The following is a 69,771-nucleotide window of genomic DNA, read 5'->3' as shown; positions in this document are numbered from 1 at the left end:
TGACATTTTTGGAGCAGTCCTCCAAGCTGGAATCTTTAGGCACATACTCTGCCCTTGCAGCAAACCAACAAGGTGGGTATAATCAGCGTTTCCATTTTATAGATGAGGCCACTGAGGCTCAGAGAAAGTAGCCTTCTCATTCCTACAGGGAGTAGACAGAGGTTGGGTTTGAATCCATGTCCATCTGGGCTCCCTCTACTCCATCATGCATTCTGAGATAAATGCAAGGGTCACATTGGCTACAAGACTTCTAAAATGTATTTCTCACTCTGTTATTTGTCTGGAACCCAGGTGAGCACTGGAATTGGGAACCTAGCCTGGGGTTGGGCTGAGATTTGGGGAAATAGTCCTGCCACTTCCTGGGCTTCTCAGAATCTCAAAATCTGCTCATTCCTCCATGAGAGATGATCAAGGGAATAAGGGATGGGGAAGGGAGTGAAAACTGGGCTGCTGGGGTTGAATCACCTTGCTACCATTTAGCAGCACTGTGATTCCAACTAACTTATTTAATATTTTGTGCCTCAGTTTTCCTCATCTATAGAATGGGAATAATACTAGACCCAACTCCAAAAGGTTGTGAGGATTAAATGAATGTAAAGCTCTTTCAATAGTGCCTGACACACAAGTGTTCAATAAGTATTAGCCTTTGTTATTACTTCTAGGACACTTTAATGTATAAAGCTCTTTCACATCCTTAGTGGTTAAAAGAACTCACTGCCTCTGAAGTCAGACTGGGTTCAGACTCTGTTCTGCCCTTTCTCACCATGTGACTCTAGACTTAACCTCTCGGTGCCTCAGTTTTCTCATCATAAAATCAGGGAAATCATCATGTCTATATCGGAGGATTGTTGTAAGGATTAAATGTGATTTGAGTATTAGTTATGGTAATGTTTGTTGCTGTTAAAAGGAAACCTCCAAATTAAATGTAATAGTCCAATGCATGTGGATGAGTGATTTCTCTCTCTATGATGGATCCTTTCATAATGGAGCTCTGCCATCTCTAAGGAACTAGTCGTCCTCTAAATCCAGGTGGCAGAAAGGGAATAAGAGAGTATGGAGAAGGCACATCCATTTCCAAATGTTTTGGCCTAGGAGCAACACATACTATCATTTTCATTCATATTCTGTTGGCAAAAACAAGGCACATGGCTCCCACCAAGATGCAAGGAGGGCTGGAAAATTAGTCCCTGGCTGGGCAATCACTTCCCAATGACAACTCCACTACAGGAAGTGAGGAGCATGCAGCTTGGGGTGGGGAGGGGGGTTGAGCTAGCTGTGTCTGTCGTTTTGAGAAAAATTTTAGGATATTATTAAATGTGTCATAGAGTGTGAGAAGTGTGTTAAGCGCTATTGCTAATACTATTTTTATTTAATCCACATACTAACCATAGGAAGTAAGCATTACAATTATCCATATTTTAAAGGAGAAAATGAATTCTCTGAGTGGTGGGGCCATATTCCCAAAGTCACACGGCTGGTAACTAGCTGAGATCCTATCATTTTCAATTCAGTACGTTCTCCAGTTACCCTGTAAAGACATGGAGGATGCACGGAGTATAGGAGGCTGGCCCATGTGATGGTTGTGGCCACATAACCAGTCAAGAGGCTGGTTCTTGGTGAAGCTCACCAGGTGGGTGACTGGCTTAGAAAAGTGGATGTAGCCACTCAAGATCCTTCCCAGGACACGTGGAGGGCATCTGATTGGGACTGGAGGGGAAGAGGCAGGTGCTTGCTTTGTTTGGGGTTGTTTTATTTGTTTGTCTAATAATAGAAAACACTGATATGTGTACAAAGGTACTTATATAATCATGTATTCTTTCAACCCTATGAGGTAGGTTCTGTTATTATCATATCCATTTTACGGATGGAGTAATTGAGGCACAAAGAAGTAAGTAAATTGCTCGAGGTCACGCAGCTAGTAAGTAACAGAGCCAGCACTTGAACCTAGGATGTCCAGCCCCAGAGCCCTTGCACTTAACCATCATGCCTTTTGTTTACAAAGAAAGGAAAGGAGGAAATAGCAAAGAAGATCCAGTAGGAGAGAATTCTCAGAAATAGAAAAAGTTACAGTCAATGGGACATTGGGCCACTTGCCTCAAGACCCACCATCCCAGGAAAGAGGAGGGTCAGGGGAAAATCTTGCTGACCAAACTGATGTAGGAATTGCCACCAAAGTCAAGTTGTAGTCAGACCCTCAGCCACACCCTAGCGTACAGTGATCTACTCAAAGGTTGTAGGAGCACAGTTAGGAAAGTGAAGGCTTGCAAAAGACAGTGGGGCAACAGAACAGTCTGATTTTTTTTTTTAAATCAGACAGAGGCACTAACTAACTAAAGACATGCGTAAGACAAGTCATCAATGTGTCCATTATAACCTGTCATTTTCTGCTACGACTAGACAATTAGATGGAGTATGTCTGCGATGGGTAGGCTGCAGGTCACATCCACATGAAGAAGCTTTCCAGGAAGGCCCAGTGAGAGGGGATCTGGTGTGATGGGTGAGGACTTGAGCTCTGGGGTCACAGGCTGAACCGGTCACTTAACTTCTCCAAGCCTCAGTTTCCTCATCTGAAAGTGGAGGTAACCATCCCCACCTGGCAAGGTGTGGCCAAGTCAAAGGAGAGACCACAGGTAAAGCGTTAGCACAGGGCAGAGCCTGGCGCAGAGTCAGGTTCAATGAATGGTAGGGCACATTTTTATTATCAGCAGGTCTACTTGATGTGAATTATAAAAAGAGGTTGAGGAACAAGTTAAGTGCATTTCAAAGACACATTGAAGGGAAAATGAAGGCCGAAAAAGCAGAAGGCTCTGAGAAAAGCACATCACAGTGAGATCTAATGCATTTTGATGTCTGTCTACGGTCACATGGGCTTATGTATGAGAAAATGTTTTGTAAGCCTCGGTGCCCTAGGTGATATCATTTCTCTGTGGCTGTGCAGGTCTAGGGCAGTGTGTGGGCATGGATGTCCTCACACAGCATGCTAGCTGGACTTTTGATTCCATCTGCAAATGACGGCAAGTGGAGCTTGGTCACAAGGAGCACACGTTACTGGAGGACACACAGGTCTGTGTAACCCCGGGAGGGCGGGGGGAGTGATCCTACAAACACAGTGACCAAGGCCACTTGGGACGATGGAGAAACCACTCCGAGCACTGGGAAAAGGCCTGGTGAGGAACCAGAGGCACAGGTCCTAGAACAAGCCCTGAGACTTTGGCCAAGTTTTTTAACATCTTGGGCTTTGGTTTACTCATCCTCCAAGTGGATAAAGCAATCCCTGCCCTATCTTCCTCCGTGACCCTGGAGGGGATCAATAAAACAATGGATGTGAAAGTGTTCTGTAAACTCTGTCGTGCAAGCACGTGGCAAGGGGTAGGGAAGTGAGCCATATTTTCACCAATGACATGAGTGAAGAGATAGAGAAAAGGCTCAGACCTTCAGGGAATGAGAGAGGGGCTGGACACTGGATTGGGAGAGAGAAGCAATGGTGGGATCAATATCTTGGGGAGCCAAGGACCAAGAGGTTAAGGGTCAATGAGGACAGGCCTGGATCACAGGAAGCTGAGTGTGGTAAGAGTGTGGCTTCATCAGGGTTTGGGTGGAGTAGAGTCAACCCAAGACCACAGTGAATGGAATCCCAGAATTATCTGAAGGTTAACTAGCAAGTCAGTTGACAATCTGGGACCAGAACTCGGGTTTTCCAATGCCCAGCTTCCCAAATTGGCTCTTCATGCAGGGAAGAACAGAGGGGCAAGGTGAGCTTTAAGGATGTGATATCACAGGTAAGAAGACCCCCTAATCTAACAAGACCTCCCCCAGCTTCCCAACGATGTCTAAATCCCTCCTTTACCAACTCACTCACTGGACTTCAAGAGTCTCAAGGTTGAAGTCACCTAGTACACCTCCCCTCTCAACCTCCAAGGAAGGGTCTGCTGAACACTCCAGTGACAAAGCACTCCTCATCATGGTCCATAGCAGAAGGTTCTCCATTAGATCAGGCTGACATATATGTCTCACTGTAGTTTTCTACCGTGTGTCCCAGTACACGCATCCAGGTGCTCTGCCACAGGACATCTCTTTGAATAACTGAGGACAGCTCCCATGCCTCTTTCCCCACTATGATTTTCCAGACCACATCTCCCATGGCTGGTTTTCCAGCATCGTTCCTCCTCACTTCCTGGGTCCACTATTCTGTCTGTTTGGTCTCCTCCTGAAAGTGTTATCTAACACTGTGTACAATATGCTGGGGGCACAATCATTATAGCAAGTGGATCATTTCCTGCATCCTAGAGTGCCATAGCTGCATCAATGTGTCCTCAGATCACAATGGTTTTTTCTGCATTTACCATACAGGCTCCCGTGTAACATTGTGTTAACTAAGACACCACTAATTTACACATAGGCTCTACAGAGCACCACCCTTGCATGTCTCACACTCTAGCCTTTAGAGATCTAAGTACAGGACCTCACACTTCTTGCCAGGAAATTTCACCTTTTTACATTCAACCCACAATTCTTAGCAGCCCAGATCTTTCTGGAACCTGGTTCTGTCTCCCCAGTGCATTCTTTCTCCCTCCCAACTTCTGCCCCCTGCAAAGAGGCCCTTTGCCTCTCCCTCTAAGTCCCTGAGGCCCTCACCAGGCTGGATTCCTCCCCTGGCCACCTGCTCCTTGGAATACATGATTCCACACCTTCTTACCCCATGAAGTCTAGAGAGCATAACAACGGCATGGACCATGCTGATACCAGAATGTTAAGGGACTAAAGCAGGGTACCATTCAATTCCAAAGGGCACAGACAAAAAAGGAGATTAAGACAAAGCATTATAAATAGTGGCCTTTGTGTAATGAGACTGTAGGTGACTTTTCCCCATGTTTCGTTACATGCTTAATTCAACTAATATTTCATGGAGCCCTTATTGTGTATTTTCCAAATTTTCTATGCTGAGTGTGTTATTTGGAAAACCAGAAAAAAATAAAGTGAAGATGAAATGAAAAGAAGTAAAGACTCTTTCCCTAGGTGGACCTCGATGATTTCATTCCCTTTAGGAAGGGGCATTCAGACCCTCCCTGCACTTAGTTCTCCTGCCTTCCCCCTGCATTTTCCCTTCCGGCCCATGGGGCACAGGGAAATCTCAACTGCCTTGTGGGAACCCAGGCACTCTCCCACCAACTAGCGAGGAACCTTTGGTCCAGGAAGAGATATGGCTTCTGGGAAAGAAACACTAGGACCATGGAGAAGGGGGAGCAATGAGCTTACCTTGGTGTGCAGCTCAGAGTTCTGGCTATCACTTCAAGTACCTCTCCCGTGTTGTTTCCGCCTAAAGGAACGCGTTCAAGGCAGTTTTCCTGCCAACAGGTTTTGTAAAAGGCACGGAGAAAGCATAAGAGCCGTGGCCCCCGGTGGGCACAGTATTCAAAGGGCCTCAGGTGGTGAGGAAAATGGCCCTGCCAGGAGGATGACCCACTTCCCAGACTTCTCGAGGTCGGACCTGGGGTGCAGGGCTAGGGTTCCCCCTTTTCGCCCTCCTCTCTGAAAGCCAAGTTTGGCCTGAAGTGTCGGGTTCTCAGTTTAGCTGCAAAACCTGGCTCTGGCTTACCCTCCTGAGACCAGCAGAGGGCGCGCGCCGCCCGCGAGAAGGAGGTTGCAGCCGCAAGCCCGGAGGGGAGCGGCAGGCGCAGAAGGGGAGATTCCCTCCTCCTGAAAACCAGGAGGCAGATCCAGAGAAAAGATACTGCTGGAGATAGGGGGACCGGGGAGGGGAGCGTTTGTGAGTGGGAGTGAGAGAGAAAGTCTGAGTGAAGGTAGGATGGGGAGGAGAGGAGAGGTGGGGAAGGGGATGAAATGGAGGGACTGAGGAAAGATTGAGATGGTGTGAAGATGAGACAAGGTGGGGTGGAGGTTGGGAGGAGGTGAGGAACTTGCGTAAGGATGGGTGAGATGGGGGAAGGTGGCATGCCGCTGCGCGTTGGGAGGGAAGTTGGGATGGGGTAGGGGGAAGGGGCAAGTGGAAGGCCGGATGAGGCAGGCTGGGCTCGACTGCCAGGTAGGAGGGGCGCTGCAGCAGGAGCCCATGCATTAGAGGCTCCGCGCTCCCCTCCAGTAGCACCCAAGCCTGCCTGCCCTCATTCTCTCGAGCTTTTCCTTGGCAGGCCTTTCTGCTCAGGCCTGACCTGGGCGTCTCACGACCTTTCCCACAACCACACCCACCCCCAACCCCAGCCAAGGTTTTGGTGCAGCTAAGAACAGAGAGAAGAGGCAGTGGGGAGCTTGGGAGCTTTAATAGGTCTGGAAGGGAATAGAAACACAAGGCAGTCCTGTGGGAAGTTGGGGGCGGGAGGAAGGGGGCCCGGAAGCTACTTAGAAGTGTCAAGGGAGACGCGGCCCTTACCAAGCCCGCTGAGGTGCCAGGGGAGGAGAAGGTGGACTCTGCTGGGCCTCGGCCATACTGGAATCGGGGGAGCTCCGTTGGGGACAAAAAAAAGAGAGAGAGAGAAAATTTGGAATAAGAGAGGGATCATAATGGCGGGGCTTCCAGAAGCCAGAGGGAAGTACAGATGGAGGGGAGGAAAAATCAGGGGAGACCCGAGAACCCCTTTCAGGGATCTGAGGTCTAGAAGAAGGTTAGAGGAAATGCAGGCACAGTCACCCTCCCTCGGGGGTTGCGGGATGAGGCGGGGGGCAAATCCGGTGTTAAAGGAAGATTGAGGCGACTACAGGCCCCTTCCCCCGGGGGGGTGCAGCGGGCGGAGTAAAATCTGAGGTTGAAGGAACGGCGGCGGAGGCGCCGGCCCCTCTCCGGGATGCGGATGGGATTGAGCGAGGCTCTGGGCGTCTGGGAGAGGCCACGGGGCATCCGGCCGCCCCGTCTAGTGGTAATGGCCCCCCAGGTGCGAGGCGGCGGCCACCGCGCCGAAGGGCCCGGACGGGGGCTGCAACCCGGGGCTGGGGTAGAGCGCGGCGGTGGCGGCGGCGGCGGCGGCGGGGCCCGGACCCGGCCAGTAGGAGAAGCCGGCGGGCGCGACGCCGGCCGAGGCGGCCATGAGGTTGAGTTTGGAGAGGCCGGGGAAGGGCAGTGGGGCCAGGCTGGGCTGCAGCTTGTAGAGTGCGCCTTCCTGGGCGGCGGCGGCGGCGGCGGCCGCGGCGGCGGCGGCGGCGTGAGCGTGCGCGGGGGGCGGCTGGCAGGCCTGCGCCAGGCCCTGGAAGTCGAAGCGGTAGGCGTAGCGCTTGCCGTGCACCTTGCTCATGATGTTCTTGTCATAGTAGTAGCGCAGCGCGCGGCTCAGCTTGTCGTAGTTCATGTTGGGCTTGCTCTTGCGCTCGCCCCAGCGCCGCGCCACCTCGTCTGGGTCCGTGAGCTTGAACTCGCCGTGGCCACCCTCCCACGCGATGCAGCCGGCGTTGGCGCGGTCAGCCAGCAGCTCCAGCAGAAACTGCCACAGCTGGATCTGGCCGCTGCCTGTGGGGAAGCGGGGCAGTCAGCCACCGGCGGGATGAGGGAGGCTAGCGGCGGGGGAAGAGGTGAGGTGGGAGACGACCTCCCTCCCCGCCGAGTCGGGGGTGGGGACCGATACCAGGGGGGAAAAGGGCACGTCCAGCTGTGTAACTGGGCACAGCTGGGGCGGCTGGCCAGGGAGGGGCTGATCAGCAAAGCCGTCCCTAGCCAGTACCGCGCTTTTGCACAATGGAAACGAGTCTCCCACTAAGGAGGACGCAACCCCGCGGGCGCACAGCTTTATGAGAACTAGGGTGAGAAAGGGAAGCATCACCTCCTCTGTACAGAGGTAGAGGCGCTCCAAGGCACAGGGCTCTCGGAGGTGAGCAAAGGCGGGATATCAGCCCTTCGGCTTAGTGCTCTTACTCGGTGCAGAGCCTGCACAACCGCACAGGGTAGCCTACATAGGTGGTTAGACTGCCACATCCCAGCCGGACCACGTCCAGAGATCCAGAGGGAAGAAGCAGGCCTGCAGCAGGATCACCCCAGCCACCGGACAAGGCATACAGTTGCACCCCCTGCCCGAGGTGGAGACGAGGTGGTGGCTGGCTTCCTCGAGGTACCACATCAGACAAGAATGGGCACAGTGGCTCCCTAAGCGTGAGAGGAACGGCAGCCTCTGAAGTCTCCCCACCCTTGCCAGCGTCTGGTGCTGGGGCTACTCCGGTTCGGCCTCTTTTTTCGAAACAGGCGGGATTCCCAGGGTACCAAGGTGTCGTAGTTCCCTGGGGGCGTGATGCGCCGCTCTGAGAAGAGGAGAGGAGACCGGGAAGCCTCTCTGCTTGGCTCCCTGCCTCCTCCCATCTTTGGCTAATCTCCAGACTCTTCTGCCCCGTCTGGATTTGGGGGGGTGCTAAAAACGGCCAGGAGGCTTTCCCGGGTAAGTGGGTAGTGAGAGAGAACTCCTGCTTCTCTGTCTTGGAGCCTCAATCAGACAGTTGGAGAAAAATCTTGATAGCATTACCCGCCCTCCCCCACACACACACTCTTTCAGAATAAAGGATTTTCCTCGAAACTGTCTGTTTTAAATTGAGCCTGCTGAAACTCTTCTTTTTTCAACAACTCGCTCAGGACCCAGATGCTGCCCTCCAACATCATTTTGATCCAAGTCCCTCCACACCAGCCCGGTGAGGAGCTGCCTGGCTCCAGGTCAGGACTGTTGAATTTTAGGGTCAGAAGCAAGGGAAGATTTGGGTTAAAATGTGCATCTGGTACTGAGGGGCGTAGAGGCTTGGAAGCTCATTCCTGTTGGGTGTTGTGTTCCCTTTTGGATAAAGCAGTTGCCAACCTTGTTTTTCTGGTTACGGTAACTTGGTGAGACCTAGGGTACCGACTGGGTGGGGACCTGTGGGGAGGCTTGGCCTGGAAGGCCGGCCAGGTTCGGCTGCCAACATGGCAAAACCGAGGATAATTTAGCCACCGGCAGAGACTGGGTGGCCAACCTGGGAATCAACTGCAACGGCCCAGAGGGCTTGGCTCACAGAGCCTGGCATGGGCCAGTGGGGCAGGTGGATGCTAGCCCTGGTGCTAATGGTGAGTCGGCCTGGAGTGGCCAGGGAATAATTCTCCGGGTCACCTTGCTGGGCGGTACCGATGCCTTGGGCTCCCGCTTCCCAGTAGGGAAATGACACCAAGCACCTCAGCCCCAGCCCCACAGCAGGAAAAACATTCCCAGCTGAAAAGGGGGTGGGGGCAGGATCTTCATCTGCCCTGGCCATCGAGTTCAACCCTGGGTCTCAGAAGGTGCAGGAGGCAAAGGCCAAATGAATGTTCCCCCCACCCCGAGCCTCCCCACAATCATGCCCCGACCCTCTGCTTCCCAAAGCCCAGCATCGCGCATCTCTCCCACCCTCTGTTCAGATGGCAGTGGCGCCTGTCCGTATGCGGTGGGTACCCCAGACCCGATCCACTGTCTTCGCCTCCGCCCGTCCACCCCGCTGGCCAGCTCACCTTTTTGTACCGCGGGGCTCAGCGGCCCCCACCCCGGGCTCTTTCCTTCCTTGAAGAGACCGTCTCCGACGGGATCTGTGGCAGCAGGAGAAAACAATCAGGCGGATCGAGGCGGAGGTTGCCGACTTGCCCGAAAGGGCCCCAGGCCAAGGCTCAAGGGGGAACAGGGGGGTGCCTTGGCTCCCCGGCGCGAGGCTGGGGGCCCGATCCGTCCGGCTCCTCCTCCCGGAGCCTGGCCCGGGCGCGCGCCGCGCGGAGCCCCTCCATAACGCCCAAGTCAGGAAACGCGTCCAGGAAAAAGGAAATCCGCTTTCTGAACGGGCCGGCGGGAGCCTTATAAAGCCGAGCGGGGTTTGCGCCGGCGAGCCGGAGCGTGCAGAGCCCACCGGAGAGGAGAGGGCGCCTGGAAAGCTGGGCTGGTGGGAACGCTCGGAGCACGGAGGTGAGGGGCCACGAGGGTGCACAGGAGACTCCCGGCTGACCACAGCCTCCCAACACTGCATGCGCACTGAGTCCCCTGCCACACTGTAGACCTCTGCTCCCCCTGCCAGGCTCTTTCAGCCGCTGAGCTGGCGCTCTTGGCTTCCCAGGCTCCCAGTCGGCTCACTTCAGGTCCTCTAAATCTCACACTAAAACCCCAAAGCGCTCCATCTGCCTTTAAGGTCTCCCAGCGCCCTAGACTGCTCAGTTCTCCCAGAGATCCGATTCTCTGGACCGCGCCCCCTTCCCTTGGACCGCAGTATCCCCTTTCCAAGCCCCAGCCCAGACTTCCCGCCCCGGGTCCTGGTGCCTCCAGCCCCCGGCTGGTCCCTGGTACCTGGCAGGTACATGTTGATCAGCAGGGGCTGGGAGGCGCCGCTCTGTCTCATCGCCGCCAGGGCCTGGGCGGTGGGAGGTGGGGGTGGGGGTGGGAGAGGGGGATCGCGTCAGGCTTTGCGCTCCGGGGCACCGATCCCCGCCCGAGGCGACAGCGGGTGACAGGGAGAAGGCGCTGGGTCCAGCAAGGCCTGGCGGGAGGGGGCTGCCCGGGCGTGGCGGGGGATGGAGGGGTCCTGGAGCGATGCTCCCAGCTACCAGGCTGCTCGGAACCCTCCGGGCCCCCGCGCGGGCAGGGGCCGCAATTTCCGTTTTAATTAAAGAGCTGCAGCCTCGGCCCCCCGGACCCCGCCCCCGCCCCTCTTATCGCCCCATCGCAATAAAGTCTCCGACTTGCCGCGCGGCAGCCAAGCGCACCCGGCAGCCCCCCGCACCTCGCAACCCGGGAGACGCGCGGGGGATGGGCCTGGGCCTCGCGCTCTGGCAGGGGTCAGGAGCCCATTTCTTTTCCGCCTCCCTGACTCTGAGCAAACAGGATTGGGGCGGGGTACCCCAATCCTTGGTACCCCCGGGGCCACAAGGGGGTAGGGGGCTCCCTCCTTCTCACCCATCACCCCCCACCTCACCGCTCCACTCTCCTCCCCTCTCCCCACCCCACCCCCACCCGGGTTCCCGTCTCCAGGCTGCGTTATCTGCATCTTCACTTTTAAATTTCCGCTTCCCTCCCTCTCTCCAGTCGCTGCGCTCCGGGTCGGCAGCCGTTGCTCCCTTTATCTACCCCGCTTCCTCCATCCCCGCTACTCCTCCCTCCTCTCCTCTCCCCCTCTCTGCTCTTCCCTGGTGACCCGATCTCCTTCCCTGTCTCCCTCTTGTTTTCCCCGGTTTCCTGCCTTTCCGGGGCTCCCAGGCCTCTGGGCCAGCGCTGGGGCGTCTCCCGCACAACTTTTAGTGGCTTGTCCTTCCTCCCCCTTTCTAGGTCTCTCCTTCTTCTTCCATGTAGTCCCTCCTCCTCCCATCTCCCTTCTGTCTCCTCTCTACCTCTCCATCCCATCTCTCTCTTTCCCTTCCTTTTCTCATTCGTTTGTTCTCACTAATTTGTAGCAAATGGGTGACTCGTGATCCCCCTTCCATCCCCCGCAACCATTTCTCTTCTATCTTTCCCCATCCCTTGTCATCCCAGCTTACCATCTACCCTCACAACTATTCCCGTCCTGATTATCCCAGAACTAGGCTGCAGTTGGCACCTTGCTCTAGCAGGAGTAGAGGAGTTAAAACAGGTGCACCGTACAAGGTCCCCAACCCAGGGGGAGTGGAAGTAAATACACTCCGAGAAAGGGGCAAAGGGGGGTATTAGCAAAGCTGATGTGGTTCCCAGGTGGCCTGGAGTCTCTGGGTACCTGTGGGGCTTCCTGGCTCTGGAGGGGCACACTAAGGAGGGATGCTGCCTGAAGATGGGTCTCTGAGACAGGAGCCCACCTGCAGCCATGCAGCACCCGGTGACTCCGGTCAGAATCGATAATCTCAAGGCCTTTCTCTCCCACTGCTTGACTTCAGGAGGTGAGGAGGCCTGGGACTTCAGGGCACTTGGATGGAAGTGGGCAGGTTTTCTGCAGGATCCCTGGTCCTGGGTTGCCTGACTGAGGATGGCTGGGAAGTCCAGCTGGGGGAGGGGTTTCTGTGGGGCCTCTTGCATTCTTCACTTGCTGTTAACTCCTGGGGTGTTCCTCCTTGCTGGTGGAGGGTACAAAAATCAGAAGGAACCAAGGAGGAGTGTGGGAGGTGAGTCTAGGGGAAAATGGGGGGGGGGAATCCCAGGACCCTAGAGGATCCTAAAGGGACAGGGGGGGGGACTTCAGGATGTGCAGGGGGAATGGGGGGGGGGGGGGGAAAGATGAGAGGTTGGGATGCTCCCTAGGAACAAAACTCAGGGCTTTGAGGGAGCAGAGGGTCTTGGGGGCCGGCCGAGGTCTCGCTCTCTGTCCTTCATGCTTTCTTGTCACTTCCCCAGATAGAAAATGAGGAACAGGAGGCCAGAGTTGCAAGAATGGGGAGGCAGCAAGTTTCATCCACTAATGCTCGGAGTGGAAGGCAGAGGCAGAAGGGAGAGGCGCTTAGAGAGGGCATCTATCCGGACATCCCAGCTCCGAGCTGATGAAGGATCAACAGCTCAGCCTCCGCCCCCACGCCCACCTCACTGAGGACTCAGGGACTGAGGGGTAGGTGGGCTCTGCGAAGAGTCTGTAAGGGAGTGAGGGGCACCCCTACTGCACCTGGGTCTCGGCTGCACCAATGGAAAGGATATGACCTCCTCCGTCCCCTTTGGCCTTTGGCTGAGCGCAGCCAATGAGCAAATCCAGGCAGCTTCCCTGCCATCATCCTCCCACCTGGCTGGGTGTGAGCCCCACCGTGTTCTGCAGACCATCAGCCTGCCCAGAATAGAGGGACGGTGGGAAGGTGAGAACACTCAGGCCCAGCCTGGCCTCTGCGCACCCCCTCCTTATTTGCTAATGTGGGGAGCAGAGTTGGACCCATGGGTCTAAGAAAACCTAGAAGGTCCATGCTGGCAAAGGCTGCAACAAATATTAGCTCCCCCAACTCCTTCATTGTGCAGGTGGGGACACCTGTAGAGACAGGGCGTACCCTGGCAGGGTGACACTGCCAGTTCCTGAAAGCATCTTGCTGGGTGGTCCTAGTAACCATGGACCTTCTTGGAGGGAAGGCAGCTCAGCTTATGGTAGATACCAGATCTCCCTTTGCCCACTGCCTGCCCCCAATACAGGCAGTGCAGAGATGGGCTGCTGGGCTCTGAGACCAGTTTGTCTGGGTCTGGGCTCAACTCCAGATCCCCCATTTCCTAGTTGCGTGGCTTTTGGGGAAGTTACATAACCTCTGTACCTTAGTCTATTCATCTGTAAAATGGGGATTATAGTACCAACCATACAGAATTATTAGGCTTATATAACACATGCTGAGTGCTCAGGCAAAGCTGCATATATTTAGCTGTTGTTACTATTACCATGCCCACAAGGGGACAGTTAGGAGCCTGTGACCACACGGGAACCCCAGGCTTCTCTGGAGCCCACAAAGGTTTGGGGCTCTGCTGAGGCCTGAGGCTTTTGGCCACAGCTCAGGTCAGCCTCCGGTTAACAGCCTGGATTTGGGGTCTGGAGCCCTGTGTTCAGGTCCTGGCTTTGTCACCAATTAAGTGGATGACCTCATCAAGGCTTCTCCCTCTCAGAGGAGCTGCAGTTTCTTCATTGGTGAAATGGATGAAGAATGGAAGCTATTAGGAGGATCAAATGTGACAGGGGCGATGGACTTCAGAACCCATCTAGGTAGGAAGCAGAATTCATACCCCACCTAGAACTCTGTCCTTGGTCCCCTGACCCAACCCTGAGATCCATGGGGAGAGGCAGGGAAGGGAGGTCCTATGGTAAGTGCCCTAGTTCTTTTCTGAACCACAACCATTTTCAGGCAGTTCTCCTTGAATCCTCACAACAACCCTGTGAGAGAGACAAGGCAGGACTCAATAGCCCCAGTTTATAGGTGAGGGAATTGAGGCTGGGGGATGCTATGTGACTGGGTCCCAGGTGTTCTGACCTCTGGTCCAGGACTCTTCCCAAGGGAGCAGATGCCTGACTGTGCACAGCTGGGCCCCTGGGAAATGCTCAGGTCCAAATCTGACTTTTCTCCAACATCGCTTTGACTCCCTTGGGCTGGGGCAATGATCTGGGCCACCCCTCCCCATGGATTGGTCCACCAGGGGCTTGAAAACTCAAGCATCCCTGAGAGACAGGATGAAGGGCCTCCCAAGGACCTTGAAGGCCCTGCCTATGTGGGTGAGATTATCATAAACTGAGCCAAAGAGGGAGCTGGAAAGAAGCCACATTGGTGCCACGGACTCTGATGGCTGCTGCCACATTCAACCCCACCATGGCTGTGGGCTTCTACCACCTGCCCCAGAACCCAGGCTCGCTGTGGTCAGTGGCTCAGGGGTGGCCTCTGCAGCTCACTAGTCCTCTGAAGAGTGGGGAGGAGGAGGAAGAATGAAGAGGGGGTTTTTGAGACAGCTGAGAGGCAAGGTATGCAAATGCTTTGTACAATAAATGCTGGAGCTCAATACCACAAGGGATCTTTATTCAAAGGGCCTAGGGCTTTATTCAGAGAAAGCACATCTCCTCTAGGAGGCAGTGGGACCTCCCAGCAATTACCCCTCTCACACCCTTGCTCCTCTATAAGGCGGAGATTCTACAAAGCTGGGAAATGGGTGCAAGCTTCCCTTAGGCTGGGTAGGGAGCCAGGGTGAAGATAGAGGCTCAAAAAGGTAGGGGTGGGGGTCAGAGAGGAGCCCAGCAGGGCTGCTGCACAGAGCTAAGGAGGTCCTGCCCCGAATGCTGGAGCCTGGCCCAGGGGGGGTGTGAAGGTTGAAATTCAGCTATGAGCCCTGCCGTGGAGCTATGTGCGCCCAAACCAGAGGATGGCAAAGGAACGATCTGGGCTAGCGGTACACCTGGTCCAAGCTGATAGGCCTTTGCCAAGGAGAGGTGTGGGGCTGGTTGCATTTAACAGGATCCCCAGGATTCTTACCAGCATTTTCATCTCAGACCCATCAGCCACATACATCCTAAGCCAGTGTATGCTCCAGTCAAGGGTCCTGGAGCCAGAGCGGAGGGGAGGGTTGGCAGAGAAGGACCCTCAGAAGGATAAGGAAGGAGATTGCAAAGCAAGACACCAAAAAGGAGGCAAGAGGGGCAGGCAGGTTCAGGAGCCTTTATTGAGGGTCCTCATGGGAGGCGCCGGGGCTGTGGAGCCTAGTGCTGGACTCTCCGAATGGACTGCAGCTGCCCAGTGTGGGCCTGCGTGCCGAATTCACTGTAGTTACGGAACTCCCCGCTGTGGCGGTCCTGCTCCAATACATACTGGTAGCCCCGGTAGCCTGGGTACTGGTAGGCCACCCACCTAGGCCAGTGAAGGCACAGGGGTGGTAAGTAGGCTCTGCTCCCCCCCCATGTCCTCCACGTCTGGTCCTCCTTTCTCAGCTCCGATCCCCAGCTCCAAAACTATGGCTTCTGTTTTCCCTACATGGATCTCTCCCTGCCCTGTCCACTGCTCCAGGTCTTCCTGACACCTTCTTCATCTTGTCTCCTATTCCCACCCTCCATTGCCCCCTCACCCATGTTTTCAATCCCTTCCTCTACCCCACGTTGCCCCCCTGACTCATTCTCCTATTACCTGCCCCATCCCTCCCAGTCTGTCTCCATCATCTCACTTCCCCTTGCCTCTCAGTCTCCCATGACCTCACTGCCCCGTCCCCTAGCCCCCAATGTCTCTCTTTACTGTGTCTCTTAGCACCCCCGTCACTTTTCCCCACCCTCCTTCCTGGTCCCCACCCTCTGCCCTGGTCCCCACCCTCCTCCCTGCTCTTCTTCCCTGTTCCAATCCCAGGACTCACGCTCCAGAGCTGACTTTGAGGGAACCCACATCCTTGCTGGCCCAGCCCATGGAAGGCAGGGATGGGTAGTCATCATTGAGTTCAAACTTGCAGCCCTGGAAGTTTTCCCCCTCAAAAAGTGTCACACGGCTGTCACTGTGGTTCTGAGGCACAAGAAAGTAGGGGTGGACAGGTCAGGCCCTCCAAAGAGGATACATTCTCAGCCTGACTCCCCCAACACTCTGCCCAGCATAAGCTGTAAAGACACAGGGTCCATAAACACACCCAGAGTTCACTCCATCAGCTCCATATCAGTCTGGGAAGCTGGGATGCTCAGAGATCCCCAGCCTGGTCCCTTCTATGGCTTTGGATTGAAGTGGTGAGACTGAGGGGGCTGTTCCCAGAGACACTTCCACATCAGGGGTAGAGAGCATCTTTTGACATGGACATGTTTTGCAGGAGGAAAATCAGAGGTCCTGAGGGAAATCTGGTCCACTAAGCAAGACAGTTTCCCTAAGGAAGCATTGACTATCAATCCCCTGCCCAGCACCCTGGGCATAGCCTCTCATAGGTTAGGACCCAGAGAAGGGTGGAGGGAAAAGTCGGAACGTACAGGCCGGGGCATCAGTGTTTGTTGAGTCTGGGCTCCCATTGTCCCAGGGCCTTCCCCCTGCAGGGCTCCTTGGCCTCCTGGGATGGAGAAACTGGGCTGAGTCAGCACCTGCTTTCTGTCCTCCACCACACAGCCCCAGGCCTCGCCAGTAGGGTAGATAAATCGGCAGGAATGGGAAGTGAGATCCTCCCCTCCAGTGTATTTGATTCATTACCAACCCCTTCCCCCCAAACACACACACAGAGACTAACCCCTTCTCAGCCTTGATCCCTGATTGAGTTCTATTCTCATGTTAACCTTTGTGACCAGGGTCAAATCACGTTGCCCTCTGAGCCCCATTTCCACACCTATGTATGAGGTTAAGAGCAGTCACCCCACCTCACAGTGCTGTGTGACAACAGAAGCGCTCGCTGACATGTGCGGACCTGTGGACGACTGGGTGTGAGGAACGGGGCTCAAGGCTGGCACGGTCTCGGGGCTGTCCGTGGTGCTGATTTCCGATGCTTGGCTTAGGCCCACGTTCCAAAATTTCTGAGACCTCTCTGGTTCTGGGAAGTAATGCCACTCCTACCCATCTAGGAGTTGTGTTTACACCCCCCGTACAGTGAGTGGACAGTCTTTCCAGGTGCTGTGGTGGGGCCAGGGCCTGGAGCTAGGAGCTAGGACGCAGAGGGGGAGGGGGAGGGCTGTGCTCACCGCGCAGAGCACGGGCCGGAAGGACAGCAGCTGGTCGCTGTGGTGGCCGCCACTGCCGCTCCAGGCACTCCAGCGAGGGTAGTCACCTTTCTCCAGAATGAACTGCTGTCCCTGGAAGTCGGGGTACTCGAAGGCCACCCAACTGGGGAAAGATAATGGAAGCTGCGAGGCATCTGCCCCAGCCTCATTCATTCCTCCCCCTCTCCCTTTCTTTTACAGAACCGATCTTTGTCTCCACCCAAGGCCTTTCCCTTAACACACCCATCACAAGGCAAGCCAGCCCCTCTAGAGGCTAAAGACCCTAAGCCGGCTCCTATCTGGGGTTTGAGGGGTCCAGGCTTCCAGCTCAGGGCTCCCAGGCTGGAAGGAATTTTCCAGTCTAGGAAGATCACCCGACCAAGCACTCCTAGCACAAGGATTTTGGCCCCTGCAAAGGTAGGTGTAGGAACCCCCCTAACCTGCAGTAGCAAACTGCAATAGCTCAGGGGCCTCAGCTTTCTTGAGGGCCCCAGTCTCTAGGAGACCGGGGTGGGGCGGGCGGAAGGGATTTGGCTTCTTTTGCTAAACGAAGCTTAGAGCCATCTAACTTTGGAAGGGACAGAATTACACTAGGAATCCCTTCAGGGTTCAGGCTGGCCCCAGGGAGTCCCGCAAAGGGTCGCTTCTAGCCCTTATCCCTTTAGCTCACACGAGGATACAATCTTTCTCATGATTTGTTTTGGGGCAGGTGGGGAGTTTTGAGGAAGCCTAGATATGTTCCACGTGGCTGGGTCTCTCCCAGCCAGGGCTTACATACAGTCTGGGGAATGGAGGACTGGGAACCGAGGACCCCGTCTCGCAGCTTGCGCCAGGGGAGCCTGGCGCCCCCCAACCCAGCCCAACCGCGCCGGGGCATCACTCACGCGCCATTTTCCACCTTGACCGAGCGCACCCGGCGCAGGCCTACGCGCTCGCCGATGTTGGTGCAGTCGCTCAGCAGCCGGCTGCGGCGGCCCTGGAAGTCCTCCTCATCCCAAAGCGTGAGGCTGGCGGGCGCTGGGCCCTGCGCGGGGGCGCTGCTCATGCCGCTGCAGACACGGACGGGACCAAGCGCTCAGCGTCTCGAGAGCCCACTCCCCGCCCAGGCCCGCCCAACCCCGCCCAACCCCTCCCAACCCCGATGGGAGGTGAAGGACCGCGGGCCGGACCCTGGCCGCTAGCGGCTTTTCCCCATCTCGCCCTCCCCGGCCCGAAGAGACCACGCCCCAGCACCGAGTATTCACCGGGTGGGTGAGCGCGGTACTGACGGAAGCGGAGAGGCTGCGCGCGAGCTGGGCGGGCGTGCGGGGCTTTATACCAGGCCTCGCCCGCTCTCCGCACCCTCTCCCGCTGCGGTGGGGGGGAGCTGAGTCAGCGGGCAAGCTGCGGTCAGCTCTGGTGTCCCCGGGGCAGCCGCGGCCTCTCCCGCAACCGCTGACCTGGCCGCAGCCCTCGGGGATTACAATAGAAAGTGCTGAGACACATGTCCGGCGCTCGCCACAGCCGAGGCTGACTCCGCTTTTTCTTTTTGGGGGGCCTGAGCCAGGCCGAGACCTTCAGGGATAGAGGTACCAGGCCACCCGGTGGCCACCCCGCTAAAACCGCGCTTTCCTGGCTCGAGATGTGGAAGTTCTTCCCAGCGTCTAAACTCCTTTTCTTTAGAGGTCGAGGCCTCTCTTTGGGGCGACGCTAGGGAGGAAGTAGACAAGGCTCCCCGTAAGAGACTTTCCTCACGACCCTCAGCCCTCTTTTCCCTGGAGGGTGGGCCATCGCGGCCCGTTTCTTCCCAAGATCGAGTCCCCGGACCCGGTGCTGAGCTCCCGAAGTTTTCTTGCGCGGAGGTGCTGAGAAGAGGCGATGACCAGGACTCGCCGCAAGGCGGCGCTGAGTGCAGGAAACGTAAAACGCCCAAGGGAAGGCACGGATTTGCAAAGCGTTCAGGGAGTGGCTCGCTACCGAACCGCTCAATCTCAGCGCGGCCGGAACCGTGGCGCTCCCAGCCACCCGACAGAGCTCCCAGTTTTGGGGCCTCCGGCCACGACGTCAGCCTGAGATCTAGCAGCTGATTACTGAGCGCCTAGTGCGGGCCAGACCCTCTACTCAGAGCTTTTACGTGCGTGATCTCAGCTAATTGTAGCACCGACCAGTTGAGGCAGGCGGTGTTATTGCCTTGCATTTCACAGATGATCCTGCGGCCCAGAAGGGTACCGGAAGGCAGTCGGGGAGGTGTCACAGCTGAGAAGCGGCCCAGTTGAGGTGTGAACCTGGGTTTCTGTTTTGACTATAAGGCTTACTTAGGTTCTTACCCCCAATCCCACTGCCTTGTACGGTCGGGGGAGGGGGGAAGGTTGGGTGTGAGGAGGGAGAAATTTAGGCGGAAAGGCTTGGGGCCCCAGGGAAGTTCTAGGGAGGAAATTTCCTCACAACTTGCAACAGAATTTCCTAACCCTCATGGCTGTCAAGGAGACACAAAGACTCCTGGCAGAATTGTGAGTGTTCCTTAATGGAGGGGGTATTCCAGCAGAAGCGGAGGGGTGAGTAAGAAGGAAACTAATATTTTGTTTTTCCCATGAACCAAGTGCTTCTCTTTTAGACTCAACAGTCCAAAGTGGTAAGTTTCGGTGAACAGATGTGGAAATTGAGGCTTGGGAGGTACAGGGCCTTTTCCAAGTCCACATGGCTAGCTAGTGTCAGAGCAAGATTGAAATTTAGACCTTTTGACTCCAAAGCCAGTGCTCTTGCCACCCAACCTCCTGTGACTAAAAGGGCTCACAGGCCAGATGCAGCTGCCCCAAATCCGGAAGTCTAGTTATGCTGGCTTCTATGCTTTCTCCCAACTGCCAAGCTCACTCCAGCCTCAGAGCCTTTGCATTTGTTGCTCCTGTTACCTGGAGCGTCTTAGTCTCAAGATCTTGGCATGCTGGCTCCTTTTTCTACCACCTGGATGATGCTGTTCCTGGCATTTACTGTCCATCACATCACCCTATTTTCTTTATAGCATTTATTACTCTGTAAAGGTGTCTTTTTCATCTTTTGTGTATGGCTGTACTGAGTGTTTCCTTTTGTACTAGACTGTAAGCTCCATTTAAAGGGGCAGGGGCTGTGTCAGTCTCGTTTTCAGTTGTTATCCTCCAACCTAGCACAGTGCTGGACACATAGTAGGTGCTCAATAAAACTTCTCGAATGAGTGAGTGAACAGGGTGGTCAGGTTGGGCCAAATGTCCATGGGGGAAGGGGTGTAGAGGAAATTCTCCAGTGAGAGTGGAGGGTGATGGTTTGCCCATCCCACCGACCTCCCCACCCCTGAACAGGCACTGGGGGAAATTAGAGTCTCCCTTGAGTCTCACTTTTCACTGGTGAGTAATTTCTGTCAAGGATCACAACGTGTGTGAAGGTGAATGCCAAAAGCACAAGGCCCTATAACATAGAGAGTAAAGCCCAGTTTGGAGGTTTTAAGTCAGAGCAGGGACGGCCACAACCAGGTTTGACTGCAGTTGTGGTCAGAGCCATGCGCAGTCCCCTGACTCCCTATGCTAGAGGGGGTCTGGACAAATAGGGTATAATTTTCCCCAAACCCCAAAAGGGGAAATACAAGCTATAGAGGGAGGCAAGAAACAGTCCTGGGCTGTTCGTGACCCGGCAGTTTGTCTCGGTTTCACAAGTTAGGGCTATCGCAGCGGTGAGAAGTGAGGGACCGAATCTCTTCCCTTCCTTCTCTCTTCCTCCCCCATCTCTATCCAGCAATTCTGGATTCGGCCACCAGGGGGGGCGCGGGGGCCGCTCTGGGTAGAACGCCGGAGCGGTGGGGACGGGGGGCGGGGAAAGGAAGGGGGAGTTGATCTGAGGCTGAGGTCGGGAGGGCCGCCCGTGGCGAGTGTGTCAGGCTGTGCGTCTGCGCTGGTCAGTGACGCGGTCACCCAGTCTAGTCCCGAGGGTGCGGGGGTGGCTGTCAGAGGGTGGACGTTGTGTTTTCGGGAGCTAGTGCTGGGAGGGCAGTTTCCGTGTTGGTGGGACCACCGTATTCCACAGGAGGAGTGTGTGTGTGTGTGTGTGTGTGTGTGTGTGTGTGTGTGTGTGAATTAGAACAGCCATCGCTCCTCTCCTAGTCCTATATTCTGATCTTGGCTCTGCACTAAGTAGCTGTGTGGCACTAGCTAGCTTCTCCCCTCCTCTGACTCAGTTCCCTCATCGGGAAAATGGTGTGTAGGTCCCACTGCCAACACAGGATAGTCCATGGCCTTCAGTTCTACCTGTCTTCACCAGCTCTCTCAGAAATGGGCACACCCACCGACACTGCCAATAGCCAGTTACCCAGATCTCTAGACTCTCTCAGGCTCCCCACATCCCTCCAGACCCCTCCCTGGCCCTGGGCCTCATAATCATCAAGAAAGGGAAGAATGAGCCCCTGGGGGGAAGGGGCTGTCAGGCAGCCCTTACAGGTGTGCTAGAATGGGGCTCCGGGATCCCTGTCCCTTTTCTCTACTATGGACCCCCTTCTGGCCTCCTTTCTCTACCAGGCTGGTCCACCTCCAGCCCCCCTTCCGTCCCCCAGCAGCTGGTCCTGTTTGTTTTCCCAGATCAGTTGTGCTCAGAGCTTCCTGAAGGATGGATGCACAGGTGGCTTTGTTTGCCGGCTCAGCACCCTCACCCCTTCCTTCTCCACATCCACAGCCTCAGCCTCCGGGCATGGGGAAGGGGGAGGAGTTAGACAAAAAAACAAGTGTCCCCAGGTCTACACATCCAAGAGACCTCACTCAAGATCTCGTAGGGAATCTCATTACCCGAAGAGAACTCCCCACCCCCACCCTGTCCAGTGCTTCATCTCATATAGGGACCTTCGGTCGCACTTAAGAATCCTCAGGACCCACCGCCCCATGATTCTGCCGAAGCACCCATCCCGTAAGGCGCACTGAGATCTCACAGAGAAGCCCTCAGACTCGGTCCTGTGTTCTCAGTGAGGCCCTGTATCCCACTCAGATCTCCATCCCATATGGGGAAATGTAGATCTGACAAAGAAACCCTTAAACCCAATCCTGGACTCTCATCCAGGTCTCCGTCGCAGGTAGAATCCCCAGAGAAGTGACGTCTCCCTCGTATAGGACCCCATCCCTCGAGCAGCCCGACTTCACAGTACTGATGGGCAGCTTAGAGGGTCCCGGTGGCCAAAGTCTTCTCCTCAAGCCGGCCTGCTCCCACCCCTTTCCCTCATTTCACTGGGAAATCAGCCAGGGCTTTGGTGACTGAAGATGCAAATTCTGTGAATGTGGTGCCTTCCCCCACCCTGTACCATCACCAGCCCCTCCTTTGCAGCCCTGCTCCTCCACTCCCCACCCCCACCCCAGCTCCTGGGAGCCAGGAACAGCAGTGAGTACCTTCCCTGGGGCTGTGAGGTCTGGTCTCCTGGGAGACAGAGATAACGCGGGTGAGAGACTAGCTCAGCTCAGGCTGGGTCGGACAGCTGGGCCTGAAAGAGGTGGGTCCTGACGGGGTGAGAGCCCCACCCACACAGACTCATTGTCGTGTCCCTCTATCAACAGAGCCCCTCTTCTCTGCCCCTCAGTGGGGATGGAGAACTGGCCCCCATCCAGGGAGATGGGAGGCAGCTTTCACCACCACCCACTCACCCAGGCACAAAGCCAGGGCTTGCACAGGGCGGCAGGGAGAGGGCACACACGTGCGCAGGTTCACATGGGCGGAAGCTACATGCATCACATGTGAACAGTCTCCTTCTAGGATTCAGTAGACACCTCAGTGGTCAAACTCATTTATGGGCAGACATTTGTTCACTCACTTAGTCCTTAAATATTTAATAAAATGTACTATGTGCCAGGCACCGTGGTGGGTGCCTTGTGTACTTTCATGTGCACACAGCCCACTCCACGGTTGCCTAGAGAAGATCATCTCAGTCACCCACTCAAGACCATACAGACACTGAAGGGTTAAGAGTGTGGGCTCTGGAGTCACACTGCTGCCTGGGTTCAAATCCAAGCTCCACTGATTATAAATTGGATGAACTTGTACTCCACTACTCAGATTTTCCCCCTGAAAAATGGGAATGATAGTTCTTTTTTTTTTTTTTTTTTTTGCGGTACGCGGGCCTCTCACTGTTGTGGCCTCTCCCGTTGCGGAGCACAGGCCCGTACGCGCAGGCTCAGCGGCCATGGCTCACGGGCCCAGCCGCTCCGCGGCATGTGGGATCTTCCCGGACCAGGGCATGAACCCGCGTCCCCTGCATCGGCAGGCGGACTCTCAACCACTGCGCCACCAGGGAAGCCCGGAATGATAGTTTTTAAAACTGTTGTAAAGATTTAAATGCCTGTAAAACCCAGAACTAGCCTGCAGTAGGCATCAAATAAATGTTCGCTGTTACAGCTGTGGTTATAACTGGCTTTGCTGCCTAGTTCTTCCTATCCCCCTGGGGCTGGGCTGGGTTGTAGGGAGGAGTCGGGTAGCAGGCATAGCGGCATCCCCTGTCCCGAGAAGCCAGCCTAGCGCTCAGGATGGGGAGCCTGCTTCACTCCATTAGAGCCGCTTTACTGATGAGCTCAGTTGGGGAGGGTCGGGGGGTATCTCAATTTCCTTTGTTTTTGTTCAAATCTCTGCTGTCTGGGTGGAACCGGAGACCTGACTTCCGGTCCTGGTGCTTTTCCTGGCTCCATATGTGGCCTTGGGCAGGTCATTCCCCATCTTGGGGCCACAGTTTTGTACCTGAAAACTAAGCTAATTGCTGATCCTGGAAGGGCCTCCCAACCCTGACTCCTGTGATCCTGTGATGCCTCGGGAAGGGAAGGCTCCCTTCCCTCCCCACCGAGCCTCTGCCTGCACCCCGACTCCCCACTCCCCACTTTTCTCACACACACCTGGCCTAGCCCGAATGAGGGGGTGAGTTGCCACTGTCGTCATGGGGACTAATCTCCGAGAAGGTCAGTGAGGCTCTGCTTCTGCCTCGGCTGGATTGGGGATTAGCGCCTGTGTGCAAGCCCTCCCGTCCCCCCGGTGCCTCCACTCCCAGGTCTCCACACTGTTACATTGACCCTGGGCCGCCTCCACACCCAGAAGTTCCACGGCTGGGCCAGAATCAGCAGGTGGGTAGTGGGGCCAGGGCAGCTGCCACAGCTGTCTGTCCAGCTGTGGCCAAGAGAGAAAGTGGGAGAGATCAAGTCAGATCCATGCCCCTCACTACTCACATGGCCTGAGCTGTGTCCCTCTTCACCTTCTGCCCTTTAATGGGGAGAGATGGGTCTCCCAAGATAGGGGTATCACCTCTACTTCCAGCCCTGCCTCACGTTTGCAGGTCACATAGGAGCCATCTCTTTCTCCTTTGTTGTGGGTAATTTCCCCATCCCGACGTGGGGTGGGATGGAGGCTGTTTTCACATAGCCTCCCCCTTCCCCCTCACATGCTGTCTCTTCCATCCCTGGTTACCCTGACCTCTGACCCAGCATCTTCAAATCCCATCTCTCTGGAGTGTACATCCCTTGTTATCTCACACTGCCTCCGTGTATCTCTGGTCTCTCTCTAGCTCTCACTTTCACAATCTGGGGTTGGGGGGGGCGGTGTCTGCAGCCTCTCTGGACCCTGAAATCTTCCACACCCTCTGGGCTGCACCCTCTGTCTGTCCCTCTGTGCTTCTGCTGGGATTCTCCACCCTCTTGCTCATCCTTCTCCCCTCTCCATTTGTCATGGGCAGGCCCCTGGTCCCCCTATGGCCAGCCACACTCCAACTGCTCTTTCCCTTTTTCCTCTTCCTCCATTACCTGTCCCCTCCCCCGCTCAGGGTGCTGACAGGGATGACAGGAAGCAGGCTCTGGCTTCGAGCAGGAAGGGGGAGGGGGTGGGGGCCCGCCTCGAACACCAGCTGCTGAGCACCCCCCTCCCCAAGCCCTGCACCTGCAGGGCTGCCTGGCGCCTGGTGACTCCGCCCCTGGCCAGGCAGGGGAGGATGGACCTGGAGGAGAGGCCAGATCCTCGGCCACGTCCAGGAAATGCGGGTCTAGGGGATGGGGGGGCGGTGGAGGTCTGGGGAAATTGCCGACCCCCGCAGCGGGGGAAGAGGCAGTGGCTCTCTGTCACAAGGGCAGACCCCAGCCCACTGGTGGCCTCATTCTTCTCACCCCCGCCCCCAGGACTGCTGTGTGTGTGTGTGTGTGTTGGGCGGGCGGTCATTCCAAGGGGAGACCTCTTTGTTGTGCAGCCCCAGAATCTGGAATCCTAGCCAGAGGGGGAGTGCTCTAGCCACCTTCCATGTTTGGGGGAGGGGAGAGGAAGCCCTCAAAGACACAGGGAGGATGTACCAGCACCAGGGCCAGGCGAATCAATCAGTGCCAGGCTGGGAGGCCAGGAGAGGGGCTGCACACACCCAGCCTGGGACCCATGGACTTCCCCTCGCCCTCGCGGCCCAGGCTGCTGCACGGAGATCCAGCCTGCAGTCCACCCTCTCCCCAGACCTGCCTGGGATCTGTCAGAGCCATCTCATCCCCTCCCCCTCCCTCTCTCTGTGCCAAGGACTCAGCAGATCCTGTGGCGCCTGCGGGTAGTTGGGTGAGGGGTGGCAGTGGAGTGGGGGGAAAGTGGAGGGGGAAAGCCAGCACCCCCAGGAACATCCAAATTGGAGTCAGAAGGGACCAGTGACTCCTGACCCTCATTCCCATCTCCCTGGGGACTGCCTTGGCCTGGGTGTGTGGGGTACAGTCCCTCCCCATAAAGCTTCCTCACCCTTAGGGGAAACTGGGCTCCTTACTGCTGTCCAAGGAGCCTTCCTTCCACCCCTGACCTACAACTGGCCCTTCCCTCCGGGGCTGGCTCAGCATCACCGTCAGTTTTGGGAGGCGGAATGGAGTACACCTGGAATCACAGGGCAGAGGCTCGACTGGGAGCTCAGACTGACCCCAGGCCTCAGTTCTAGGCTCTCCAAGCAGGAGGCCAGGGGTCTACGGCAATCTTCATCCTCCTCGCCCGTGTCAGATCTTAACACTTTGAGTCACTGAAAACGCGGGTGGTCTGTCCTAGGTTTGGGTTGTGGCTAATGACCCATGGACTCCCACCTAATCTGAGGGCCACGCAGACCTACCCCACCTCCAGCTGACGGAAACAAGAGGCCTCGGGATTATGAAGTTTGGGAAAGGCAGTGAGCTGCAGTGCCTGGGAACCCCATCAGGCAAGGGCTACCGGACCCCGTGTTTGTCCTTTTCGATCAGTCTGTCTGTCTTGAACATGGGAAGACTGAAGGATGGGTCAAGGAGATGGCAGGGAGTGAACCCTCAGGATGTCAGCACCAAAGATATGTGGAGGAGCTGGACTTGATCCACTGTGATTCTAGCTCCCCCCACCCAGATTTCCCACACCTCATAGCTGCTGTTCCAACCCCTTGAGAGCCTCAAACTCCCCAGGTCAGGGGCCTCAAAAGCATTGCTAAAAGCCCAGAAACTAGGATATGGGGAGTGGTGGGACCCACGCGGGAGGCCAGACCAACCCCCCTCATTGCACAAATGGGGGATGGGGGTTGGAGGAAAGCCCGAGGAGAGGCCATGAAATGACTTGCCCAAGGCCACAGAAGTCGCTGGGACAGAGCCGGACTAGAAGGCGGGTTTTCACCTCCGGCAGGGCTCCTGACCAGGCCCACAGCCCCCCATGCCACCCGGTGGAGCCTGCTCCGCCGGCCCGTATTATCCGGAATCGAGCCGGGCAGCCCAGGAGTTTCGGGCAGGACCAGGCAGTGCGGGCGGGGCCGGATGGGAGCCGGATCTCCCCGGGGAGCGGCGCACAGCCTCTCCGACCCTTATGGCGGCGGCGGCGGCGACAGGTGCTTGCGTGGCGATCGGGCCGGGCCCCCGGGCGGGTGCTGAGAGGCCGCCCCTGCCTCACGCGAGCCGAACGAACAAAACGCTCAGGTCCGGTTTGTGCGAGGGGCTCGTCGCGGGGCGGGAGCGGAGGGCCCGGGGCCAGGCTGTGGCCCTCGGTGGTCTCCTGGTCCTGGTCTTCGGCGAGCGCAGTGCGGCACAGCACTCCGCTAGCTGCCGCCCTCCCCTGCGCGCGTCTGCGGCTGACACGTCGGCGGCCGCAGTGGCCACTACAGGTGCGCACCTGGCCCGCCCCTCCCTTCCTGGCCACCCTCCACCCGGCCGGGCCCTGCCTGGCTTGGTCCCCAGCGCACGCCCCGGAGCTTGTGCCGGAGCCCCGGCTCAGCGCGCTTTATACGGCCTACTGAGTCCCCGCCCCTAGACACACACACACACACACGCTCACGCACACACACACTCACACCTGTCCGGGCGCCCGTTTGCTCGAGGCAAATATTGACTCAGAGGAGGCGGAGCGCCCCTCTCCCCGCCCCCGCCTAGGCTTTGGGGCCGGAGCTCCTCCGAGGCCTTGGCGGTGGCGGTGGAGGGGGGTGGTGTCGGGGACCTGGGCGCCTCTGGAACAACACCAGATGTCACTTTTCCACCCACCTGCCTCGGGGAGGGGGGGGGTGGAGCCGAGGACAGAGGCTGCCAGGCGGAGGTTAGGGGGAACCGGAGGTGGGTATCCTAGGGAAAGTGGGACATCCCCTGGTCTGGGGATTCAGATTCACGATGAGAGTCGTTTAGTAGGGTCTGTGGCCCGCTGTCTAGCGATGATCTTCACCCGCACCCCAGCGTCTAGTTCTTGGCCCTCCGCGAAGTGCCTCGATTTCCCAACCTCAGCAGAGTCCCGGGAGTCCGGCAGATGCTGAGAAAAAGCTAGAGGTGGAAGGGCCGAGCCTCAGAGCAAGCGCGGCGGGGAAAGGGTAGGGGTGGCAACCTTGCTCCGCGGCCACCTGCTGCGCAGACCAGGCCTGGCGCTCGGCTCCTGTCCACCCGGCTCTGCTGGGTCAAAGGCCAGCCAGGCCCCGCCCGAAGCGCCCTCCACTGGCCAGACCAGGTCCAGCGCCTGGCAGCGAGCAGCGAGAACTCTTGCCCAGCTGCCGAGCGGAGTGGAGAGGCGCAACCTCCCAGCCCCTAAGTCTCCAATGAGTCGAGGCGGTCCACCTTGGCCGCTTCCACCATCTGTCCCTCTGAGACCGCGCGCGCGAGTTCTTGTCGCGTCGGGGAAATAAAGTTAAGGCAGATATAGAAATAAAGCTATAGATGCTTTACTGGGGGGTGATGGAGAGGGGGGCGGGAGGAACCTAGAGCTGCAAGTCGGAGGGGGTGGGCGCTGGCGTCTGCAAACAGTTGGTGGGGGGCGGCTCAGTCGAGCCGGGCATCTCCGCTTGCTGCGGCCCCGGGGACGCCGCCGGCAGCGAGTCGGGAGTCAGAATCCTGGATGACAGAAAGCTCCAGGTAGCGGGGGTCGGGGAGAGGCTTCCCGCCGAGCCTGCCCGTCCCTGAAGCCCCTCGCGTCCCTCCAGCGGCCGCTGGCCCGGGCCCCCCAACCTGGGAACGCTGAGCGGCGGCAGGGCGATGACGCGTGGCCGCGAAGTGAGCACCACCTCCCCGCGGCTCGCCTCCACCAGGATGTTCTGGATCATGTTCTCCAGCAGCGCCTCCTGCAGGCTAACGAAAGCCGGGAGCCTACGGGGCGGGAGGCGGGGGCGCCGGGGTCAGCGCCGCCACCGACCGCGCTCTGGTTCTCCGCTGGCCTCCTCTGTGCTGTATCGTTTGCCGCGTGCTCTACGTGGATTCTCATTTTAACTCCCCGCCCTCCCAACACTATGAGGCGTCCTTGTTCCAATTTTACAGACGTTCAAACTACGGCTTAAACAGACCAAGTTGCCAAACGTCACGCTGCTGGTACACGTGGTGGGATTCGAACCCAGGGAATCGGAGTCCCCATCCCAGGGCCAGGGTTGGGGAAAGGCATCGAGCGATGAGACGGTGCAGAAGGGACTCCTGGGGAATCCCACCACAGACAGAAAACCCCAGAGCAGCCCCAGGGAAAGGCGGTGCAAGAAGAGGTGGTACTTTTCTCCTGGCTCTAAAAACTCATTTAAGAGACTTTGACGGCTATAATCACCCTCCTGGAAGTGGTGTGATGGTAAACGTTAATAGTCTGCTCTTGGAGAAGAAAATTAAAGCTTGGATCGCCATTTCGTAAATACTCCCACTGAGGCCTTAAGCGTCCAACAGTGATGTCAATGAACACTGAGTTGGAAAGAGAAGCTCACACAGGTAGAGCCCCAGCACACCATTGCCTCCTAGGAGCCTTCTGCACTTGACCCCGCCCCCGCCAACCCTCACCGTGGTCTGGCTGCTTACCGGCTGATGGCCTCCTTCTCATCTTGCTCTTGCTTCTCCTTCAGTGAGACCTTCAGCTGTTGCTGCCACTGCCATTTCAGGGACTCCTGGGACGTGGGCTGCAGCGTGGGCTTCGTCTCCGTCCAGGGCAACTTCTCTTCCTCCTCCTCCAGCTCCTCCTCTCCCCCCTCTTCCTTCTTCCTCAGGCTCCGTTTGTCTTCCGCCTCCTCTTTGTCTTTGCTGACCTCAGAGCTGCTGGAGGACTGAGACGTTGCTGGAGCTAAGTGCAGGCTGCCGTTCTGGGCCGTGAACCTTGCCGACTGCTCATTCCAGAACTGGCAGAAGTAAGGCATTTGCTCCACCAGGTTTCGGTCCACAGCCTCATGGAAGATCTTGTCCTCCAGCAGACCCCTGGGTGGCAGGGAGGAGGAGAAGGTCCTCACTGAGAGGCCTTGCAGCCCCCTGTGGGGGGCTCTGGCTTCAGGGGTTCCCCAAGGGGTGGTTCTTGGCTACTGTGTCCACAAACAGGTGCTAGGTGGGGGGAGGGGAGCCCCTGATCAGTTGCTCCCTCCCATTCCTTCTTTAGATAAAGGCATCTCTGGGCCCTGTGGATTCTTAAAGGTGAACATTATATGGTAGAGGAAGAGCCAGGATGTCAGAGTTACACAGATGAGGCCCGGAGCCCTGGAGAGACAGTGAACTGGCTCCAGACTGCATCTACCAGCCACGACAAGGCAGAACTCGGGACCCAGCCCTGAGGATCCCTCCAGCCAGCTCCATTAGAGCTGTACCATCCTCAAGGGCCTGGGACCACCAGTGGAAGGATCTTGTGAGGAAGTTCTATCTTTCAGGAAAGGAAGGGCTGGGATTTCAGGGGCTTTGGGTGGACCCAGAATTGACGAATGAACTAGGGAGATGGAGGGGTGAGCGTTTAGGGGGTGGGTGGTCACCTGATTATGGTGGTGAGACAGTCAGTCAGGAGCTGCTTCTCCTGCTTGGAGACAGGGGCCCACTTGTCCGTGGATACTTCCTCACCAGCCTCCGACTCCTCCCTGGGGTACTTCCTCTTTGGCAGCTCCCTGGGGCAGGCCGTGGCATTCTGAGTGGCCTGGGCAAGCCACCACGCTGGGGTTGGGGGCATAAGCAGTGATGGTGGCTGCCCAGTCATGAGGACATAGGTGAGTTTGGGGCAGCCCCCAGCCTTAACCCAACATAGTGCTGCTGCATTTGGGGAACCAAGCCCGACTCTCGGAGTGGGCACAGGACCTGGAGAGGCTCCAAGTTGGAAAGGGAAGGAAGGAGGGGAGGCAGGGAGGCCTAAGTGGGTTCCCCAGGGGCTCTGGCTCTTTGCCCCCTCCTCATAAGGGCCTAACAGTAATGGGGGCATTCTGGGCCCAGCAGTGCCCCAGAAGTCCCAGTGATACTGCACGTGCTTCAAGCCCTCAGCAAGGGTTAGGTCTGGGCAGTCCTGTTCTAGAGCGGGAGGGTGGCAGAGAACAGAGCAAGCAGACCCCTCCCTCCCTGAGAGTTCACCGGTGCAAGAAGTGGCGGGGAAAGTCAGAGAAGAAGTTGGCCAGGAAGTAGTCGGTGGCATGGGCGCGGGCAGTGAGGCCTAAGCTGAGCGTCCCTGGCGAGGGCGGCTGGGGGCATGGCCAGCGTGTCTCCTCCTTTGCGATCTTAAGGCTCCAGCTGGTTGGGCAGTTGAGACACCACTGGTTCTTGATGGGGGGCAGCGTCTTTGGGAAAGGGGAGGCATGGATGACAGGGGCTTAGGGACTGCACTCCCATCACTGATGGGTCCCTAGCCCCCCAACCAGGTCTTTTGTGACACCCCTGGCATTTCATCCGCACCCATTGGCACTTTCATCCCTCCCTTCCAGGAGACTAGACCAGAGGTTGGACGTCTCTCTGGAGAGGAAGCAAGGATCCTCTCAAGTTATCCCAAGGAGACAGGCCTGGGCTTACGTCCTCACCCTGTACTTGCTCACAGGTTCACAAGCTGTACAACACGCCCTTCTCTGTGGAAGCAAAGAGACCCCCTGCTTAGGACGCAAGAGGCCTAGAGGGACTCCCCTCTTCCTCCCCTTCCTGCTGACCCACGTAGGGCCTGAAATCAATGTCAGCACCTGCTGCCCCCTTGGTTCTGCCCAACTCCCAGCCACACCCTCTTCCAGAACCTTCCCTAGGGAAGTGCTGCCTGCAGACTTGGAAAATCTGGTTACCTAACTAAAGGAAAGAAATGGAGATGTCACCAAACAATGCAGGCTGCCCCAAGGGTACTTCTCTGGTGCCCTGGAGCTTTGTGGTTTGGCTTGATAAGGAAACAGCCTTCCTTATTAAGCCTTAATTCAGAAATCCCTTCTCCCATAGCCCTCAAGACATGATTTGCCTTCACAGTTGGGCCAGAGGTTCAGAGGGGAGTAGTGTCTCCCTGGGGGTTCAGTGTGGAGTACACAGGGGTGATCGAGGTGCAAGAATGCAACCGTGGGGACTTCCCTGCTGGCGCAGTGGTCAAGAATACGCCTGCCAATACAAGGGTCACGGGTTTGAGCTCTGGTCGGGGAAGATGCCACGTGCCGGAGAGCAACTAAGCCCGTGCACCACAACTACTGAGCCTGTGCGCCACAGCTACTGAGGCCCGCGTGCCTAGAGCCCGTGCTCCGCAAAAAAAGAAGCCACTGCAATAAGAAGCAACACAACGAAGAGTAGACCCTGCTCACTGCAACTAGAGAAAGCCCGCGTGTAGCAATGAAGACCCAACGAAAAAAAAAAAAAAAAAAAAAAAAAAATAGAATGCAACCGTGGGGAGGAGGATCCAAGGTGGATACTCTGTATCATTTATTATCAGTCTCCCCTGCATAAAGAGTAATAGCCTATGTTTAGTGAGTGCTTACTGGGTGCCAGGCACTGTTGTAGGCACTTTACATGCATTAACTCATTTAATCCTCGCAGCAGTGCCACAAAGCAGATAACAATTTATTCACATTTTAAAATATTTTGGGGCTTCCATGGTGGTGCAGTGGTTAAGAATCTGTCTGCCAATGAAGGGGACACGGGTTTGAGCCCTGGTCTGGGAAGATCCCACATGCCGCATAGCAACTAAGCCCGTGTGCCACAGCTACTGAGCTTGCGCTCTAGAGCCTGTGAACCACAACTACTGAGCCCGCGTGCCACAACTACTGAAGCCCTCGCGCCTAAAGCCGGTGCTCCACAACAAGAGAAGACACCGCAATGAGAAGCCCGCACACCGCAATGAAGAGTAGCCCCTGCTCGCCGCAACTAGAGAAAGCCCGCACGCAGCAATGAAAACCCAATGCAGCCAAAAATAAATAAATAAAATAAATTTTAAAAAGAATAAAATAAAATATTTTAACAACTTTTCTTTTTAACCTTTTCTTTTTTTTGGCCATGCTGCACAGCTTGTGGGATCTCAGTTCCCTGACCAGGGATTGAACCCAGGCCATGGCAGTGGAAGCCCGGAATCCTAACCACTAGACCACCAGGGAACTCGCTTTTTAACCTTCTTAATATGGAAAATTTCAAAAGTATTCAAAAGTGGAGAGAGTGCTACAAAGAATCTTCCATTACCCCCCACCCAGCTTGAACAATTAGCAGTTCATGGCCAATTTTGTCTCATCTATACCCCATCTCTGGATTATCTTGAAGCCAGTTTCAGATGTCATGTTACCCCCCATTATACAGTTGAGGGAACTAAGAGGTTAAATAACTTGACTAAGATCACAGAGCTAGAAATCATCAAAGTCAGGAAACAAACCCGGGCAATTTGTTTCCAGAGCCTGTACCTGAAACCACTACGCCACACTCTCTTCCATCAGAAGGTGAGCTCTGCCTGGTTTCCCCTGGGTCCCCAGTGCCCAGCACTGGGTGGGTATTCATTAAATACAGGCTACAGGAAGCAGGGAATGGTCAGCCAGCTTTCAGTATCCAGAGAGTCTCTGGGGGATGTGCTATGCTTAGCCTAATGAAAGAAATCTAATCTCTTAAGTCAGGCTGACCAGTTTTTTAGGACCACCTCGGATCACCACCTCTGTCCCCTCTGGCAAGGCCAATCGGAAAGCTCTGTGGTGTTCAAAGCCCACCCTGCCCTCATCACCTTTGCTTTCCTATCTGTGATGGTGAACTCCACTTCCTGCCGCACCTTCTCGTCCTCCCACTCCTGCAGTTCCTTACGGTACTGCGTCAGGAGTTTCTGCCGGTACACCTGTGGCTCAGGACAAGGAGAGAGAAGACGAAGGTCTGGAGGGCCTTGGCCTGGGCCTGTTCTGTGGGCCCCCCACTCTTCCAGAGGTTGGCCTTTGCCTCTCTCTGGGGGTCTGGGGATCTCACAGACCACCCCACACCTCAAGACTGGGAGCTGTGCACCATCCCAGCTTCTCGCTAAGGCTGATCCTACCTTGCATACCAGGTCCATGCTATAGAAGCTGGCATGCACTGAGGCCTTCAGGGTCACCACAAATGGGATCGTCTCTTCAGGAGCCACCTCTCCTCTCATAGGACTCACAGACACCTGTTTATTTTGGGAAGGAGTCTCTGGACCTTCACAGGGATTGTATGGGACAAGACGGGATAGGGGGTGGGATGGGGTGGGGTGGGATGGGGTGGGATGGGATGGACTGGAACGGGGTGGGATGGGATGGGATGAGTCTAGAGCCCCTCTGGAGGTTCTCATTCTGCAAACACAGGGAACTCTCACCTCCCCAAAGTCTAGAGCCTTCCGCTGCCAGACAAAGACAATTGTCTCATCCTTGGAGATGTTGTTGAGGAACAGCAGGCGGCTGCACTTGCTCTGCACAGGAATGTTTCCCAGGGAGATATGCGATTGGGACAGGAAGACGTTCTGTTGGTGGAGACAACACAACAGCAACTTTGGGAGGTGAAGAAGTACTCAGCATAGCAACCACTACCAGTCACTGAGTGCTTTCAACAGGCCAGGTACCACTGTAGGCAACTGACATGCATTTGATCCTCACAGTGGCCCAATATATAGGCCACTACTATATATAGGTACTACTAATCATCTTCACTTTATAGATGTGCTGCTGAGGTTCAGAGAGCATAAATAATTTTCCAAAGGTCTCTCACAGGCACAGCTGGGATAAACCCTGACAGTCTCACTCTAAAGCCTATGATTTTGACCATTACAATAGGCTTGGAAGGGCTGAGAAATCAGAATTCGCTTAGAGAAGGCAGAAGTAGAGGCGACAAAATTCGTCTCTGAAGGATGGTTGTAAATTAGTAGGTGATCAGCTGTTGGCACCTTCACTGCGCACACAGCAGGCGCTGTGTTGTAGGGGTGTCTGGAAAGATTGAGGCCATGGAAGGGGCACTTTCTCTCTGTCTAGACCCTGAGTGCCTCCAGAGCTGAGACTTTGTCTGGCTCTTCTCTGTGACCCCACAGTACTCATCCTTCGGTAAGAGTCCAAAGAGGGTAGGAGTGGAAGAGTGGACAGGCAGATGCATTGGTGGATAGTAACTGGATGAGTGCATGGAGAGATACGTGGATGAATAAACAGGCATGTGGACCAGTGGGGAAATGGATGGATGCGTCATACCTCCCAACAGTGAGGAGTGTGTGAACTAAAGGTAGTATTACTGACCCTAGATATTTCAGCAAAATCCATCTACATCCAGGGGAGAGACTGTTCTATATGAAGATAATATCTCAGTGCCCTAGACTGGCAGAGCTTCTTTTTTCTCCTTTCAATACCTCCATTCCAATGCCCAGAGGCAAGGGCGGGTGGAGGGCCCTGCAGCAGGTGGAGTGCTGGAGCAGGAACACCTGTGGGCACTAGGTGGCAGGGTAAGCCTCTCATGGAGCTGGTGCTGCCTCCTAAACCTGGAGGAGGGCTGGGTCCAGGTTCACCTCGGCATCGCTCCCTTCTCAACTCCGTCTCTTCTTTCGCAGCCTCCCCACCCCTCCGCAGTGGACACCCTGGACCCTCAGTCTCCTCCTAGGCCTCAGGCCTTCCCAGATCCCTTCCCCCTACCTGTCCAGGAACCATCAGCCTCGAGTGGATGGAGCTGTTGTCCCATGAGGAGATGTTGTGGAATGGGGCTGTGTCGCCCATGATGTTAGGGTCATAGCCCACTCCCTGGAAGCGGATGATGGCTGAGTTCCATCCCAGGATGTGTATGGGCACATCCACCTGGGAAGTTAGGAAGGTAGGGGAAGGCACTGGTCAGAGCAAGGCCCGCTGGGGAGGCCACCTCCAACCCCCGCCCCAAGCACGTGTTAGCCCAGGCTGCTGCTCACCATGTAGGTCTTGGCCTCAATAGGTGAGAAGATCCAGAAGACGAGAGCAGTTGTACCTGGCTGGATCTCCCCTTTGGGGTTGAGGCAGCAGAAGATGGGGTGATCAAAATTTTTTTCCTGAACCTGCGACAGGATGCTGGTCTGGATCTCATATGTCACGGGCACCGAGCCACCATTATACAGCTCATAAATCTGCAGGGGGAAGGAACAGGGAAATCTCCACACCAGCTCTGGGCTGCAATGCAGAGAGCCTGGGATTCTGTGTCCACTGTAGGAGGGCAGGCTGATCCCTGTGACGTCACCCTTACAGTCCCAGAGCTCCCTTAAATACCTCTGATTTCCCGTATGGCTTGATCACCCAAGAAGTATATAACTGTATTTTCAACCTGTGACATTTTAGTATAATCTGTAATTCTTATTTTATTTGCTCTCAACTTACCTTATTTTATTTTATTTACCTCAACTTATTTTATTTACCTTACCTTATTTTATTTACTTCAACTTAAGGGGACACTAACACTTGTGTCCCTAGTGTTGGAATTTAGGGGAATGTCCATGCGTACACCATCCAGACCCTTCATCGTTTTCTAAGCTCTCATTCTAATTACCTGTGAGGCAGCCACTCCATGTCTGCCATTAGAGGTCATTGTGCTTACAGGCAGATAAGGGAGCAGAAGGAAGATATGAGGTCCCCCAAGACTAACTCCACAGTTGGGGAATCACAGAACGGCCTGCCTGAAACCAGAGATCTTCTGGTCCAAGCCTCCATGTTAGAGATGAGAAAACGGAAGACAGTGAGAATAAAGAGTTTGTCTGGATTCAGGTCCAGCCCCTCATCTTTCTCAGCACCCACCCCTGAACGCGCTGATGCTCTTTCTCTAGCTTGGACCACCCTCTGAGCTTCAGACCTGGTATCAAACTACCACTAAACATCTCCTCCTGGTTGTCTCATAGGCCTCTTAAATTCAGCCAAAACCCAACTCTTCACTCTAAAACCTATTCCTCCCCCTGGCGTATCTTGTTCCAGCAAATGGCACTACATACTTCCAGTGGCTCAAACTAGGAATCCAATATGTTTTTCATCCATCCCTTTCTCTTACTTCCCAGATCCAATCCCCAGTAAGTCCCAGGGATTCTGTCTTCAAAATGTAAATTAAATCTGTTCACTTCTCTCTGTTTCCTCTGCCCTCTTGCAGGTCCAGGCCACCATCTGTCATCATCTTATGAACGAAAAAGGCAGCTTGGCTGCAGTTGTGGAGTTTGGCTGGAGGTACAACTGGGTCTTCTCCAGACCTGGGGGCCTTTTCCATTGTCTATGTTCAGGGCCATGGGGGAGTGGTCTGATCTCTCTGGAAAGCTTTCCAGGAGGCATGTGAGTCTTTGCCTTCTCTTTTGAGGGTCTGGGTTTCTGGGTGGGGCTTCTGGGAAGCCAGTGGCGTAAAGGGTGGTGTAAGGCAGTGGGCAGAGCTCGGGACTATGAGATCCCCTCTCAGGTCTAGGAAGCCCATTCCTGTGCCTCTCGGCTAAGGGGCTAGAGGCCCCTGCCCAGAAACACAAGGGCTTCTCAATTGTTAGAAATTTCAGAGTGATGAAGTGTTTGTGAAAATACTATATCCTCTCTTGGAGATTTCCAATGTACATTTTCAGAACAAAGGAAACTGATTCCCTCCAATTAATAAATAAAATTCTATAGCTTTGAGGATTTACATTCTAGCTTTTCATGCTCCGGACAGATGCCCTTTTTGGGGGCAGTGATTTTCAAACTGTGACTGAGACCCATTAGTAAGCAGGTCAGGAAACCAATTTATCAGGTCACGTCCAGCATTTAAAAAATGGAACAGGGCTTCCCTGGTGGTGCAGTGGTTAAGAACACACCTGCCAATGCAGGGGACACGGGTTCGAGCCCTGGTCCGGGAAGATCCCACGTGCCACGGAGCAACTAAGCCCGTGCGCCACAACTACGGAGCCTGCGCTCTGGAGCCCGTGAGCCACAACTAATGAGCCCGCACACCACAACTACTGAAGCCCGTGCGCCTAGAGACCGTGCTCCGCAACAAGAGAAGCCACCGCAATGAGAAGCCCGCGCACCGCAACGAAGAGCAGCCCCCGCTCGCCGCAACTAGAAGGAAGCCCGCGCGCAGCAACGAAGACCCAACACAGCCAAAAATAAAAATAAGTAAAATAAAATAAATAAAACATTTAAAAAAATGGAACAGAATAAAATAAAAAAGAAAACATCAGAGTACTTAGCACGTAGTGGTGACGTATTGATTTGTTTTGTTTCAGTTGTATGTATGTATTGGGTTTTCCAAAATATATTAGTGTGGCTCATGGTCAAAGAAGTTTGAAAAACCCTGTGTTAGAGGAAGGAACTCCCTGCTTTTGCATGGGAATGAGGCCTGGCAAAAGGTTTAGAACCAGTGCCAAGAAGCTGAAGCCTCTCGCCTTGGGTCTCTCCCAGTTGCCCAGTCTTGGGGTTCAACCTGTCACCCCACCTCTTAGAGTGAGGGCAAGGTCCTTGTCATCCTGTCAAGGGCTGATACAGATACACAGAGATCAATACTGAAGCCTCCTGGTGACCAGGACAATGTACCACTGACCTGCCTTGGGGGCAGTGTGTCGCCGATGGGGACGGGGATGAACTGATGGCTGGTGGAGGTGAAGTGCACGTACTTCTGCTCCAGCTTCACTGTCACACCTATGAAATTTAGCTGGAAATAGAAAGCCTGTGAGTAGCATCCTTCCCTGGGAGGAACTGAAGTACCCAGCAGAGAGATCTGGACCCCATCTCTCTGGGGAGCACGGCTCCCTGTGCCTCTCTCTTGGTTTTCCAGGACAGGACCAGGGCTGGGCCTCACCAGGATCTCCCGGCCATGGGACACCTTGAAGAGCACCGGGAGGCGATCAGTGCCAATGAACAGGTGGCTGGAAGGGAGGAGAGAGTCTGGGATGAGTTACTGAGCCCTGGTACGAGTGGAAGAACAAGCGGTCATGGCACACCTATGGCTTTGGGGCAGCTACGTGGAAACCCTTGAGCTGGGATGGGGCAAGAGGAAAATTAAACTTCCCCTGCAGGTGGGAAGGTGGGGCCTTCTCAGGGTGGTGGCCACTCAGGATACCCTGGAGTCACACAGTGCAAGGCCAGCGTCCTCCAGGAGTCGGGGGGAAGGGGGTCTCCAGGACTGGAAGTGCAGGGCGGGCGGTGGGGGCAGCACCTGTATCTGAACTCCACCATCTGCTCTTGCCCAGGACCCAGGCTCCCAGCCTTGGGGCTGATGGAGAATATGCAATTGTCCTGCACGCGCATTTGGTGCAGCTCAGTGCAGTCGAAGTCCACCTGCTCTGCCCACAGCTCCAGGTCGATCTGCTGGTCACTTGGGAAGAGGAAGGCCCTGGGAAAGGGGTGCAAAGCAGAAGGGGTGGAGCCTCTCAGTCAGAGCAGAGGCAGGAGCTCTGAGCCCCAGGCAGGATGGATGGAGGCCTTTTCTTCATCCCCCAGTAGGCAAGCTCTCCCATGCATGGCCGGGCAAATGCGGCAGTTGTGGATTCTCGTTTCATAATGGCCCCCAAACCCAGGAACAGAAGCAGGGTCCTGGTGACTAAATGGAAAGCGGAGATTGGGGCTCGCATTGTGGGTGCCAGGGGTCAGGGTGCTGCTTGTATATGTGGGCCACTTTGAGCTGGGCACTGACCCTGGAGGGGTTTGTGTGACAAGCTGTTAGGAAGGGCCATTTGAGCCACCTAGAAATGCCAGCAGCACCAACCAAGGGTCCCCAAGAGGGCTGGTAGTCTTGAATCCAAAGCAAGGCTGGACATAGAATGAGTGCCCCTGTAATGCCTGGTGCTGTACTAAAGCAGATAATGCACTCTAAATGGTGACCAAATAAGTGACCAAGGGGTCCCAAGGTCACGATCTGAAAAGAAGATCCCTGCGCTCTCAGAGGGATGGCACGGAACTGTCCTCAAAACGGGCAGAGGTTATGAAGAGGCAACGGCCAGGAGGGGGAAGGAAAACAGCCAACACATCTGAAAAGGCTCAAGGGGAGTCGGGAGATGCAAATCAAAACTCCCTTGAATCAATCTTAAATATTTTCACATCTGAATCGTGACAAATAGTTACATCCAATGCTGGTAAGTTTAGAAACAATGACATCTTCGAACATAGGCAGGGAGAGAAGAAATTGCTACCACCTTTTGTTGTAGGAATTATGACAGCATCTTTTAGAATAAAAAGTGCATAGAATAAAAAATGCCCTTTGACTCAGAAATTCTATTCGGGGGAACGTAAGTATGCAGGCAGGCAGGCAGGCACGCACGCACACACACACACAGACACACGTACTCACACAAGGATGTTGATTACAACTTTGTTAGTGATGGCAACAAATATTAAAAAGCACCGGGAACAACTAATGTCATCTAATAAAGGAGTGGTTTTAAAACATAAGGGCCATTCATATTACAGAATACTATGCAACTATTAAAAAGAATGAGTTAGATCTATACGTCTTGATCTTTATTGATCTATAGGGAATGTTATTGACATAATGCTGAGTGAAAAGGTTATTGCTATAACGCTGAGCAGAGAGTAATACGTGTAACATCATGCCATTATGGTAAAAGAAATGAAAGGGTAGCTGCGTCCCTGTGTCTGTGCCTTGTACCAGTGCTGAGAGTGGAAGCTCATGCCAAACCCTCCAGGGCAGACTAGAGAGGGAGCTGGGGTGTTTCTTACTTTTCTTCCATCACCCTTGTATTGTTTGACTTGCTACAGGCGAATAAACTGTTTGGTCATTTTATTTGCGGGATATTGATCAGCGGCAAAACTGGTGATCTTGATACTTCGGGGATGTCTGGATGGTTTCCCTCTTGGCCCTCACCCGGTCTCCCTCCAAATGATCGCAGTCCCCTTTTCCCTGCCAGTCCTCTGGTGTGGGCCCCCATCTTGGGACTGTGGAAGCCTGCCAACCTGTCCCCCTGCCTCAAGCCACGAATCCTTCTCAGAAGGAGAAGGAGTCCAAGGCCCTGCCCGTCCCCCTATCAACGTTGCAGCCACTCTGTGGCCTCTTCTCTGACCCATGTCCGCGCTACACCCTCCGTCTAGGAGGCTTTTCGCAGCCTCTCTTGCCTCCGCTCCCTGGGTTGCAGGTCTAGCTTGGCTGTGGCTTTCTCCAGGAAGCCTTTCTCATGTGCTCACCCCCACCTACCACTTCCAAAACAGAGGCAAGCGGCTGCACAAGCCTCTGTCACAGGGCTTGCCACCCTGCGCCGAAAGGCCGGTCCGCCCCACCTGGAGGGCAGGCCTGGGCTCATCTGCATTGCTATTCTGAGCTCTGGGCCTGAAGCCTACACCTGGGAAGCCCCAGTCAACATTAAGCCAATGACTTAATGAATGAGGGAGGGAACAGATGATGTTAACCCGTATATCTGATGCCTGTGAGGGATCACCCCTTAAATGCACGGCAGCTTTTCTGTCCTGCCTGCTGCTGCCCGCAGGCCAAGTCCACACTCCCCATTTCTTACTGGTCTTGGCAGGAATAAAACCTTCAGTCTGTTCCTTACGAGTTTAGCAGAGACCCGGCTAGAATTTTCAAAAATAGCCTTCTAAGAAATTGAAAGGGAACACAACAACACAGAAAGCCTAGGAGAGTCAAGCCTTCCAAGGAAGGTTCCCTGCGTTTGGAATCCGGGAACGAGCACGGACTGCCTTCCTGAACCTCCAATGATGTCCCAATGGACGGCCCAGCTCGGTGGGCACTCTGCCCGGCTTTCCTCCCGCCCCAGTTTCCAACAACCTGGACCCTCTCCATAGAGAGTGTGAGCTGGCTTGCTCCTACACAAATACACACGCACGCACAGTCCACCAAAGTACCCTGCTCCACACCAGGACACAGGCCAGCGCCGCTTTTCCTGCCCCCACTCCTGAGCCCTGCAGGGGCCTGGCTCCCAGCCACTCAAACAACCCCGGGAATGGCAGATCCAGAGCTCCAGGCGGGCCCTGGGCCTCCCCCACCAGCCTGCCAAGCTTCCCAGTCACTCAGGGCCAGGAGCCCTGAGTTAGGCACAGTCCCGGCCCTTCTCAGACAGAAGCCGCCTAATAAATCAGCTCCCCCGGCATCCTCCACCACCGGGAGGGGCAGGACGACCCGGAGAGTACAGGGTGGCCACTGCACCCCGGATGATGCAGCCCCCCACCAGCCTCACCCACGCGCACCCCATGCCTCGGCTCAGGCAGGAAGGTTCCTGAGATCACAGATGGCCACCCCCTGCATATGTTCACCCTTATCCACTCACTGCCATGCCCAGGCTGGGCCCCTGGCTCTCTCCCCCAAGCCTGACCCAGACGGGGACACTTCTTTCTCACCTCCATCTAGCCAAGCAAAGTTGGAAGTCATCAGAAGGAAGTTTACTAGGAAATCGAGGCGCGTGGCAGAGGAAGGGAGGGAAAAAAAGAAATGGCGATGGCATGGAAACAGGATGCTTACTGGGCACCAGCTTGGGGCCCCAGTGGGAGGAAAGCCAAGCACAGGAAGGGCCCAGCTTGGCGGGCTCAGGTCTCCAGGCCTGGGCCCCCTGTGATTGGGGAAGTGCAGCCTGCCCCATGGCCAGCCTCGACCCTTCCTGCAGCTCACTGGCTTTGCTTAGCCCTGTCATCTCCCTGACAACGGCGCTGTGGCAGCAGAGCACTGTCCTTCCCTGCCAGAGACCCTCAACTCGGCCCTGTGCAGGCCTGGCCCCCATTGGCCTGTCGGGGCTGCCCCAGTGCCTAGCACAATGCCTGGGACGCAGGAGCACCTCGCAGCTTCTTGCTGACTAACCAGTGTAGGTGGGGATTCTGGAGTTGGACAAATCTGGGCTTGAACTTGGCTCTGCCTCTAATGGCTGAATGCTCTTGGTTGAGTCCTTAGCCTCCTATCTGTGAAAGAGTCAGCAGAGGGGGATTTTTTTCACAGGGTCGGTGTGAGGCTCGGAGGAGAAGAGGCCATAAAGGCCAGCAGCTAGCATGTAGCAGATGCGTGATGGTTACTTCTCATTTCTTAAGCTCTGAAGATGACCCTGCCAGTCTCCATAGGGTGATTCGACCATTTCTGAGCCTGTGGACCCGACTCAGCCAGTGACAGGTCTGGTGTCCTGCTGGGCGACCCTAGTCCCACCCTGGCCTCTACATCCTTCAGTGGGGGCGGGGGGCACACTTCACAGACACCAGGCATCCAGGGCTACCACCAGCAAGAGAAGGCCTCCAAGGCCCTGTCCCCCGGGCCCCCCGGGCCCCCACACTGTACCAGTCCAGGGGCACCACTCCACCGTTCTTCAGGGCCAGGAACACCACAGAGGGTGGGGCATCTATTGGTGCTGCCCCAAAATTGAAGTTGAGCTTCAGAGGGGTGAAGACAGAGGGGATCTGGCTGGTGCTGTGTGGAGCAGAGAAATGGTCTCAGAAACAGGGCTGCGGACAGGATGGGGCCCTTCCAGGGGTGGCTGGCTTGGCACCCATCTCCCCATAGGTGGGAATTGGAGAATCTGGGACTCAGGGGCAGGGGTGGGTCAGCACTTTAGACCTCAAGCCCATCCCTGCCTTCTCCATGCTCCTCCGGGGATGGGCAGGAATTGGGGAGGAGATAGGGACCCCCTTCTTGGACAGGGCCTGGGGCTGAGGGCATGGACGGAAAGCTCCAAGAACATCCCCAGACAGGCCCTGCCTCTCCCCCAGGCCCACCTCACCTGTGCCGGGTGGGCGCTTGGTAGGTGAGTTCCCAGGGGGTGGGGTCGCGCTCCAAGTAACTGTTGAGCAGGTCTAGGGAGAAGAGGCGCCACAGGTGCTTCCGGGTGATGCCCTCGGCGCTGCCCATGGAGCAGATATCCAGGATGGAGAGTAGGGGGTACACGGCCATCAGGGACACGCGACACAGCTCCTGCTTCTCCCCAACCTTGTTATCTGGGGGAAAGCGGTGCGAGAGAGAGGGGTGGGCTCACCTCCCAGCTCCCCTGGGGCGGGGCGTACAGGCTGAGGATGCAGGGGTCCCGGGAAACCTGTCCTAGGACCCTTGCCAGGAGCAGACTCTGGGATGCTTCCAACAACAGCCAAACTTTATCTGATACTTTCTATGGACCAGGCACTGTCCTAAGAGCTGTGCAAACACCACTGTGCACTGTTCTCAAACTATTGATTACACTTACTAATGGCTTTATTGAGATATAATCTATATGCCATAAAATTAACCCTTTTAACACATACAATTCAGTGATGTTTTTTGTATATTCAGAGTTGGGCAACCATCACCACAAATTTTAGAACGTTCTCAGTCTTTCCCAAAGAAACCCAGTACCACGTAGCTGTCACTCTCCGTTCACCCCTGGCAACCACTAATCTACTTTCTGTCTCTGTAGATTTGCCTATTCTGGGTGTTTCACATAAATGGAATCATACAATGTGTAGCTTTTTGTGACTGGCTCCTTTCACTTGGCGTAATGTTTTCAAGGTTTGCCCGTGTGGTAACATGTACTTTATTTTTTTGCCTGTGCACCATTATTATCCCCATTTTAGAGATGTGGAAACTGAGGCATAGGGAGGTTAAACAAGTCGCTAAGATTACATGGCTAATAAGTGCTGAGGCCAGGATCCAATTCCAGGGAGTCCACACTCTTAGCCACTCTCCTGTGCTGGACTCTTATTAGGCAGCCCCGGGGCAGGATGGTAACAACCTCATTTTATGAAGGAGGAAACTGAGGCCCAGGGCAGCTGAGGATTTGCTTACGATCCCACAGTAAATCAGCACAGCGCCCAGCCCTTCACGTTGAGTCCTCCACAGCTCAGGCACACACAAACGGACACCCACACATACAGATGTGGTTGGTATGAGGCATATACACCAGACACCCAAAGGCACACCCTGGCACACTCACACCCACTCTGCCAGCTCTGTCTGAACCCTCGGCATCCTCCCACCCCAAGTCCTGCTCACACAGTCCTCCCCCTTTCCTCCCTGGTCCTGACTCTCCGTGCCAGATGGCCCAGGTACCTCTGTGGGAGAGGAGAGAGTAGTTGATGGTCCAGGAGTACTGGGAACGGTGTTTGGGACAGGCGGTCAGGCAGATGGTGTCCTGGGACCGGGGCGGCATGCTCCCCTCTGTGCGGTCCAGCTGCAGAGCTGTTCAGGAATGACCGGGTGGGGTCAAGGGCAGAGGAGGCCCTCAGTACAACACAGGGAGGTCCAGCCTTTCCTCTTGCTCCACCCCAGATACTCTCCCCTGGACCAGCATTGCTCTGGTTAGAGAGCAGGCCCTGAGCCAGGAAATGGGGAGCAGAGTGCTTCCTCCAGATCAAGACAGTGTGAGGACGTGTCTTGGTGTCACTGGCATCTGCTAAGCACTTTGCGCCACCTAGCTGCCCGGTGAGGCAGGCTCCACCAGCAGCCCCATTTTACAGATGAGGGAGTTGAGGCTCAGAGAGGACAATCACCCGGCAACGCCACACATCTAGGAAGTGGAAGCACCACGTTTTAAGCCCTGCTCTGCCTGCTCCCGAGCCATGGTCTGGTTAACCAGTCTTAACCAGCGCCCCTCATTGCCTGCCTCCCAGCCCAGTCCCGCCCAGGCCTGAGTACCGAGGGGGCCATTGCCGACAGCCTCAGGGCTGCACTGCTCCAGGAACAGGCGGTAATAGAGGGTGCAGTTGCCGTCATTCAGGAGCACCAGCATCCTGGTCTGCTCATTGTTCACCAGCACGTTCCCAAAGTCCAGCTCCTTTTCCTTTGCCTGAGGGCCAGAGTCAGCCAGGCCGGGGTGGGGGGCTCCCCCAGGTCCACGGCCCCGTCTTTCCCAACCCTGGCCTCAGAGAATCCCCAAGGAAGGACAGGTTCAGGCACCCTGGGGCCTTCCCTCCCGCAGGTGCCCTGGTCCCCTCCCCCCTCCCCTCCCCGCCGGGGTCCTCCCAGGTCCCCTGCCCCCTCCCCTCCCCGCCGGGGTCCTCCCACTCACGGAGAGGCTGCTGCGGAGGCCCATGCCCACCAGCCGGAGCAGGTAGTGGGTGGTGGCGGAGGGCTTGGTGTTTGGGGGCAGGCCAGCTTCCCAGACCCACATCCCCTCTCGGAACAGGTACTTGCTCTCCTCCAGAGGGCTGAAGGTCCACGTCAGTGTCTGGGGTCACAAAGATTAGCCCTGCATGGGGGTCTCTGGGAACCCCTGCCCAGGCTCTTGGACGTCTAAGGTCCCGCTGCAGGATATCAGGCTATGGTGACCCATCCTGAGTGTCTCCCCGTGCCAGGCACTTACACACATCTTGTGCTATGTTATCTCCCTTAGCCCCTCGATCCCTTAGCCCCACGAGGTAAGCGGTATTCTTCTAGTGCCTCATTGTCTGATGAGAAACTGGAGACTCAGAGAACTGGGGTAACTTGCCCAAGGTCACACAGCTGATGAGGGCGCTTGGCAGGAGCTGGGGTGTGAACTCTTGAGGCGGACTCCCAAGTCTGTGTGGTCTCTCGCCTTGCAGGTTGCTACCCCCGGCTTCTAACAGACACTGTGTGTTGGTGGTTCTTGCCTCAAGTTGGGCCTCCCCAACTAAGAGGCCCTAGACCAGGGATGGGAGGCTGCTAGTTTGGGCCCCACCCATGCCCCCCCCAGGGACCCGCCACTTTGACGTCCGCGAGCCCTCTTCCTCACTCCTTAATGGTAGCCACCCACTTGTCTCCACACCGTCTTCCAGTGATCTCTCCACGGTGGGGACCAGGGATGGAGAATGGACTCGTTTCTGGGCACTGACATCAGAAACCCTGCTTCAAGTCCCAGCTTTGCACCTCCTAACTCACAGTCTCAGTAAATGGCTATTGTTCCCCTCTAAGTCTCAATTCTTCTTTGTAAAATGGGGGTGTGGTAACAATCATACCGACCCATAAGGCTGGAAGAAGTGTCTGTGGATTGAATGGGAGGGTAGGCCTGCCCCCTGATAGGCATGAGTAAGAGACGCTGGTGCAGGTGAGGATGACGGGCCCCTTCCCTCTGGCCCTCGGCAGTGTGGCAGGGCACTCACCAGGCTCTCATTGGGCTGGATAATCCCCCTGGCGGGCTGCACGGCCAGCATCTTCCGGTGCTGCTGGGAGACCCTCCACTCAAACTCCAGAGGTAGACGCGACGGGTTTTGGAAGGTGAAGAGGCTGGTGGAGGAGCAGCCCACCCAGGTGGGCTTGAAGAAGACGCTTTTACAGGCGTCCAGCTTCAGCTGCAGCGGCTCCTCCCGGCTCTGCATGCATACCTCCTGGGGCCAGTGAAGGGAGGACAGTGCCCTGACGTCACCCTGCAGCCCTGGCTCCCCCAAAAGTCACGGGCGGGCAGCTTTTCCCCCCTCGGAAAGGGCAGCAAAAGGCCCTCCCCCAGCCTGCGCACGGGCAGCTTCTGTCAAAGGCAGAGTATGTAGTGACTGACCCAGGAGATAAGGAAAAGAACTCAGGGACTGAAAGAGGATGTACAGACCATTTCATGGGCCAGACATGGGTCCAACACCCTGGACCCTTTCCCTGCCCTGGTCCCAAACACCCCTCTACCACCTGCAGATATGAGTCTTCGGGTTGCCCCCAGTCCTTCCTTGGGGACCTCTGTACCCCTTTTCTTGTCCCGACCCCATAAGGTGGACAGGCAAGGTCCTGAGGATAGCTGTTCCCAGATGTGGCCGAGGGGTCCTCTCCCTGCCGTGCCACTTCCTGGAGGAGGAACAGCCCCTGGGCCACTTTAGGGGAGCTTTAGGGGCCAGGCCCAGAATGTGGCTTTGAAAAGGGAAGCCCCAGACTATGGCCCCCTCCCGAGGACCCTGTCCTTACCCCTGCCTCCTACCTTGAGATACTGGGGGCAGAAATTGAACTGCAAGTAGAAAACATGCTGCTTCCAGGAGGTGCCCTTGGGGTAGGTAGAGATGAGGAAGATCTGGTGGGCCCCAGGGGGCACGAGGCCCGAGCTGGGCCGTAGGGAGACGTCCGAGCTGCTTCTGGGGGCCAGGTTGAAGGTCAGCAGCATGGAGCCTGTGTTGGTCAGGAGCAGGCTGCGGTAGGAGGGTTCACTGGGGGATACTGCCGGAAATAGCTGGGGTGCGAGAGAAGAGGGACCCACGCTCAGATCTACACGCCCTGCCCATCCCCACCTCACACACACACACTCAGGGAAGTCTGTGTGGGCTTGGGTGGCGCCATGTCTCAGGAGATCCAAGATGCCTCTACACAACCCAGTCAGTGCCCTGGGGGCGGGGAATGGAGGAACACAGCTTGGCACCAAAAAATGCTTCTGTCCTCCAGAGACCTCCAGGCAGAGAGATGGGGTGGCCACAGGAACAGGCTCCGGGAAACTCAGGCCCCTGAGACCCCCCACCCCAAGTTTCTTCCACCTTAGGGCGCCCTCAAATCATCCTTTGGAGAACCCAGTTTCCAAGATCTTGGTCCAGAAGCTCTGGGGGTAAGCAGCCCCTTCTAGAGGATTCTCATGCTGGTAGCTGAGGGGAACCCCACTCTGGGAAAGGGAAAGCCCCAGCAATCCCAGGTTCCAGACATTCCTTAAGCATTTAGGGTGTGGCCAGCACCAGGCAAAGAGCTGGGCCAGGTATCAAACACAAGGCTGGAATCGCTGCCCTGGGCGCCCCATGCAGCTGGGGCGATGAGCACCGTGCGTGAGGCAGTGGGGGTAGGGGGGCAACACGGGCCCAGAATCCGCTGGATTTTAGTAAAGGCCACAAACTGCTACGAGGAACTGGCCGAGGGAAAGGGGTGGGGGTCAGGGTCAGCGAGGGGGCCCCTGTGCCGTCAGGAGGGCTTTGGGAAGCCCTAACGAGTCGGGGGGCAAGACCACCCCAAGCACATTGTCCAAAAGTGGCACCTTTCTAGCAACATGAGGGGTGGGGGAAGTGCAGACGGATGAAAAGACTGACGATGGAAATGGAAGCTGGGAAGAGGCACCGAAGGAGAAACCAGGATTAGGACTTGGCCGCCTGGCTCTAGAATCTATGTTTCTCAGCCTTGTGGCATCCTGGGGCTCAGGTCAGACGGGGCCTCCAAGGGCCCTTCTGAGAGACCTGGGAATGATGACTCCCTGAGGATGGGGTTACACCGAGGGGCGGGCTCTGCGACCCCTCCAGAGCTGGATGATCCCCACGGGCAGGGGCTCATGACGTGGGTGGTCATATCCCTAGCAGGCACTCAGTAAACACAGCGAACGGAGGAGCTGGAGACTTTTAAACCTGAGTGAGAGGACCGGGGAGTATTTCAGATGGGGCAGGCCGGAGCCATAGGTCTAAGCCCCAGCCTCTTCCCGGTCCCAGGGCTGCGGTCCAGGAGAGAGTCCTTGATGGGCACAGAGCCCCAGGGGCTGGCAGTGGGGAGGTCGGGATGGCCAGGGAGGGTGCTCGACATGTTTCTGAGGCCATCAGAGACAGGAGAGGGATCTGCAGGCCACGGCAGAAGCCAGGCTCCCCTGTTCCACCTCTCACTGCTGCTGGGGCCACGCTCACCTTGGGGGCATCCAGGGTATACTGAGGGATGTGGTGCTCCAAGTCAGCACAATAACTGTGGCCTCGTGCCCGGAGCCTCAGGCACCAGGACGGGCACACAGTGCAGTCCTCTTCGATATTGTTGTAGCTCCGCAGGACCTGCAGGAGGGCCGGACCCATGGATAGGCTGAGTCCTGTGTCTGACCCTGTGGGGCACCCCCGCTTGCCTGCCCTGTACTGCAGGAGCCCTACATGGGGCCCAGCGGGAGGGGCCCTCGGGGAAGACAGCTCGGAGAACAGCAGTCATAGCAGCCCCTCCCGCTGTGCGCCAGGCCCTGCCCTGAGCACTCAGCAAACGTGCTCTTTGATCCCCCCAGTCAGACGAGGGTGGGGCTGGGATGTGAAAGCAGCATTCATCCTGCAGGAATGTGCCCAGAGAGCACTGGCCAACAGAAATATAATGCAAGCCACAAGTGTGAGCCGCAAACGGCATTTTAAATGTTCTAGTCCCAGCAATCCCACTACTGGGCATATACCCTGAGAAAACCAGAATTCAAAAAGAGTCATGTACCACAATGTTCATTGCAGCTCTATTTACAATAGCCAGGACACGGAAGCAACCTAAGTGTCCATCAACAGATGATTGGATAAAGAAGATGTGGCACATATATGCAATGGAATATTACTCAGCCATAAAAGGAAACGAAATTGAGTTATTTGTAGTGAGGTGGATGGACCTAGAGTCTGTCATACAGAGTGAAGTAAGTCAGAAAGAGAAGAACAAATACCGCATGCTAACACACATATATGGAATATTAAAAAAAAAATGGTTCTGAAGAACCTAGGGGCAGGACAGGGATAAAGACGCAGATGTAGAGAACGGACTTGAGGACACGGGGAAGGGGAAGGGTAAGCTGGGACGAAGTGAGAGAGTGGCATGGACATATATACACACCAAACGTAAAATAGATAGCTAGTGGGAAGCAGCCGCATAGCACAGGGAGATCAGCTCTGTGTTTTGTGACCACCTAGAGGGATGGGATAGGGAGGGTGGGAGGGAGAGGCAAGAGGGAGGAGATATGGGGATATATGTATACGTATAGCTGACTCACTTTGTTATACAGCAGAAACACACCATTGTAAAGCAATTATACTCCAATAAAGATGTTAAAAGATAAATAAATAAAAAGTAAATGTTCTAGTAGCCACATCAACAAGGTGAAACGCATAAAATTTATTCAACAATACATTTTATTTAACCCAGCTGATCCAAAATCTTTTCATTTCAACGTATAATCGATATATAAGTGATGCAGGAGGCATTTTGCATTCTTTTGTGCTAAGTCTTAGAAATCAGTGTGTCTCCTCCCTTTACAGCATATCTGTTTGGACCTGACACAGTACAAGTACTCAGCAGCCACATGTGGCTGGTGATTGGCATATCGGACAGCACAGGGTTACAGCCTGTAGCCTAAAAGTCTGACAGGCTCAGCAAAGCCAGGTGTCCACAGCCTTATTCCTACGAACTTCCGAGTCCCGCCACTGCCAAGATATTAGAACAGAGACAACTAAAGACTCAGCTTTGGAAAAACTTCTCAGAAGTTTGGATAGGTTCCCAAGTTCACAGATGAAAAGACCAGGGCTCAGAGGCATTAAGGGACATGCCCAAGGTCACAGAGCTGGTAAGGGACTCTGACCTTGACTGCACAGCTCTCCTCTTCCCTGAGCCCCAGCACCCAGCCACTGGGAGAGAACAGCAGGGTGGGTAGAGCAGAGAAAGGAGGGAAAGGGCAGGATGGACTGGAGATGAGGAGGGAGCGACACGTCTGGGGCTAAGAGACGTGGCTGGGACAGCCTGGTCAAGGGAAGTTGGACTAGAAGCCGCTCCCTACACGCACCTAATCACCAGGTGTCCCTGACTCCGCCCCCCAGGCCCTAGTTCCTGCCCACAGCTCTTTTAGAGGGACCACTTCCTACCTCAAGGACTAGAGGGAGGCCAGGAGCCACCCCGCCACACCAGCCAGGAGCCCCAGGAAACTATGTGCACCAAAATTTTCCAAAGGGCTTGAGCCCCACTGAGTTCTCCCTCTGGAGGGGTGGGAGGCACATGTGAGTGAGACATAATCAGCTGGGTCAAGAAGCCCCTTGGCCCAGGCAGGCCATGAGCCTGGGGAAACACAGACCGCGAAGGCTGTAGTCCAGCCAAGGAGACAAGAGGAGGGAGCAGAGCCTGGCACAGAGAGGATGGATCCTACATCACCCCATCACCCCCTCCGACCCCATACCCTGCCGTTCAGCCTCCAGGGCAGAGAACCCACCTTCCCCCCCTCATCTGCCCACACACCTTATAGACGGCAAAGGCTTCAAGCTCCACGGCGTACAGGCAGTTGGGGTGAGGCGGCTGGAAGTGCAAGCGCATGGCTGTGGACTTGAGAGGGGGCACATCGCAGGGGTTTGGAGTCACCCAGAAGGGACAATCAGCCCTGCGTGTCCAGGCCACAGTGATTTTGCCTTTGGTGTAGTTCATCAGGCACAGGGGGACAGGGTTGGGGTCCTTGGGCCTGGGGCAGGCACCAAAATCCACCTCGACAGGCTCAATGCTGACGGGCGGGGGAAAGATGGCCATGTCGCTGGTGCCGTCGAAGAAGTACTCGGTCATGGGGGGGATGAGGGGATATTGCGGGGCTGGTATGTCCTCCAGGTCCTGTGTGGGGAGAGCCGGTTGCCGGGGGCCCAGCTGCCATTCCTCCTGCCGCTGCCCCTCATCTGCATGCTCCTTTCTGGAAAAGGCTACCAGAGCTCCACACACGTCACCCCCGACTACTAAGGGTGCCCACAGGGCTATGGAGAACAGGACTGCCCAAGAATTGAGAAGGGGGCATGAACCTGGGGAGGGTAGGTGGCCCCCGGGGCCCCAGAGGGGTCCATCGAACCTCAGTGGGAATCATCAGGGCACCGTTCTTATCCTGCTCCAGCTTCCTCTCCCTCAGCATGATGTCCAGGATGTCAGGCGGGTAGAGCGTCAGGCCCCGCACCAGGTGTGTGCGGTACCAAGCGAGGTGCTGAGGCCTGAGGATGGCTGGCTTTGTGCTGTCCGAGTGACACGTCCCAATCAGGTCGAGGAACAGTGGGTCCTGCGACATTTGTCTGTGTGAGGCTAGATTTGAGCCTCCACTTGCCACCTTGGCCAGAGACCAGCTGGTCAGGGCACAGTTTGTACCACCTTGTCCAGGGGCCTGGGTTGGGGTCGTCACTTCAAGGCTCTCTGCGCTGCACATGCTGCGTGGGGCGAGGTCCAGTCCCCCCTACACCAGCCCATTAGCAGCATCAGAGCAAAGTCCTTGGCCTGGCAGCAGTCACAGCAAGACTGGCCTACCCACCCTGCTCGGAGCGAGCGTTCACATGCCCCTGGCCAAATTCTGGCTCCAAAAGCCAGACTGGGGCTCTGGAGGTGATGATCCAGGCAGACAGCCCTGGAAGCTCCAGAATACAGGGGACTGAGCACCAAGCACTGTCTTCATTACTAGGACTCGGATCGGCCCCTCCAGCTTCCCGGGGAGCCCCTCCTCACCCCCTCCCCCATAGCTCACCTGGTGGTGGATGAAACAGGCCACCCTCCGAAAGTAGATGATGGGGTGAGTGGGCTGGAAGGCACAGTGCAGGGTCACGCGGGCCTTGCCCACCAGGGTCCCAAAGGCAGGTCTGATGCTGAAGACGCTCTCCTGACAGTCGATGTCAAACTGGAAGTGGGCCGTGCAGTCTGACTTGTTCTCAATCCACAGGGACTGCTCCGAGCGCTTCCCGAGGTTGACCCAGCTGAAGTCGACACAGTAGTACTGCAGGGACACGTCAGGACCTGGGCGGAAGAGATGGGGGCTCTGTGAGTGGGCCCTGCCACCTGAGTGGGGCTGGGGTATCAGCCTCCCTGAGGCTATGTCAAAGGGTACCACTGATGGGAGGTGGTGCTGCCTGGAGACAGAAGGTTGGGTTGGAAAGGCCTGAGCAGACCACCAGGTCACCAGGGGCGAGCATGGGAACAATATCTCCAGGCGTCTTCAACTGGTTCCTCACTGATTCCACCAGGGGGCAGCAGACACCCAGGTTGAGGGCAAGGAGGCCCTGGGCGACTAGGAGTGGGCACTTGCCAATCCTAAGCATGGGTTGCTCCTGTCTCCAAGAGGGAGTGCAGTGACCTGGGACTGCCAGTACCTCTACAGAAACCAACGACTTTGAGCAGGGTTTGGGAGGCACAGCCAGAGGGCATGACGGACAAGTAGTCCATAGTCCTGACGTCCAAGGTCTTGGGGTGGAAGAACACTGACACGCATTTCTTCTGTCCCGGGGGCACGATGCCATGGGCCGTGGGGCATGAGAAGGCCTCGTCTTTGGCCAGCATGTCTGGGGCCACTTCAATCCTGAAGGGGGCGCTCACCTACGGGGCCAGGTGGGGACAGGAGGTGGTCAGGTCACAGGTGGCTCGTCTGTTATTACCAAGGTGCCCAGCCGAGGGGGTGAGGGCAGCTGAAGCCCCACCTGTGCCTCAATCATCAGCTTTGACGGTGGAGCAAGGCTGCCTCTGCCGGGAGGAAGGAAGGGGCCGAGCCGTGTGCCCTACACTGGGACCACCCAGAGGGGGCACCTTTTCCTTTTCTCAAAGGTACCACAAAGGCTGGCTGTGGTCCTGGCATCAGGACACCTTAGGACTTCTCTTGGAGTTGCTCTGGGGCGGGTCGAGGGATACCCCAGCCCAGCCCCCAGCTGAGAGGAGAGTGGGACCCCTTTTGACATGAGTGTATCAGCAGACATGGGTACGTGAGGTTGCAACATTCTGTACAGGGGCTGAGTGTTAGTTGCACCTGGCCCTGTGGTCCCTGAGTCCTGCCCCCACTCCCGCTATGTGCACAGGACGCATACCACCGATGGGTTATACAGCTTGATCTGCCTCTCAGCGGTGCAGCCCACGGCAACAGAGCCAAAGTGCAACACTTTCTGGATGCCCTCGGCATCCTGGTCCTCCGGGCGCTTCTGCTTTATGCTCACCAGCAGCTGGGCGCATTTGGCTGGGCAGAGAGGGGGGAGTCTTGGGGAGAAATCCACCAGGGCCTCTGTGGCCCCAGCTGAATAGCCCTTCAGAGAAGACGGGGGTCCCCAGGGAAACACTGGTCTGCGACAACAAGGAAGACAGAGAAAAGGCAAAGCCTGCAGGGCTCAGGGGAGGGCAGGAGGCTGGAGGAGGTCCCGTGGAGGCCAGGCCAGGGCGGGGGCGGGGGGGGGGGCACACTGCGGCTTCGATCCCTGCAGAGGATGGGTGAGAGGTCGGGCCTCACCCACAGCCTGCAGCTGGATGCTGCTCTTCTGCTTGCTCCCCTCCCCGTACCAGCACGTGGCCTGAACGTCATAGATGACAGCCATAAGGGGCTGAAAGGTCACCGTGATCCGGCAGGCCTGGCCTGGCTCCAGCAGCCCCGTGGTCGGCAACATCTGGAATGGGCTGGGGGACTCCCAGGTGAAGAAGGTGGGCAGGTCCCTGGAGGGGGGTGGGCAGGTTAGAGCCACTGGGCTCACTGACCACTGCCCCTGCTTTAGAAAGGCCGGGATGCCCCCTTTACTCCCCCTATCTCCTTCCACCATCACACAGGCCAGTCTCTCCTGCTCCCAGGAACCCTCCTCACAGTCCTCACTCTTCCCACCTCTGAGCCTCAGCCACGGCCCTCACCCCGCATTGTCCAGACAGAACCAGGCCTCGGCCATGTCCCCCATGGCACACACGGGCAACTGCAGGGACGGTGGGCAGATCAGATTGTGGCAGGGCAGGGTGGCTCTCAGGTCCACACAGAACATCCCCTCTGCTTTCTCAAACCACAGCTGGTCCACGTACTCCTTCTGCAGCGTGGGGGCAGGGAGGCAGAGGCCCTGGTTGATCAGTGGTAGCCGGGTGGTACTCAAGGACCACTCACCTGACCCCAGCCCTTGGCCATCCCCTCAACACAACTGCTGAGGGCTGGGTTGGGCTATGGCCCTCCATCTCAGTCTCTGAAGAGAGGGTCAGTTACTTGTGTTCCAGCACCATCTTGGTCTCAGAGATGTAGGGCTTCTTTTGTGAGGAACAAAGTATTTGGGGAAACATTTTGAGAGTAGGAAGAGCCCAAGGAATATAGGGCTTTCTGATGGCCAACACAGTAGCACAGCCTTTTCCCCCAACAACATCCAACTGGGAAGCCCCCTCTATCTAATGAGTTTTGGCTCCAGCTGGTGGGATGTGGGTGTGGTGGGAGAGCTCCTTGCTGCTCTGCCCTACATCCTGCTCTGAAGTCACTGTGCCTGTGTCCCTCCCTGCCCTCCGCTCACCATGGCAGACCTTACCTCCTCCAGGGGCCGGAAGATGATTGGGAGTGAGAGGGTTATGCCTGGGCTCAGGAAGATGGGCTGGGGGATGACCGTGAAGAAGAATTTGGTCTTGGGGGGCCTGTGGGAAGGAGCCAGAGGATAAGCACTTCAGGATCAGAAAATTAGGAGAGGCAGAAAGATTAGGGAAGATTCTGGAAAGCCAAGCAGACTTGAGTCTGTGGGACCATGGAAGGAGAAACACAGGTGTTCTGTCATAGGAGGAACTGTCTCCCTCATCCTACCACTTCTCTTGCAGACCTTCACTCTCGGATGTCAGAGCACTGAATGAAAAGATACAGGGCCAAGGGAGCAGCGCTTGTACCTCAGATGCACATGGTGGTCAGTGGGGTCTGGGATGGGGAAGGCTGCCCTGATTTAACCAAATCCCTGAGCACTTAGCTGGGGGAAACCAAAGCTGAGAACAGAGGTGCCAGGGATGCATTCCCAAGCAGAGATCTCGGCACAGCTGTAGAGTTCCAGAGTGGGTCAAAACTATAGATTCTGCAGACTTCAAAAATACTAATAGGGGACTTCCCTGGTGGCACAGTGGTTAAGAATCTGCCTGCCAATGCAGGGGACACGGGTTCGAGGCTGGTTTGGGAAGATCCCACATGCCGTGGAGCAACTAAGCCCGTGTGCCACAACTACGCGCCTGCACTCTAGAGCCCGTAAGCCACAACTATTGAGCCCGTGTGCCACAACTACTGAGCCCATGTGCCACAACTACTGAAGCCCGCATGCCTACAGCCTGTGCTCTGCAACAAGAGAAGCCATGAGAAGCGTAGCCCCTGCATGCCCCAACTAGAGAAAGCCCACACACAGCAACGAAGACCCAATGCATCCATAAATAAATAAATTTATTTTAAAAAATATATTAATAAGAAGGCAATATTATCAAAAAATCTATAGCAATAAGTTCAGATAAAATATACATATTCCTAGGAATGTATAATTGACCAAAACTGATTCAAGAATTATACATTTTATGGCCACCCTTTCTAAAAGTATCCAAAAAATTAAATAAATAGTCAAAAATCTTCCCACAAAGAAAACACCAGGCCAGATGGCTTCCCAGCAAGTAGTACCAAGCATCTGATAATCCTTGTCTTCTCTTCCCAACAGCAGAAAACAAGGAAACCCTCCCCACCATATTCTATGAATCCATCATAACGTTGTTATCAAAACCTGACAGTTATGAGAAGAAAGGAAAATTACAGGCTAATATCACCCATAAACAAAATACTGGCAAAAAGAATTTAGCAATCTGTATAAAAAGAATACTCAATCATGACCAAGTTGGGCTTATTCTAGGAATACACAGTTGGTGTAACATTAAAAAAATCAGTTAATGTAATTCACCATACTAACAAATTAAGAGAGAAAAAAATCAAATGATCGTCTCAATAAAGAAAAATATTAAACTTCAACATATGTTTATGACAAAAACTCTCAGCAACCTAGAAATAGAAGGGAACTTCCTTAACCTGATAAAGTCTAAAAAAAAAAAGAAAGAAAAAACTACAGGAACCATCCAAATTAATGGTGAAACACTGGAATCTTTCATGCTGAGATCATGAACAAAACAATGATGCCTTCTATAACAGCTTCTGTTCAACACTTTCCTTTTCAACAGTGCAGTAAGAAAAGACAAAGAAAGAAAGGAGATAGGGTTGGAAAGGAAGGAAAAATGCCATTTTCATATAAGATATGAATGTGTATGTGGAAAAAAAGAATTAACAAATACATTATTAGAGTTAATGAGAGAACTTACCAAGGTTTCTGGGCACAAGATTATGAACAAAACATCCATATTTTTAAAAAATGACTTTCTATAAAGCCAGCAACAAGCAGAAAATGAAACAACTTTAAAAGAGATCATACTCAGCATCATCAAAAATATAAAACACTTAGGGATAAATCTAACTAAAGATGTGTAAGACACCTACAGAGAAAAATCTATATTTTATTGAGAGGCATGAAAGAAGACCTAAAGAAATATAAAGATAAACCATGAGTCATGAAAGATAAAAACTGTCATGAAAGACTCAGTTTGTAATGACATCAAGTCTCCCCAAATTAACCTATAGTTTCAAATAAATCCCAATCAAAATCTCAAAAAGTAGTTTATGTGTGTGTGGTAAGCTGATTTGGAGACATATATGAAAGTTCAACGGCCCAAGGATAGCCAAGACAATCCTGAATAAGAATGAAGTTGGAAGACTTATACTATAAGATATTCAAGATTTATTATAAGCTCTAATATTTAATTCAGGATGATATTTATTGGCCCAGGGAAAGACAAATAGAGCAAGGGAACAAAACAGAGTTCAAAAATGGATCCATACATATATGGACATTTGATATACATCAGTGGTGGGGGAGATCATCAGGGAAGGTATGAACTTTTCAATAAATGGTGTTGGGACAATTGGACATTTGGTTGAGGAAAAAAATGTCATTGGATCCCTACTTGAAACCATTCACAAAAATCAATTCCATATAGATAAAAGACAAATATTAAATGCAAAATTATAAAGTCTATAGAAGACACTATAAGAGAATATCTTCATGACCTAGGTAAGGGTAGAGAAGAACTTCTTAAACAAGATACAAAAAAGCCTCAACCATAAAAGAAAAATATGGGTACATTTGATTCCTTTGAAATTAAGAACTTCTTTTCTTCAAAAGACATGATAGAGTAAAAGACAAGTCACAAAGTGGGAGAAGATATTCACAACACAGAACTGACAAAGGATTAGTATCCTCAATAAGAATTTCTATTTAAAAAAGACATTATAAGGGCAGACAGCAGAAGCAAGAAGAACTACAATCCTGCAGCCTGTGGAACAAAAACCATATTCACAGAAAGATAGACAAGATGAAAAGGCAGAGGGCTATGTACCAGATGAAGCAACAAAATAAAACCCCAGAAAAACAACTAAATGAAGTGGAGATAGGCAACCCTCCAGAAAAAGAATTCAGAATAATGATAGTGAAGATGATCCGGGACCTCGGGAAAAGAATGGAGGCAAGGATCAAGAAGATGCAAGAAATGTTTAACAAAGACCTAGAAGAATTAAAGAACAAACAAACAGAGATGAACAATACAATAACTGAAATGAAAAATACACTAGAAGGAATCAATAGCAGAATAACTGAGGCAGAAGAACAGATAAGTGACCTGGAAGACAGAATGGTGGAATTCACTGCTGCAGAATGGAATAAAGAAAAAAGAATGAAAAGAAATGAAGACAGCCTGAGACCTCTGGGACAACATTAAACACAACAACATTTGCATTATAGGGGTCCCAGAAGGAGAAGAGAGAGAGAAAGGACCTGAGAAAATATTTGAAGAAATTATAGTCGAAAGATTTCCTAACATGGGAAAGGAAATAGCCACCCAAGTCCAGGAAGTGCAGAGAGTCCCATACGGGATAAACCCAAGAAGAAACACTCTGAGACACATAGTAATCAAACTGGCAAAAATTAAAGACAAAGAAAAAGTATTGAAAGCAGCAAGGGAAAAACGACAAATATCATACAAGGGAACTCCCATAAGGTTAACAGCTGACTTCTCAGCAGAAACTCTGCAAGCCAGAAGGGAGTGGCATGATATACTTAAAGTGATGAAAGGGAAGAACCTACAACCAAGATTACTCTAGCCAGCAAGGATCTCATCCAGATTCGATGGAGAAATAAAAAGCTTTACAGACAAGCAAAAGCTAAGAGAATTCAGCACCACCAAACCAGCTCTACAACAAATGCTAAAGGAACGTCTCTAAGTGGGAAACACAAGAGAAGAAAAGAACCTAAAAAAAAAAACCCAAAACAATTAAGAAAATGGTCATAGGAACATACATATTGATAATTACCTTAAACGTGAATGGATTAAATGCTCCAACCAAAAGACACAGACTTGCTGAATGGATACAAAAACAAGACCCATATATATGCTCTCTACAAGAGACCCACTTCAGACCTAGGGACACATACAGACTGAAAGTGAGGGGATGGAAAAAGATATTCCATGCAAATGGAAATCAAAAGAAAGCTGGGTAGCAATACTCATATTAGATAAAATAGACTTTAAAATAAAGAATGCTTCAAGAGACAAGGAAGGACGCTACATAATGATCAAGGGATCAATCCAAGAAGAAGATATAACAATTATAAATATATATGCACCCAACACAGGAGCATCTCAATACATAAGGCAACTGCTAACAGCTATAAAAGAGGAAATCGACGGTAACACAATAATAGTGGGGGACTTTAACACCTCACTTACACCAATGGACAGATCATCCAAAATGAAAATAAATAAGGAAACACAAGCTTTAAATGACACAATAGACCAGATAGATTTAACTGATATATATAGGACATTCCATCCAAAAACAGCAGATTACACTTTCTTCTCAAGTGTGCACGGAACATTCTCCAGGATAAATCACATCTTGGGTCACAAATCAAGCCTCAGTAAATTTAAGAAAATTGAAATCGTATCAAGTATCTTTTCTGACCACAATGTTATGAGATTAGAAATCAATTACAGGGGGAAAAAATGTAAAAAACACAAACACATGGAGGCTAAACAATATGTTACTAAATAACCAAGAGATCACTGAGGAAATCAAAAAATACCTAAAGACAAATGACAATGAAAACACGATGATCCAAAACCTATGGGATGCAGCAAAAGCAGTTCTAAGAGGGAAGTTTATAGCAATACAAGCCTACCTCAAGAAACAAGAAAAATCTCAAATAAACAATCTAATTTACACCTAAAGGAACCAGAGAAAGAAGAACAAACAAAACCCAAAGTTAGTAGAAGGAAAGAAATCATAAAGATCAGAGCAGAAATAAATGAAATAGAAACAAAGAAAACAATAGCCAAGATCAATAAAACTAAAAGCTGGTTCTTTGAGAAGATAAACAAAGTTGATAAAACATTAGCCAGACTCATCAAGAAAAAGAGGGAGAGGACTCAAATCAATAAAATTAGAAATGAAAAAGGAGAAGTTACAACAGACACCGCAGAAATACAAAGCATCCTAAGAGACTACAACAAGCAACTCTATGCCAATAACATGGACAACCTGGAAGAAATGGACAAATTCTTAGAAAGGTATAACCTTCCAAGACTGAACCAGGAAGAAATAGAAAATATGAACAGACCAATCACAAGTAATGAAATTGAAACTGTGATTAAAAATCTTCCAAAAAACAAAAGTCCAGGACCAGATGCCTTCACAGGTGAATTCTATCAAACATTTAGAGAAGAGCTAACACCCATCCTTCTAAAACTCTTCCAAAAAATTGCAGAGTAAGGAACACTCCCAAACACATTCTATGAGGTCACCATCACCCTGATACCAAAACCAGACAAAGATACTACCAAAAAAGAAAACTACAGACCAATATCACTGATGAATATAGATGCAAAAATCCTCAACAAAATACTAGCAAACAGAATCCAACAGCACATTAAAAGGATCGTACACCATGATCAAGTGGGATTTATTCCAGGGATGCAAGGATTCTTCAATATATGCAAATCAATCAATGTGATACACCATATTAACAAATTGAAGAAGAAAAACCATATGATCATCTCAATAGATGCAGAAAAAGCTTTTGACAAAATTCAACACCCATTTATGATAAAAAAAACTCTCCAGAAAGTGGGCATAGAGGGAACCTACCTCAACATAATAAAGGTCATATATGACAAACCCACAGCAAACATCATTCTCAATGGTGAAAAACTGAAAGCATTTCCTCTAAGATCAGGAACAAGACAAGGATGTCCACTCTCACCACTATTACTCAACATAGTCTTGGAAGTCCTAGCCACAGAAATCAGAGAAAAAAAAGAAATAAAATGAATACAAAATGGGAAAGAAGAAGTAAAACTGTCACTGTTTGCAGTGACACTGTTTGCACTGTTTGACATGATACTATACATAGAGAATCCTAAAGATGCCACCAGAAAACTACTAGAGCTAATCAATGAATTTGGTAAAGTTGCAGGATACAAAATTAATGCACAGAAATATCTTGCATTCCTATATACTAATGATGAAAAGTCTGAAAGAGAAATTAAGGAAACACTCCCATTTATCACTGCAAAAAAAAGAATAAAATACCTAGGAATAAACCTACCTAGGGAGACAAAAGACCTGTATGAAGAAAAGTATAAGACACTGATGAAAGAAATTAAAGACAATACCAACAGATGGAGAGATATACCATGTTCTTGGATTGGAAGAATCAATATTGTGAAAATGACTATACTACCCAAAGCAATCTACAGATTCAATGCAATCCCTATCAAATTACCAATGGCATTTTTTACGGAACTAGAACAAAAAATCGTAAAATTTGTATGGAGACACAAAAGACTCCCAATAGCCAAAGCAGTCTTGAGGGAAAAAACCGGAGCTGGAGGAATTAGACTCCCTGACTTCAGACTATACTACAAAGCTACAGTAATCAAGACAATATGGTACTGGCACAAAAACAAAAACATAGATCAAAGGAACAAGATAGAAAGCCCAGAGATAAACCCACGCACCTATGGTCAACTAATCTATGACAAAGGAGGCAAGGATATACAATGGAGAAAAGACAGCCTCTTCAATAAGTGGTGCTGGGAAAACTGTAAAAGAATGAAATTAGAATAGTCCCTAACACCATACACAAAAATAAACTCAAAATGGATTAGAGACCTAAATGTAAGACTGGACACTATAAAACTCTTAGAGGAAAACATAGGAAGAACACTCTTTGACATAAATCACAGCAACATCTTTTTTGATCCACCTCCTAGAGTAATGGAAATAAAAACAAAAATAAACAAATGGGACCTAATGAAACTTCAAAGCTTTTGCACAGCAAAGGAAACTGTAAACAAGACGAAAAGACAACCCTCAGAATGGGAGAAAATATTTGCAAACGAATCAACAGACAAACGATTAATCTGCAAAATATATAAACAGCTCATGCAGCTCAATATTAAAAAAACAAACAACCCAATCCAAAAATGGGCAGGAGACCTAAATAGACATTTCTCCAAAGAAGACATACAGATGGCCAAGAAGCACATGCAAAGCTGCTCAACATCACTAACTATTAGAGAATTGCAAATCAAAAGTACAATGAGGTATCACCTCACACCAGTTAGAATGGGCATCATCAGAAAATCTACAAACAACAAATGCTGGAGAGGGTGTGGAGAAAAGGGAACCCTCTTGCACTGTTGGTCAGAATGTAAATTGATACAGCCACTATGGAGAACAGTATGGAGGTTCCTTAAAAAACTACAAATAGAACTACCATACGACCCAGCAATCCCACTACTGGGCATATACCCTGAGAAAACCATAATTCAAAAAGAGTCATGTACCATAATGTTCATTGCAGCTCTATTTACAATAGCCAGGACATGGAAGCAACCTAAGTGTCCATCGACAGATGAATGGATAAAGAAGATGTGGCACATATATACAATGGAATATTACTCAGCCATAAAAAGGAACGAAATTGGGTCCTTTGTTGAGACGTGGATGGATCTAGAGATTGTCATACAGAGTGAAGTAAGTCAGAAAGAGAAAAACAAATATCGTATATTAACGCATGTATGTGGAACCTAGAAAAATGGTACAGATGAACTGGTATGCAGGGCAGAAGTTGAGACACAGATGTAGAGAACAAACGTATGGACACCAAGGGGGGAAAGCCGCGGGGGGTGGCGTGGGTATGGTGGTGTGCTGAATTGGGCAATTGGGATTGACATGTATACACTGATGTGTATAAAATTGATGACTAATAAGAACCTGCTGTTTAAAAAAATAAATAAAATTAAATTTAAAAAAAAAAAGGAAAAGACAATCTAGCACAGCAAAGGAAACCATAAACAAAATGAAAAAAACAACCCACAGAATGGGAGAAAATATTTGCAAATGAACTGACCGACAGGGATTAATCTCCCAAATATACAAAAGGCTCATGCAGCTCAATATTGAAAAAGCAAACACCCAATCAAAAAATGGGCAGAAGATCTAAAAAGACATTTCTCGGGCTTCCCTGGTGGCGCAGTGGTTGAGAGTCCGCCTGCCGATGCAGGGGATGCGGGTTCGTGCCCCGGTCTGGGAAGATCCCACATGCCGCAGAGCGGCTGGGCCCGTGGGCCGTGGCCGCTGGGCCTGCGCGTCCGGAGCCTGTGCTCCGCGGCGGGAGAGGCCACAGCAGTGAGAGGCCCACGTACCACAAAAAAATTTTAAAAATATATATAAATAAAATAAATAAAAAGACATTTCTCCAAAGAAGACATACAGATGGACAAGAGGCACATGAAAAGATGCTCAACATCACTAATTATTAGAGAAATGCAAATCAAAACTACAATGAGGTATCACCTCACACCAGTCAGAATGGCCATTATCAAAAAATCTGCAAACAATAAATGCTGGGAAGGGTGTGGAGAAAAGGGAACCTTCCTATACTGTTGGTGGGAATGTAAATTGGTACAACCATTATGGAGAACAGTATGGAGTTTCCTTAAAAAACTAAAAATAGAGCTGCCGTATGATCCAGCAATCCCACTCCTGGGCATATATCCGGAGAAAACCATAATGCAAAAAGATACATACACCCCAATGTTCATTGCAGCACTATTTACAATAGCCAGGACATGGAAGCAACCTAAATGTCCATTGACAGAGAAATGGATAAAGAAGATGTGGTACACATATATACAATGGAATATTACTCAGCCATAAAAAAAGAATGAAATAACACCATTTGCAGCAACATGAATGGACCTAGAAATTGTCATACGAGTGAAGTCAGTCAGACAGAAAAAGACAAATATCATATGATAGCGCTTATATGTGGAATCTAAAAAAATGGTACAAATGAACTTACTTACAAAATAGAAATAGAGTCACAGGTGCAAAAAACAAACATGGAGGGAAGGGGTAGGGATAAACTGGGAGATTGGGATTGACATATACACACTACTATATATAAAATAGTTACCTAAGCAGGACCTACTGGGAACTTAAATTTAAAACAAAGTTATTACAAGATAATGCCTATAATTCCCTGTACTCTGCAATATATCTTTGTTGCTTATCTACTTTAAACTTAGTAGTTTGTTTTTCTTAATCCCATGTCCCTATCTTGCCCCTCCCCACTTCCCTCTCCCCACTGGTAACCACTGGTTTGTTTTCTGCATCTGTGAGTTTGTTTCTCTTTTACATATACATTCATTTGTTTTATTTTTTAGATTGTACATATAAGTGATATCATACAGTATTTGTCTTTCTCTGACTTATTTCGCTAAGCATTATATTCTCTAGGTCCGTCCATGTTGCTGCAAATGGCAGAATTTCATTCTTTTTTTCTGGCTGAGTAATATCCCATTGTGGTATATATTGATATATACTCATTTGTCTGTTGATGGATGCTTGGGTTGGCTATTGCTATGAACATTGGGATGCATTTATCTTTTCCAATTAGTGTTTTTGTTTTTTTCTGGACATATACCCAGGAGTGGAATTGCTGAATCATATGGTCGTTTTTTTTAGTTTTTTGAGGAACCTCTGCACTGTTTTCCATGACGACTGACCAATTTCCATTCCCACCAACAGTGTACAAGGGTTCCCTTTTCTCCACGTCCTCACCAACATTTGTTATTTGTAGACTTTCTGATGATAGCCATTCTGACAGGTGTGCGGTGTTATCTCATTGTCGTTTTGATTTGCATTTCTCTAATAATTAGTGATCTTCAGCATCTTTTCATGTGCTGTTAGCTATCTGTATGTCTTCTTTGTTGATTGTCTTTTGTCTTTTTTTCTTCTAATTTTTATTGGAGTATAGTTGATTTACAATGTTGTGTTAGTTTCTGCTGTACAGCAAAGTGAATCGGTTGTACATACACATATATCTGCTCTTTTTTAGATTCTTTTCCTATATAGGTCATTACAGAGAATTGAGTAGAGTTCCCTGTGCTATACAGTAGGTCCTGCTTAGGTATCTATTTTATATATAGTAGTGTGTATATGTCAATACCAATATCCCAATTTATCCCTCCCCCCCCTTATCCCCTGGCAACCATATATCTTATAATAGCTTTTAAGGGAGTATAATCTAAAAAAATACTGGATCACCATTCTACACATCTGAAACTAATATAATATTATAAATCAGCTATATTTCAATATTTTTAAAAAATGAAAAAAGATAATCTATTAGAAAAATGGGCACAGGCTTAAACACGTATTTCACAAATGAAATGGCCAATAACATTTGAAAAGACACTCAGCTGTATCAGTAATCAGAGAAATGCAGATTGAACCCACAACAAATTACCATTATTGGCAAAAATTTTAAATCTTGACATTATCAATTGTTGATAAAGACACAGAGGAATGGGAACGCTCATATGTGGCTTATGGGAATATAAATGGATACAAGTCCTTTGGGAAAGAGTTTGGCAAACATGTACAGAAATCTACAAAAAGCAAACATGTACATGTTCTAAGTCGCAGCAACTGTACTCCTATGTATCTACCCTAGAAAAACTCTTGAACTTGTGCAATAGGAGATGTATACAGACCCAAACTGGAAACAACCCTAACGTCCCTTAACAGAAGAATGGGTGAATAGGTAGAAGCATACATTGGACTATTATACTGCAATGAAAAAGGATGAACTATATCTGCATGTGGATGAGTCTTACGAACATAACTGAGCAAAATAAAAGTGTAACAGGGCCTTCCCTGTTAGCGCAGTGGTTGAGAGTCCGCCTGCCGATGCAGGGGACACGGGTTCGTGCCCCGGTCCGGGAAGATCCCACATGCCACGGAGCAGCTAGGCCCGTGAGCCACGGCCGCTGAGCCTGTGCGTCCGGAGCCTGTGCTCCGCAATGGGAGAGGCCACAACAGTGAGAGGCCCGTGTACCGCAAAAAAAAAAAAAAAAAAAAAAAAGTGTAACAAAATATACCATGTTATCCCGCTTATATAAAGTTCATAAGAAGGAAAAATTAAACTATAACATTTAGGGATACAAACATAAGTGGTAAAACCTTTTGAGAAAAGCAAGAAAATCATTATCATGAAAGACAAGGTATTGGTTACCTTTATGAGTAGGGAAGGTGTTCCAATGCGGGGGACACATAGTGGGAGAAGGTGAGCTTCAGACACTGTTAGTATTCCATTATTTAATCTGGTCACAATTATTCAAATTATACTCTCAACAATTATTCAAGCTGTACACGTTTTATATCCTCTTCTGGTTTTATATGACATTTTAAAAGTGTGTTTTTTAAGAGTGGCTGCTTTGGGGGCTTGAAGGCTCAGGGGCTTAGTCTCTGATTGCTCATACTGGTACCTGTACTTTATCTTCTGGATTTTCAAGGATAGATTTTTCAGAACCAGGTTCTTGGTGATCTCCTTCCCCAACTCCCAGCCTTTCCACTGAAGCTCCTCGGCCACCTCAATGCCCCAGATGACCCTCTTCTTCACTTTGTCCTGCTTCTTTGGGAAGCACTTCTGAGTATCCATGGAACTGGCAGGCTGTCTGGTCGGCAGGGAGAAAGGGGAGAAGCAAGTGGGATAGGATTCAAAGACCCAGAGAATGGGCAAAGATCTCCCCACCTCCAGAAAGTAATGAATCACACCACTCTTCACGCCTGGTTGATGGTCTGGAGACAGAAGGTGAGGGGCGGGTAGGCGAGTCAGATATTACCTCTTCTGAGGTCACTGGAATGGTTTTCCAACTAGATTCCCAGAGACCCTGCCCATGAAGCCTTCCCTGGCCACCGCACGGGCCATTCCACCTGGCACACTCAGCAGCCTTAGCTTGCCTGTTGTGCTCCTCAGTGTGCCCTCAGATCCCGGCCTGTTCAGATGCTGCCTCCTCCTCCTCTGCCTGCCATCCTATCCCTTCGCTACAGAAGCCTCTCCTAGTTGGAGTGGTCTATCCCCGGCACTTTTCCAGAGCACAGGGATACACCACCATTCCCTCTTCCATCCCTCACCTAGCTGGTAGAGCAGAAGAAAGAGCCAATTTGCCTGCGACCAACCTGCACCCCGTGCCTTGACTTCGAGACCACCCCAAGCACTTCTCCTAATGATGCTAGAGGTTCGCTATGCCAACGCTTCTTGTCTGTAATGGAAAATCCTTTCATAGGTGAATCCCTAGCCCCTATCTATCTGAGGGGGGAGGGAGATGGAAAAATCCCTGGGGTGGCAAGATGGCAGAAGGATGAAACAGGTGCCTCTTCCTACCAGCCATTGCTCTGAAAGTAAATTCACTGCCATTTAACTTTATCTTTGACCAAGTATTGTTTTTATGTCATTACATAACATAAAGATATATTTATCTATTCGACAGATATTTGTTGACTACCTATGATGCAATGGACATTGTATTAGGTGCCAGGACTATAAAAGTGAACAGGACTGGCAAATCCCTTCTTTCTTGGAACTATATCTCAGTTTATAGAGAGTGTCAGATGGCCTGATCTGCCCGTGGAGGAAAGGTGAGTTGGGTGAGCAAGGATCATTTATTATAAATATCAACTGGTGCATCAGTTAGGGTCCAACCAGGAAAACAGAAGCCACTCCGGGTGTTTAAAATAAGGAATTTAATGCACAACCAGGGGATAGTGAAGTAACCCCAAAGTTAACAACATCAAGAAGCTGCCACCACACATAGGTTAGGGGAAGTGGTGGTGTTCTCAGAGCCCAGAGGCCTGTCTGGTGGGGACTGGAGTCACAGGGAGATGCAGCTGCTGATGGAGACACTGTCAAAAGCAGAGAGGGAAGAAGATAAATAGCCTGGCTTCTCCCTTCTTCCCAACTTCCAATTTCCTGACAGCTCAGAGCAGAGCGGGGAAGGGCAGTGAGTGAATCTGTGAGCAAACTGGGCCAGAATGGCACAGATGGAGGGGTGAGATGACCCCGGTCCACAGAGAGGCAAATGCAACCACCATCACATCTAAGGAGACACGAGAATTCACAAATGATACAGACACATGCTGCACAAATGCAGTGAGACCCCATAGTTACATCCCTAGACAAGCACCCCCTGCCCTGGTCCTGCGCTATCACAGAGAGAGACCCCCGAGAGCTGTGAGAAGTAAACAACATCCATCCACTGACAAACACAAACCCCTAGGGCTCGAGACCAGAAGAGCTTTGTGAAGGAAGAGAGAACTACTGGCTACTCTATCAGCCCCCAACTCGCATCTCCCCAGCGTTCTCCCCGCTCCACCATCACGCTCACAGCTGCCACCACTCCAGTTAGCATAGGGCTCAGTGTATGCAGGGTCTAGTACTGGAGTTTAGACAGGAGAGTGGGGTCGTCTCAGATTCCTACCCCCGCTGCCCTGCTGCCCATCTACCCTGCTTGGCCCTGCTCCACCCACTCCACCCGCCCCGCACGTGTCCTCACACAGGCACTAGCATTGCTGCTGCTGTAGGCACTCATGGCCACGCTGCTGCCAGTGATGGTGGGAAAGGCCACTGTGCTGGCACTCAGGCATGATCCAGCGTTCATGGTGTAGTCCCCGCTGTCCTCGTGAGGAGGCTTAGGGCTGCCCTGATGAGCATCCGGTGCCTGGAACACAAGTCCAAGGGAAGCTCTCTGGCTAAGACAGGAGTTCCTGCCAGTTGGGAGCTGGGAAGAGACCAGAGGGGAGGCAGGAGGGGCATGAAAAAGAGGGGTCAATGAAGAAGGCTCACCACGGCCATCATTTTCATGCAGGGGTGTCTGCTTCCTAGCTCTGGCAACAGGTGTGAAGTAGCACCATGAGGAACAAGACTGAATGCAAGATCCAAGGCTTTGCCTGGGAGCCTAGGGACTCACCGTTCAGGAAAGGCCATTTGGAAAAGGGAACTGGGGATGAGGCCCAGGCAGCCCTGCTCTCCAAGGCCACACTTGGCATTTCTCAGCAAGCCCCCAGTGAGTGTTACTGAAGCATATGCATTACCTTTACTTGGCTTTTACTCTCTACTTGTTTCCTCTGAACGTGGCTTGCCTCCTGTGGGAAAAGGAATAAGAGTCAAAGAAGAAGCAAATGAGACTGGAGGATTCTTGGGCTTCTGGGTTTCCTCTATCAGTACACGACATGTAGTCCAGGTTTAAAGGAAGCATTCACTAAAATAATGACTCAGTCCAAAGATTAATGAATCAACCTCTAAAACAGAGGGATCCACTGATAGACTGCCGCTGGAAGTTATATGCAAATACATGCAAACGTTATAGACAAATTATATGCAAAATGTCATGGGTTTGGGCGTGTGCTCTTTTCCAGGGAGAGTGTCCACAGCTTTCACCAAATGCTCAAAAGGGTGCTTGGCCCTGCTCTAGGGGACACAGAAGTGTCCCAAACTGGCTCTGGCTCCCTCTCAAATCCCCCTTC

At 52.8% G+C, this 69,771-nt stretch overlaps 3 protein-coding genes across 3 annotated transcripts; all 3 read right to left on the bottom strand.

Moving 5' to 3' along the window:
* Window positions 1-6,866: 6,866 nt before the first annotated feature.
* On the bottom strand, window positions 6,867-10,461 carry FEV (FEV transcription factor, ETS family member). Its single transcript, XM_027114545.1, has 3 exons — window positions 10,260-10,461; window positions 9,443-9,517; window positions 6,867-7,456 (listed from the first exon to the last, which is right to left on the bottom strand). Exons 1-3 carry the CDS (start codon window positions 10,309-10,311, stop codon window positions 6,867-6,869), a joined length of 717 nt encoding a protein of 238 aa, XP_026970346.1. The 5' UTR covers window positions 10,312-10,461.
* Window positions 10,462-15,006: 4,545 nt separating this feature from the next.
* On the bottom strand, window positions 15,007-18,274 carry CRYBA2 (crystallin beta A2). Its single transcript, XM_027114544.1, has 5 exons — window positions 18,261-18,274; window positions 17,901-18,065; window positions 16,999-17,140; window positions 15,711-15,853; window positions 15,007-15,217 (listed from the first exon to the last, which is right to left on the bottom strand). The coding sequence occupies exons 2-5, from the start codon at window positions 18,059-18,061 to the stop codon at window positions 15,070-15,072; spliced, it is 594 nt and encodes a 197-aa protein (XP_026970345.1). The 5' UTR covers window positions 18,062-18,065; window positions 18,261-18,274; the 3' UTR covers window positions 15,007-15,069.
* A 9,888-nt stretch (window positions 18,275-28,162) lies between these two features.
* CFAP65 (cilia and flagella associated protein 65) lies at window positions 28,163-69,490 on the bottom strand (the record flags this gene model as incomplete). The annotated part of the gene is given in 35 exon segments (XM_027115751.1): window positions 28,163-28,295; window positions 28,410-28,547; window positions 29,232-29,383; window positions 29,456-29,621; window positions 30,161-30,289; window positions 30,744-30,946; window positions 31,184-31,228; window positions 33,325-33,432; window positions 33,625-33,738; window positions 33,925-34,068; window positions 35,219-35,377; window positions 35,485-35,676; window positions 38,085-38,195; window positions 38,343-38,409; window positions 38,700-38,876; window positions 42,768-42,896; window positions 43,207-43,420; window positions 44,505-44,633; window positions 45,090-45,240; window positions 45,463-45,621; window positions 46,514-46,738; window positions 47,311-47,556; window positions 48,971-49,108; window positions 51,294-51,653; window positions 51,883-52,083; window positions 52,540-52,805; window positions 53,159-53,381; window positions 53,864-54,009; window positions 54,277-54,476; window positions 54,666-54,832; window positions 55,313-55,415; window positions 66,735-66,919; window positions 68,808-68,924; window positions 69,268-69,381; window positions 69,383-69,490. Coding segments are annotated over 35 exon segments (5,619 nt in total), but the record flags the coding sequence as incomplete, so codon positions are not given.
* Window positions 69,491-69,771: the final 281 nt, after the last annotated feature.

This window comes from Aethalodelphis obliquidens, unplaced genomic scaffold (assembly GCF_003676395.1).
Source record: "Aethalodelphis obliquidens isolate GAN/ISIS:26980383/991018 unplaced genomic scaffold, ASM367639v1 scaffold2, whole genome shotgun sequence".
Classification (NCBI taxonomy): Eukaryota; Metazoa; Chordata; class Mammalia; order Artiodactyla; family Delphinidae; genus Aethalodelphis; species Aethalodelphis obliquidens.
The sequence above is the reverse complement of the archived record's forward strand: the minus strand, read 5'-3'. Positions and strand labels throughout refer to the sequence as shown.

Coding starts and splice junctions, on each gene's coding strand:
- FEV (XM_027114545.1), bottom strand. CDS start 10,311: ATGAGACAGAGCGGCGCCTCCCAGCCCCTGCTGATCAACATGTACCTG. Junction 9,518..10,259: donor GATCAACATGTACCTGCCAG/GTACCAGGGACC, acceptor CTGCTGCCACAG/ATCCCGTCGGAGACGGTCTC. Junction 7,457..9,442: donor GAGCCCCGCGGTACAAAAAG/GTGAGCTGGCCA, acceptor GCTTCCCCACAG/GCAGCGGCCAGATCCAGCTG.
- CRYBA2 (XM_027114544.1), bottom strand. CDS start 18,061: ATGAGCAGCGCCCCCGCGCAGGGCCCAGCGCCCGCCAGCCTCACGCTT. Junction 17,141..17,900: donor GTCAAGGTGGAAAATGGCGC/GTGAGTGATGCC, acceptor ATCTTTCCCCAG/TTGGGTGGCCTTCGAGTACC. Junction 15,218..15,710: donor CTCAAAGTCAGCTCTGGAGC/GTGAGTCCTGGG, acceptor TCACTGGCCTAG/GTGGGTGGCCTACCAGTACC.